General features: G+C 38.2%; 2 protein-coding genes, 1 long non-coding RNA gene and 1 pseudogene across 3 annotated transcripts in view; 1 reads left to right on the top strand and 3 right to left on the bottom strand.

The window, feature by feature from the left end:
* Positions 1-5,066: 5,066 nt before the first annotated feature.
* LOC140332165 (uncharacterized) lies at positions 5,067-6,250 on the bottom strand. Its single transcript, XR_011921041.1, has 2 exons — positions 5,813-6,250; positions 5,067-5,650 (listed from the first exon to the last, which is right to left on the bottom strand). It is a non-coding gene; the product is annotated as an uncharacterized lncRNA (long non-coding RNA).
* Positions 6,251-11,650: 5,400 nt separating this feature from the next.
* Positions 11,651-40,073, bottom strand: LOC140332085 (uncharacterized; annotated as a pseudogene).
* Positions 40,074-62,544: 22,471 nt separating this feature from the next.
* IL6 (interleukin 6) lies at positions 62,545-68,578 on the top strand. The gene is made up of 5 exons (XM_072412530.1): positions 62,545-62,693; positions 64,261-64,430; positions 65,673-65,780; positions 66,129-66,272; positions 67,315-68,578. Exons 1-5 carry the CDS (start codon positions 62,681-62,683, stop codon positions 67,483-67,485), a joined length of 606 nt encoding a protein of 201 aa, XP_072268631.1. The 5' UTR covers positions 62,545-62,680; the 3' UTR covers positions 67,486-68,578.
* Positions 68,565-72,089, bottom strand: part of TOMM7 (translocase of outer mitochondrial membrane 7) — a 13,723-nt gene continuing 10,198 nt past the window's right edge. The window contains exon 3 of the mRNA XM_072412531.1: positions 68,565-68,979. Coding sequence (XP_072268632.1) covers positions 68,964-68,979 — 16 coding nt within the window. The 3' untranslated portion in view covers positions 68,565-68,963. The remainder of the gene's footprint in view (positions 68,980-72,089) is intronic.

The raw sequence follows: 72,089 nt of genomic DNA, 5'->3' as shown, positions 1-72,089 counted from the left end.
CATTCGTATTAGCGATCCGGAATCGTGCGCGATCGTGCTATTCAACAACCGGAAAAGCTCGCGCACGGAGCCGCGCTTATCCGACAGCTTTTTACTGGCGATCATGCATTAAAAGTCACTGTTCCCCTAAAAAATCATTCATTCATCGCGGATTTCAATGATGAATCAGGGGCAGAGTTTCTAACACTGTACATGAGGATACAGCTGCCCACTGCTGGTAAACAACAACATTGCACAAAAGATAATTTATCAGCAAGTGACTCACCATAACCAACTCAACAGTACAAAATACTTTAACCTATAAAAGGTGGGCAAAGATAAACAAACTAAGCCCATTTAATTTATTTCAACATTTATTTTAAATATTTTACACAAAGAACCATTTTATAGTAACAGATGTGCAAAGATCTATGGTAAATGGATAATTAAACAGAAATAACCTTGTGACATACTGTTTCTGTCCACTTGGGAGTTTTTGGTGTTCCTGACTACCTTTGTTTATTCAAAACAATTCCTGTTGCATAAAATACATTGAAAAGGTGAATGTGAACTCCTCAGCAGGTGTACAGACCCAGAAACTCAGGAGAGGATATTTCACCAACAGAATACCTAAGTGATATTAGAAACTGTTAGCTGGTGGTTTACCTCACCTGGATCTACCAAATACAGCTTTCAATAGAACCCTGAGTTGAGGTCCTCAAACTAGTCAATGCAGCCTGCTTGGTTCCCTAGAAGGGCCCCTGAAATGAGAATGTCTCCACTGTTATTTAGTCCTACTGGCCACTGATGTAGCAAAATTTGTAACTGCACTAACTACTGATATAGGGGTATTTTAGTCCTTCTAAGCATTGATTCAGGGGCATTTTCACTGCACTGTATACTAATATAGGGGAATGTTTACTCCATTGTTTTTTTTACTTCGATGGACACAGAATGCATTTTTAGACTTTTTTTTACTTCCACAGGCATAAGGGTATTCTTTACTCCCACTGACACAGGGCCTTTTTTTGCTCAACGGACCACTGACAGAGAGACATTTTTATTCCACAGACCACTGATGCAGGAGCATTTTTCATTCCCATTCACCTCTAATGTTGGGGTATTTTTACCCTTACCTCAAAATGGTCAGAAGCTGGTCCTTTGTTTAAAAAGTTTGTGGACCCCAGGTTTCAAATTATTCAAAGGTTGGATGGTGCCTCAAACATCTAGCAGTCATTGTCATAAAATATTTTATTAAGGTTTTTTTTAATAATACCCACTGTGAGAAGTATGTCACCAGCTTCAGAACCAAGAATGAAATCAGTATACTCCTTCTGTAATGAGATGAGTACATGGGCCCATGTCAAGACTAAATATGGTTGAACTGGAAAGGACTTTTGGGGCCTAAGAGAAAAGCATCATGTCCTTTTTTGACATTTTGAGATGTAAAGGAGGGATATGAAGTTATTCAATATTTATCAAACATTACAATTATTGGTGAGGACAAATTCAAAAAAATAAAATACCAATTCAAAAATGAAATTACAAAAAAAACAGATCATAGTCTCTGAAATTTCTCAAAGATTTTGTTTTCCTTCTATGTAAAACATAAATATAACATGGTGGCAAAAGCAAGTGACATCAAACAAAATTGATTGCATATGCAGTATAGGTGCTGACATTGGAAAAGGATCAAAGAAGACAAATGAGATAAGCAATATAAGGTGTCTGACAGTGTGCAGACGGGGATGGGTGGTGGTGTCTGCACATGCCTTGAGTTTGGTAAAATAAAACATAATACACAAATGGAGACAGATCTGTTTCACATCAGAAGGAACAACACTTACTAAAGGATTGAGTCCAGGTATTTGAGCATTGCCTATCAGAAGATTTTCCACTCTTGTATCATATCATGTGTCCTTGAATACCCTACAGTTTTTTTCCTTACAAATTATGGCAAAACAAGCACAATACCTTGCCAATAGGTGTGCCACATATATCTTGGAAAAACAAAACAGAGTCATTTATTTAATCTATCCAGAGTTTATCAGTCATTGTTTAACAGTTTTGTTTAAAGGGCCCATAGCATTTAAAATATTCAATTCAATTGATCTACTGTAAGCCGCATTTTACATATTTCAACAATCTTGTTCAACAACAGGATTGCAATTGTGATATATAGGTCAAATAAGTAAATTAATTAATATGCATTCTTTTACAAAAATGTATTATCACTATCTTAAAAAATGAATATTATTTCTGCACCAATAATATGAAATTTTATAATAGAAAAAATCCACATACATTGTCCAGGCCTCATCCATTAGGCCTGCAGAGAAAAGGACCATTTCCTATTTTATACCCACCTTACACATATCCTTTATATCACTGGGAGGGACATCCCCTTCTTTTGGACTTCAGATCTTTGGAGAATGGAAAGCAAGTCAAAAATGTCAAGAAGACACTTCAGTTCATTGCAAGAGCATCTACTTGCAGAATTGGGACTGCCCTGTATACCCCAGAATCTTGCCAGAAGGACTTTACCATTTCTGTTGCTTATACACTGTGGATAAAGAACAGGGTTATGGTAAGAATAAAAGCAATTTTTTCTCTGTAGATAAGTTTTAGACCTACTAATAAAGGTATTTTATGTAGAAGGAAGGGGCCCAGAGAGTGTATGCAGACCTTGCATTACAATGACAGGTCTACTTTAACCTTGCACAATACCTAAAATTACATAGTTCTGTGATTTAAATAATGCACAGAAAATGAACATAATGCAAACCAAATGTACTGAAATACCGTGTTTTTTTAGTCTGTGCTAAATTTCTTCTATTATGTCCCATTTTGTTTTTTTCAAAGATTGCCTGAGAGCATTAAAAGGTGCATGTTGGTGCATTAAGTTTAATGTACTATAGAAATCAAAGAGTTACAAAAAGTTCTGTAAATTTATATCAGTAATGTTTCGACTTACAAACTTACCCCTCCATGGATTCTACCTAACTTCTGTTACAAACTTACCCCTCCATGGATTCTACCTAACTTCTGTTACAAACTTACCCCTCCATGGATTCTACCTAACTTCTGTTACAAACTTACCCCTCTATGGATTCTACCTAACTTCTGTTACAAACTTACCCCTCCATGGATTCTACCTAACTTCTGTTCTTCTCACTTCTCATTCTTCTGTGAAGCCATCTTCTTGTTTTCTTTCTTGGCCAGCATGGTGAGGTGTGCTAACATTCCGGGCATGTGCACCAAGCGCTGTACATGTGGAAGACTTTTTTTAATTAATTTATTTTTCGGATTCTTTATTTAGGATTTTCAAAAGTATAAAAACAGAAATAAACAAGATAGAGATAGATCAAGTCACATTAAATTGGGCCAGTAAGTCCAATTCCACAGCGAAAGGTACAAAACTGACAAGTAGGAAAAAACAGGGGGAAAAAAGTCTAAAACTAACAACCTAAGCTAGAGACAAAGGCTACTTTCACACGTACAATAATCGTGGTTGAAAACGAGCGATTATTGACCGATTGAATGACAGGCCAACAACACTGATGAACAAGGAATATCGCTGGAAACGAACGACCATCCTGGCGGACCCATTTCGGACAACGATAATTCGCTATCTATGTGTGTACGGTCGTTCAGTGATCGTGGATGTTTCTGCCGTACACTTTCTTCGGTACACGTCACTTCCTGCATCGTTCAAACGATCGTATCTAGTGCGTGTACATTATTGGTGGAATATATTTGAATGATCATTCAAAATAATCATGAATAATCAATCGTTGATCTGTCATTAAGTCATTTGTTTTCTAACGACAAATATTGCATGTGTGTACCTAGCCAAAGATTTGCAATATAAAGACAAATTGCTATATATTTATAAATAAATTCATTCTATGTTAAATTTCTACATCAAATAGTGACAAAAAGAACTCTCCATAGGAAAGAGCGACTGTTATGTGGCTACGGACATGGAAACTTTTTCTCCATAATTAAAAACAGGTCTAAAGTCTAGGGGTCTATTTATAAAGCAATGGATCTGACATTCAGCCAACATTTTCTGCTGAAGAATGTTTCAGGTCCAGATGGTGGTAATTGATTCTTCACCAAAGAATATTGCTGAATCTCAGAATCACTGCTTTATAAATGGGAATAAAAGCATTTTTTTAACTAATTGGTCAGTCTTTAACTTTAAGTGTCGATCCACAGATATACATTGCAGTAACATGCTTGTTTTTTTACAATTAAGAAGGGAAGTCCCCTTACTTTCGAAGATTGCCTTTATCTTGATGTTGCTCCTCTGGACAAGAAGTGAAAGGCTATTTTCCCAATGGTACACAGACAGCAAAAAATAAACATAACAAGTTTAACACTTCCCCACTGTATTCAAAAACATTTGGGCTATATGTATACTTCAATGCTAATAACTGGCTTATTAAGGTTTATTTTCTGGAAATGTAGGTTTAGTGCAGAATGTAAGTGTTGCATTCAGGACATGCTCACCTTGTAAAAAATACTAAAGAGAACAGGTATCATTCAAGTTAGAAAAAATAAAATTATTTGTATAAAACACTATAACATTTTATTGGTTATGTTTTACTGAATAAACCTGACCATGTGTAGGGTGCAGAATGTACCTGAGCTCAATGTTTGAACAACACTGCCCTCTGCTGGATAAAGTGTGTAACAACTACAAAACAACACTGGTTTTCTTATTTTCTGGCAAATTTAAGATCAGGGCTATATATATATATGGCTTTAATATTGGATGGAAAAATAGAGGCCAGGATTTTCATAAAGAATTATTTTCTGACTCTTCTTTTACAACACCTACAAAATTCACTACTGTTTGTTGGAGAAGTAGTATAAATGTGCACCGATCCTGAATTTTGACTGTAGATGGCCAGCCCTTTCTTTGAATATGGACTAGTTGCATGTTAGTACCTTTGTTATGTATGTGCCTAGGTCAGGGGTCAGCAACCTTTACTATCAAAAGAGCCATTTTGCCTCCTCTTCCACTAAAGAAAAATAGTCTGGAGCCGCAAAACATAACACAGTTTATAAACTTTTAAAAGTTTTAATATTTTTTTAATTTTACCTGTTACAAGTGTGCATGTGTAGGCCTACTTTGAAATAAATTAAACACTGAACTATGCCCCTAGAAGCCTCCAGCTTCTAACGTATCATCCTGTTACATTAGAAGCTGGAGGCTTCTAACGTAACAGGGTAGATTTTTTTGATGGGCAGAGTTCTTTATGTTCTGACGATGCTTTAGCGTTGAAATTTTAAGGGGTGTTAGCCACAGGTGTCCCTCATTTGCAGCTTTAATTTTGTTCACCTGTACCCCCCAATCTTGAGTAATTGGGGTTCAGGTGCTAGAAGCCTCCAGCAATGTATAACAGGGTAGATTATTTTGATGGGCAGAGTTCTTTATTTTCTGACGATGCCTTAGCGATTCAATTGTAGGTGGTGTTAGCCATAAGTGTCCCCCACTTGCACCTCTATTTTGGTCACCTGTACCGCCTCCCCCCCGTTCCAGAGAAATTGGGGTTCAGATGCTAGATGCTTCCAGCAATGTGTAACAGGGTAGATTTTTTTGATAGGCAGAGTTTTTATGAATTTTTAGGAGGTGTTAGCCACAGGTGTCCCCCACTTGCACCTCTAATTTTTTTCACCTGTACCCCCGTTTCCAGATAAATTGGGGTTTAGGTGCTAGAAGCCTCCAACAATGTGTAACAGGGTAGGGGTTTTTTTGATGGGTGGAGTTTTTAGGAGGTGTTAGCCACAGGTGTCCCCCACTTGCACCTCTAATTTTGTTCACCTGTACCCCCTTCCTGTTCCAGAGAAATTGGGGTTCAGGTGCCTCCAGCAATGTGTAACGGTAGATTTTTTTGATGGGCAGAGTTCTTTATGTTCTGATGATAGCCTAACAATTAAATTTTAGGGGGTGTTAGTCACAGGTGTCCCCCACTTGCACCTACATTTTTGGTTTTGTACATCTCCCCATTCCAGAGGTATTGGGGTTCAAAGGAGGGGGATGTCATTGTACACACCCATTTGTACACGCCCCGTGGTAGATTTATTTCACTGGTAGATTTTTTTTCATTAGAACACCGGATAGGGAATCCCCCTCCTCCGCAGTGTCTTGGGAGGAAGGGGATCCCCCATCAGAGATCTCCCCGCGGCAGCCGAAGGGAGCCACAACAAGGAGGCTGAAGAGCCGCATGCGGCTCCGGAGCCGCAGGTTGCAGACCCCTGGCCTAGGTAAAGCCTCATCAGTCAATATTGATTCTCACACTGTGTTTCTAAAAAGTGGGGGAAAGCTCTGTATGCCTCCTATTCTTCACATTACCCAACATACAGAACAAAAGAATTGAAACTGTACAGCTCTCTTACATTCAAAATAAGTTCAGAAAATTAGAATTACACGCAGTAAAGGAAGAAGTACTCTGCAAACTCCATGCATACAGAACAAAGACGGATACTGAGAATTACACCCAGCGTACAGGACAATGGAGTCTATACATGCAGAATGATAACAGATACTTTATATTATTATATATTATACCCAGTGCATGAAACAAGAGAAGTGGTACTGTGCAGAGTCCATAGGCATGCAAGGACCAGGGTGGCCATGTGTAATGAATTGTTTGTTACTACGAAGGTGGTAGATTTCATTATTTCTGGATCAGATCATTAGAGATCAGTAAATGCAGGACATACGCTAAATTGTGGAAATATGTGAATCTTTGAATTCTGTTCCAGGAAAACATTCCGACTTTATTGTTTCTTCATTACAGCCAAGAATGATGTTACTTTGATTTTAATTTATTCTAGAAGTATTTTGTACAGAATATTGTAAATATTGTGATATGTTATGTTGTTTTATATTCTGTTTGTTTCTACAATAAAAATATCTTTACATACATAAGGAATAAGGTCCGTCCATACATAAGGAATAAGGACAGATACTGGGAATTACACCCAGCAAACAAGAAAGAGAAGTGGCACTGTGCAGAGCCCATAAATACAAATTGGAAGCAGGTCTCCCTAGAAAAATATCAAAGGAGATTTGTACATCATACAGAGGGGTTCAAGTTTCTGGATTTTAGAGTGAGTTGATATGGCTGTAAATGTTTAATATGTCCAATTTCTAAATCCAGCATGTAGTTATTCACACAAAGAATTATGCAGTAAGGAAGCAGCAGCAACAAATCTATCACTATTGCAGAGACGTGACAGGGACAGAGAAGGAGATAGGGGCATTATAGAATACAGCTGTTCTTTATTCACATACAAAACTGGTATGTGGCATATTATCACAATCTAAAATAAGGTTATATTCTCAGTTTGTAATCCTTTTATGTGTTCAAATTGAAGGTATTTTCCATCAAAACTGGCAAGCATCCATTATTTAAATATCCAGATTTGCCAGAGAATGCTCAGCTTTATATCTAACATACGGATATACACATTCTTCCTGTCGGACAATATCAATATGAATATCTGGCACATTTGTTCTTTTTCCAGTTGGTACAATAAAACACTCTTATAATAACCTTGGCGTTTTCCCAGGGCAGATATAAATTATCAGGATATTATCCATTACTCTTCTAGTGTTTCTTGTTATTATTATCTTGGATATATTTTTTGTTTGATAAAAGGCAAGTGTAAAACCTAACCCTTCGTAATCTTCTTGGTAATACATTTGTATGTGCATTTAGGCAGGGTACAATCATACATGGAATTGCGACACAGCGCATAACACACTACATTACAATCCCCTACAACATACTCGCAAATAAATTCATACATCCCTCCATACTGGGGCATTGTACCGCAAACAATCCCAAAAGATTGGGGGGAGAGGGAAGAACTCACAGGCCCGAAGCTTTATTAGAGTTCCTATAACTTTTTACAAAGAGAGCTTGGGGGCAGGGGGGGGAAGAGGGGGGTCCTTCTCAGACGTCCTCTTCCAGGAAATCCATGAGTTGATAGTCTCTGAGCAGACATCCTCTCCCTCCAGAGGATAAGGAGCTTCCTAACACACCAAATAGCGTCCTTAGCACAGTTCAAAATCCTCCAAGCTCCTTCCACTTCTTCTGTGTATTCGTCGTGGAACAGCCCATACAGCATAGCGCAGTATGTGATGGACGTTCTCAAGACGAAATGGCTCAGTTCCTGTTTCAGTGTCTTCAACACGGTTCGGGCGTAGAAGCACTGCCAGAAGACATGTAAAGCTGTCTCCTGTTTGATGATGCAGAAAGGGCAGTGTCTGTACCTACATAAGTTACTGGCGTGCATGAAAATCCTCAGGGGTAGTCCTCCTTGAACCGCCATCCAAGCCAAGTCCCTGTGCCTGTTGGTAAGTCTCTTGGATCCGATGTTTGTCCAGCTCTCCTCACAGGTGACTGCATCCCTACCAGGAACAGGTTCCAAAGAGTCCTTTCCACGGATTTGCTTGTAGATCGTCTTTGGCTTCCACAGGTCTGGCCTGACGCCTTGCAGCTCAATCTCCTTGATGAACTTGAAGGTGTCCAAGTAGAACCAAGGGGTGTCCCAGTTGTACAGCATGGAGCTGTCCCACTTGTCCCATCCCAGGCTCCTCCGTAGTGGGAGGAGGAAGAACCGCGACATAGAGTTTCCTGCAGAAGTTGAAGATCGATCCACCAACGTTCTTCTCACGGTGTTGCAGGCGAAGAAGACTCTCAGCATCGTCCGGATGTCCGGAACTCCTTTGCCGCCCTTCTGATGTTCTTTGAACATCGTCGTTCTCTTGACTCAGTCCATCTTCAAACCCCAGATAAAGTGGAATGTCACCTTCATGATGGCCTTGCAGGTGTTGGTGCGTGGGGGCCGGGCTTGGGCGAGGTACTGCAACACAGGGAGGATCTCGCTGTGGAGTACCAGTGTCTTCCCCTCGATGGTGAGGTCTCTGAGGCTCCAGAGGCTGAACTTTTCGACAGCCTCTCTTCCCAAGACTTCAGGGCTGTGCCTTCCTTCCTGATACAGACGCCAAGGATCTTGATGAAGTCTGGCTTGATGTTGAAGGGGATGGACGCAGAGGAAGGCAGGTACCAATTCCCGAAGAGCATGGCTTCTGACTTCCCGCAGTTGATTCTTGCCCCCAAAGCTCGGTCAAAGTCTTCGCAGATCTGGACGAGCACATCGATGGAACGCTTGTCCACGCAGAACACCTTCATGTCGTCCATGTGGAGCGAGCATTTTGCTTCCCTTCTGTCTTGGTGCGGTGATCCCTCTGATCTCTGATCTGGGTTTCGTCTGATGCAGTGGGCGACGAGCTCTTTACAACAAACAAAAAGAAGAGGTGACAGAGGGCAGCCTTGTCTGACCCCGAAGAGGACCAAGAAGGGGTCTGTCTTCCAGCCGTTCATCAGCACTGTGCTATTGATGTCAAGGTACATCAGGTTAACATATGAACAAAACATTTCACCGAGACCATACTTACGGAGGGCTCTAAGCATGAGCCCGTGGGAGACACAGTCGAAGGCCTTCTCCTGGTCCAGGCTCACTAGAGGGGCATGGGTATTGCGGTCCTGGATGTAGTGAACCATGTCACTGACCAGCGCGAAGCTCTCCGCAATCCTGCACCCTGGGATGCCGCAAGTCTGGTCCGGGTGGATGATCTGTCCGATAACCTTCTTTAGCCAGTTGGCCAGTACCTTGGCGAGGATCTTGTAGTTCACGTTGAGGAGGGAGATGGGACGCCAGTTTTTGAGGTTGCATTTCTCGCCCTTCCACTTGTACAAGATCGTGATCATGCTTTCCCTCAGCAATGGGGGCATTCTGCCCTCCAACACCATTTCCTCGTACAGCTCAAGTAAGTCCGGGCCTACGAGATCCCACAGCACTACATAGAGCTCTGCTGGGAGGCCGTCGCAACCCGGGGTCCTACCTCACCTAAATCATTTAGCGGCAGAGGACAGCTCCTCCAAAGTGAGGGGGCATCGGTGGATGCTGCACCTGCAGGGCGAAGAGTGTTAGTGATACCTGACAGGAACCTGTTTGCAGCGTTGTCATCCATTTCTTTAAGAGAGTAGAGGGTCCGGTAGAACACTTCCATCACTTCTGACTTCTGTCTTCCGAGTGTTCCCGTCGAGTCCCGCAGCTCGGCAAGGGGGGTGTGGCCAGAGTGGAGCTTCCTGAAAAAGAAAGAATTGCATTTCTCACCTTTCTCGAGATGTTCCACCTTGGAACAGAAGATGATGCGCCTGGCATCCTCCTCAAAGTGCTGTTTCAAGCGCTTCTTGGTCTCTTCCAGGTCTCGCCAAACGTCCCAGCCACAGTGGTAGAGCTCGCGCTGCAGTTGCTAAAGTTCCCTCTTCCTAGCGCACAGCTGTTGGCGTCCCCTTGCTTGAAAGAAGCTGCGGAGCTTAACTTTCACAAACTCTAACCAGTCACTTACCTTGTTAAAGTTCCTCTTGTCTTCCCTACAGTTGACATACTCACCCCTCAGTTCCTCCATCAGTTCCTCTTTTTCCAGCAGGGCACAGTTCAGCTTCCAGGAACCTGGGCCTGGCCTGAAGCCCTCGCCGAGGTCCCCCTGAAAGAGAATGGCCCTGTGGTCCGAGAAGAAGCAGGGAACCATGGTGTGGCTGTTGCACCTTACCTCCCTCAATGTAAAGATGAAGTCGATCCTTGAGCGGACGGATCCATCCGGGTGGCACCAGGAGTAGTTCGCTGCGCCGCTTCTGATGGAGCCCATGACGTTCTTCAAGGAGGCTTCTGCCACCATCTCTTTGAGAAGGAGGAAGGTAACGTCCAGCTTTGCCATGATGCCGGAACTGCGCCGATCCTCTTCTATTGGGCAGTTAAAATCACCGCCCATTATTACTGCCCTGGTGGTGGCAAGTTGAGTCCTCAGGGTCTGGAAAAGCTCCAGCCGCTTATTCTTTTCAGGGGAGGCGTAAACCTTGATGAGCCTAACGGGGTCTCCTGCCAACGAACTGTCTATGACCAGAAATCGGCTGCAGACAAGCTCATGGACAGCGTCAAGCGTGAAACATCCACCCCTGATCAGAATGGCTACACCTGCTGACTTGCAATCGCCACCCCCAGACCAGTAAGAGGGACCCTGGGTCTACTGGGAGGACAGATGACTGTACCTCCTAGAGGGGGGCAGGGCGTATTCCTGCAACATGACAATGTCACCCGGTTGGGTGTCCACGAAGCTAAGCACACTCTGCCTTCTGACAGTGTCTCTTATGCTCCTCACATGATGGAAAAGATTGAAATCTTAGCCATGATGATTTGGAGAAAAGTGACTCTTCAGCCAGAGGCTGTACTATTTACACTTGTTCCCTCTCCCTCAACCATCTCTCAGAATGCGCTGTCCACCTCCGTGGGGGACTGGAACAGACTGGGGTTGTGTGGCATGTTCTCGAGGTACTCGACCACCTCAGCGAGGTCCCCTGTGAACTGGGCAGGGGGAAGAGAAAGGGGGGCCTCCTCCTTCGCCTGCTGTTTCATGGACAGATCCATGTCCACTGCAGGGCTCCGGGGGTGTTTCCTCTTTCCCCTCTTGTGTCCACCATTGAGAATTTCAGCCTGGTGGCCGGGGTGGGGGCCTGGGCAGTGGGGGGCTGGGAGGCCTGGGGGTTGAGGTCAAGGGTCTGGGTGGAACAGGTGGGGGAGCGGGTCACCCTCGAGCATTTGGGGGCTTATGCTCACCTCTGGCAGGGGGTCCCCCTCTGTTGTCTTGTCCGGTGGTGCCTGCTGTTCTTGCGCCTCTGAGCACTCCCTCATAGGAACGGGTCCTTTTGGGGCACTCCCGATACAGGTGGTCCTACTTTCCGCAGAGATTGCAGATCTTGGTCCTTGGACAATCCTTGGACTCGAGCCCTGTGGCACAGCAGAGTCTGGAAAAAAAAGCGGGACAATTCTTACTTACGTGGCCGGCTGCCTGGCACCTTCTGCAGGTCCATGGTATATCCTCGTAGTGCAGGATCCCTGGGCATGGGCCAAGGTTGATGCACTGTGGCAAGTGCAGGAGGTCCCCCGTGGTGGCGTCTCTCCTGAGTCTGCATGTCAGGACCCATTTTCCAGTCCAGAAGCCGTTGGCGTCCAGAATCCGGGTTGGTTCCTTCAGTACGGTGCAGAACCTCTTCAGGAAATGTCTGGTCCAGGAACATGAGGGCTGCGCATTGACACCCTGACCCGCCTTTCTTCCCTTTGAATGGGAGAGTTGGCAACAAAGTTGCCGAAAAGGGATCCGGGTTCTGCGGCCTTCACCTTCTCCCAATATCTTCTGCATACCTGTAACGATACAAAAGTAATGTAGAAGTTACCTTGTACGAAGGCTTGGATGGAGAGGGTCTCAGCTTTCGTGAAACCTTGTTCCAGGACCATCTTCCGTCCAAAGACCTCCACTGACATATTTGGCATTCAGCCGTTCACCTCTTTCAGCTTCAGGACAACCGTCTGCTTCATCCAGGGTTCCAGGGTGGAAGGTCTTTCTGCATCTCACACATTGCTGCCCTGGGCCTGGGCAATGTGGTTCTTCGTCTCTGTTGCTTTTTTCGGAGCCATCTCAGGCACCTCGGGCTTCAGCTTCAGCTTTGGCACGCCTAAGGGCAAAGGTAGATATTACACTTGATATTAGCCAAAAGGCCGAGAAGCATTCAGGCAAATGGGATAGGTGGTCATGCCCTAATTTTCAATACATTCCTGCACCAGGGAATAGATTTCCCATTTTAGGATATTTTATCCTCTTGCAAAGTAAGACAGCAGGGTTGATTTACTAAAGGAATTTAGACTGTTCACTTGGCAAAGTGAATTATCCCCTTCTAAGGGACATTTTACTATGATTATAACATTTAGATGAACCTCTGCTGACTTTTACTCTCTAATCATTTTGATTGATCAAATTGATTTCCCTGCATGTGATTGGGTGCTTTTTGCAAGTGATTTTCACCACATTTACTAAACTAAGTGACCTGTCCTATGCAGAGTGATAAATGACCTTGTTAATTGAGCAAGCTATATTTCATTAGTAAATCAACCCCAATGTTGTCATCCAAATGTTCCTCAAAAAAGTTCAGTGTAAAAGAGGAGGTTTTACTTACCAATGCTTCTTATCCTAACACTTGCTACAGCCTCCAGCTCATTCTTTAGAATTTAAGACTTTCTGGAGTGATGGATGCTTATATTTCCCTTCCACATAGGGTTTTTACTAAAATAAATTTGGCTATTCACTTACCAAGGTGACTTATCACCTTGCAGGGGATAATTTACTTAGTCTAGGAAATGTGATTAAAAAAATACACTCTTCAAAGAATACCCAGTCCAATGCAGAGGAATTTAAAAAATGGATTTTTGCTTAACGCGGAACTTAACTAAAAATAAAAAAACACACTTAGCTTTAATCCCACAGATCCCTCAATGGCGCTGGTCCTTCCCACAATCCAGTCCTGCGTTGTCCTGGAATTCCTCTTTATCCCAGCGCAGAGGAATCTCTGGGCACTGCCATCTTCTCTTCCATCTTCTTCTTATCTTTGTTAAAGGAAAAAAATGCCTTTCCCCCTGGTGGTAAAAAATTACCCTTCTTCCGAGATTGGGCATGTGCAGAAGGAGCAGTCAGAGCCTCCCAGGATGCATGATGTAGGTATCCCAGGAGACTCTGTGCTCCCATTAAGCCGTAGCAATCAAGACTTAAAGGGCAGTGCTGCGCCTTTTTTTGTTTTTTAAAAAGGGGTGTTGCACAAAAAATAACATTTTTATTTTATTTAGAAGGGTTGTCTTCCCATTCTATGTAAAGTAAACATGTTAAGTTTAGGTCCATCCACTGGATGGTTGGAATCAGCAAGGCTTCATGTAATTTACTAATCTAAGTGAATTACCACTGATAACTGAATTTGCTAAGTGAACATCCTATATTCCTTTAGTAAATCAATCTATTTATGTTTCATTAGTCCAGCCACTGCATCTGTATAGGATGCAGCATTGATGAAAAGGGTCAGCGAAAGGAACCATGGAGTTTGATATTAGACAAAAATATCTGACACTCCTTTAAGTGTTTAATGCAATTTAACAGGGGCTGTGACACTTTAATGAAAAGAAGATATGATACATGGGCCACCATGTCATCAAGTAAAATATATATTTTTTACTTTGATTATTGCATCTTGTACACTGCAGCTTGGCATTCAGGTGTTGGAGCTCAGTAATGAGGCCAGATTACTACTAGCCTAGGTACCGGGGTGCTGGCCAGAAGATCAGTAACTGAACTTCTTAATTTCTGAATATTTAATCATCCTATTAACTATAATGAATGAGAAGTAAGGTCCTGCTTAGATCCCATAAAGGCACATACTTGTTTGACCTTGGAGGAACACTAGATTTAGTTTCATTTACCAAGCTAGTCATGACCAGAATATTATTTCCAGCAGGGAAGATGATCTCACTAAAATGGCTATCCCCTCCACCTACTCGGTCTATGTGCATAGAATCCAATATCTTCACCATAAGCTTGGAATAACGTACATATAAAGATAGAAGGAATTTGAAGTAATTTATTGACCATATGCTAATAACCACAGGACACTTGTGCTATGCCTTATTGTAATCACTCCTGTACTCCACACATTTTATTACTGAAATGTACAAAACAGTGGCCCTGTCTTCATTACAGGCGGCAATGTCTATGTGCATATAATTACATATCCTGTTCATACCCACAGGTAACCAGATTTGCACAAATCTTTAGACAACAATTTTTGCAGTAAAAAATATTTCCAACACGGAGAGTTTGAGACCACAGTTTAACCAGTGGCAGAAGGCTGCAGCTCACCATGGTTCTGAAATGGCCCAAACTGTTTTGCTAATACAGCTAATTTCAGCTTCAATGTATGCCTACTGGTCATTTAACTTCTTATGCCTACCCAGTTCTGAAGATTGGACTTCAGCCCAATTAAAATATGTTCTATATTAATGATATTATCTTCTCTTTTGTAACATATTGTACCTATACAGTCATTTACTTACATACACATACATACCTAACCATTATGCAGAACAGAACTGTTTTATTAAATTCCAAATAATCCAAGTATATCAACATCATTGCCAAAATCTAGTTTAAAACACACCTTCTCAAGAAACCTGGTCATATTAGACATGATGTGACTGTAATAAACCTCAGTGGTCTGTATTAAATTGATTTTCTAGATAGCAAAAATTTCAAATACAACCACACGAGGACACTGTTGTATTTTAATTTCAGCATTTGAATGTGTTGCGGTTACAGTGCCTAAATATCCATGCTTGGCTTTGATCAGACTTAAGTGGGATTCTGCCATTTTTACTACCATGATTCATGCACCCCCCGCCCCCCAATAAAAAAAAAAAGAGTTCATGCATTACTGTATACGCATTGTATATGTATTTGTATACGGTATTTGTATATTTATATATATTTCGCAGAAAAAATACATTGGAACTGCAAAACATTTAAACTCCTATATTTAATATATATCTCAATAGTGGTGTACACCTTTACAGAACAGAAAGTAAATAGTAAAAGTGATAAGTATATTTTTTCAAGATAAGGGTTAAGGTGATTTATACTTTATACTGTAATAATTTAGGAATCAATTCAGCAAAATGATGAACATTTAGAAAACAAAAAATATATTTACTATACCATGCACTTAAGAATACCATTATTTACTAGAATGCTAGCAAATATTCTTTGTTAATATATATGTAAAATGAAATAATCATAATATGGTTGAAATACACATACCCATCCTAAAGCCTGACTCTTAAAATTAAAGTTTATTTACAATTATTTTTTTTTAATTTTAACATAGTATAAAAAAGTACATAATTAAACCCAAAAGAAAAACTTTGCTGGCATGGTCGGTTTATGTCCCTGGGTTTTATGTCACAGTGGCTTCTTCCAGGGATTGGCAAGGGATACCAATTATGCCTGTACCTTTGCCTATTGATTGATTACTTGTATAGGGCATCCATTGTGATCAAGGTCATCATGGATCAACAAAAGTCCAGCGCCCAGCTCTCTAAAGAAAAATTGGAGAACCAAGTGGGTTACCTGACCATGATAAAAATTGTTTGCAGTATTTTTTGATGGCAGTACACAGTGCAAAATACATGGCGATATGACCAGATGCATTTGTTTTAGATTTGAGTTGCATTTACATACTTTTCAGATGCGTTGTCCTTTTTTACTAATTTTTGGGTCCTGAAATTCAGTTCAGTGACTGAAAAGAGAATCTCATGTCTTACTATTTTGTTGTTGACCTTTCTGCCCATATTCACCTGTCTTCCAGTTGCAACCATGAATATATCTACCGGATGTATAGTGGTTTTATGCCTGTATCATCATGTATACTCCTTTATTTTTATACATACAGTAGGGGAGAGCAATTTGCTGAAAAAGCTTCCTTCCTGTGAAAGTTAAACTAGTTAAACTGAGTACATCGTCCTACGTAAGTGTCACTATGACTTAATAACTTCTATTTGACCGTTCACAGCAAGCACTTGTCACTTCCTAGTTTTAAAAGAAGATGCTGAAATATTTCTGCCTTGTCAAGCCGGATGTGAGGAATATGAGTGTGAAAGAATGTTCTGTTCACATTACAACATTCAAATAGCAAAAATGTGTTATAATCAGTAAACCAGCAAAGGGCCAAATACTTACCCTGTCCTATGGAAACGTCACATAGATGATACACTGTTTATATGGTATGGCACCAGATAACATTTTTTGCCCAGATCAAACAACAGCAATATTACCATCCACCCCTACAAGTAGCCAAACTTCTTAGACCTTACAATCAAATACATTCTAAGATATATAAAACAAACAGTCAACACAAACAGCTTTGTTATATATGACAGCTGTCATCTGAGAAAATTAGCTGTTGGATGCGTCTCAAAGTCCATATAGATGTTTGTGCAGAAAACTGCAGTAAAATAGTTACAAATGGAAGGCTGAACATTATACAGTTTAAAGACAAGTGGTAAAAGACAGATCTGTTAGTTGTCCATCCAAAGGAGGTTTTAGAACTATATATTTCCATCTTATTGAAAACAATAGAACCTGATGAAAAAAACATACTGAATAATTGTTTTACTATTGTTTTCAATTATAACTCACAAGTACAAAAAATCATTACTAAGCACTGAACAATATTTAAGAAAAAGCAGTATCTGGGCTTCTATTTTCAGATAACCCCAGGTTTATTTTCAGAAAAGCTTTGAATCTAGCAATAAAGATCACATTCATTATCCAGCATACATCCAGGGAGGCAAAAGTAAAAAAAATAAAAGAAGGCTTTATCAAATGTTTGTATTTTGGCTCCATAGTGCCTTCCTTCCTTAACCATTGTTTTAATTATTATAAGTAATTAGATACATATGTAAAACGTTTTCTTGCATCTATACAAATTATTAACCAAGTTACATCCAGTCTTTCCGGTCCCTAAAACCAGGCTGGTATGAAGACTAATATCTCCATAGTATAGCGAAGTACTACATGTGTCAAACCCAGAAGGTCTTTTTTCTGATGTAGTAATATTTACTAATGGAAATCAATATTCCTAGTTTATAATGTGTTTCATATGAAGGGTCACAGTTAACTGGAAAATATCCACCAGTTCTCCTAGATTGCAGATGTTCTTCCAATGTGTCCTGGAAAGTCACTTTCCTTAGAAGGGAGGTTTGTGATTTATCAGGCATTTTCCTGACATCCCATTGTGGCATTCAAACTGAGCGGGCTAAAATCCTCAAGGAAAATAGCCATCCTGACAAATATCATTTATCACAAATAACAGCCATCATGACAAGCTTGGTAAAGGTAAACAACAGACAGGGACTTCTGTCCTTCATGAATCAGCCCCAGATGGTCCTTTTCTGATGTATAAGCATAGATGGAAGGCAATCAGAATCACTTTCTTTTGTTTAAAGTGGGCTTTTTATTAACTTTCCAAGTTTTGGTGAAACATATTCATGATAAGCCACAATATGTGGTAATATCATATATCGTCATATTTTTTAAAAATGTTTAGTTTATATTTAAAAAGCTAGTCATGAACCAGGTCCTCCAGTACTGTTTTTTTTGTTTTTTTTTATATATACTTTAAAACTTTTATTTTTTTTTGGCTTAAGAAAAAGATGATTTCCTTTTTTGCTTAGGAAAAAGTGATTACCCCCTGCGTTTTGAGAAACTTTTGGTAGAGTTCTTTAAGTCAAGCAGACTTTTAGCCACCAGGACAATTTTATTTGAATTCTAGACAAAAACACATAAGGAGTATGTTCAAGAGCAAACACACTCTTTGGACTTTTGCAAATTACCATAATTTCAATAGGCTTTGCCAAAATTTCCTTTTAAAGAGGGGGATGGATAAATTCTAGTTAACAAAAATGCTTGGCAACAAGCTGTAGAAAGCTCCAATGACCTAATGGGTGAGGCACTGTCCTCCTAAATCAGGGATTGTGGGTTCATTTCCCATCTGAGTTGATTGACTTCTTGCTAGTCTCTGTACACTGGGGATTCTCAAGAGGTTAGGCACATGGGGACACAGATACTGACAAGCCTTTTTCGCTTCTAATAGGTTGCAGTGAGGTGAGGAAATGCTTTTCTATGGTGCTACACTGCGAAATAGGCATGGCCACCCTACAAAACTACCTTGTTCCAAGATGGTGTCTGGCTTGGCGGCTCTGTCTCCTGTTAAGTGAGCTGCTTGGATGCCTCTCAAGGGTAAAAAAAATTCTGAGCTTCTGACAGGAGTGTGTAAAATACCTAGTCTTCATAGTTTACATACAAAATATTAACGCTAACATGAGGATAGTAACGCTATTGCGGATATGTTCAGAAGATTTGAAGAGTTGACCTTAAATTTTACACCAGAATTGTTGACTGCTTGAAACTCCATATCCTATTTTTTACACCAAAAGGTAAGCATGGCCATTCACTTTGTCTTTTATCACTGGGCAAAGAAAAAGCATTTGACCACTTGGACTGGGGTATTTTACATGCCACACTCATCCGAATCTGGAAATGGCTTGCCAATTTTATCTGTGGATTACATCCCTTGATTACATTCCACATTGGTTCTATCTAGTTTCTCCGACTTTGTTTCTTCTCGTATACATACCTATAGAACGTTCTCCAGGTTCTACTTAACCAAATGTTTGCCTTGATATACTGTATAGGCCTTTCTTGGTTTGCTCCTTTTCCCTAATAGTCTATGTAGTATTAAATTCACCCTGTCCACCTTTGGAGTTACTTTAGAGACTTTAACTAACTTATTTCCAAAACACTTTGGTATAATAAATGATCCTTTTGGTCTGCAACCCTTGTTTTCCCTGGGACTTTCCTTTGTTCTGAGTATCTCACAAATGTTGTGTAATCTTGTTAATTTTTTTCTTTCCCATTTACAGGTTTATGGGTTCACTACTGTGTGTCATTTATCCAGAAATTAACTTTCATTTCTTGCCATTCACTGTCCATCCCCAGCATCCCTTTTTCCTATTTGTTTCCCTCCATTTTCCTAAACTTTACACCTTTTCTATCTCTTCCATCTTGCCTTCCTGGTTCCCTTCTCTCTCTCCCTTTCCTTCTCCACCATTGCTCTTCCCTCCCATCCTGCTTTTTCCAAGTTTCATTCAATTGTTACTTTTGTATGTTTGGAATTCCCCTACATGGGTCTGGTAGCCTCCCCTGAGGTGGAAGGGAAGAGCGGTCCTGCAGTGTGGGATCCCTATTTGGCTGTTATTTGCATTGCTGGGAGTGTAACTAGCTCAATGACTTTTATACTACCATTTTCACTACATAGAAGGGGATGTAAGGAATTTTTAGGGATGTGTATCTTATTTTTATATTGTTATAAGTATTTGGTCAGTATGTAGATTTTTTTTTTTCATTTTTTTCCTCTGCCTAGCCCACCGAAGCTTCCCAACACTCCACTAGGATGCATCTTCATCCACTTCAGGGGCCTGGGGTTATTTTGGATCTTATCTTTTCTCTGTATCTGTTTTACTCCTTTTCTTTCTTTCCCCTCTTTTTTCCGCTTTTCTACTTTCCCTTATCTGGGGATCCACATGTGATGACTCGGTCACAAGTGGATCCCCAATTTTCTCTCCAATTTTCCTCTTAACATTCAGGGTTCTAACTATCCCAAAAACCACTCATGTACTAAAAGCATAAAAAGAGGGTACAATTTTTTTTTTTCTTTCAAGTCTGTAATATCTGTAGGAAATTACATCTGAATGACAAAGACTATACATTATACTCCTTCGTTAGTTTTTACATACACAGTAGATTGCTTTCTCATTTCTCATTATCTTTAACACCTGAGGGTGACAATGGCTTCCAAGTTTGGTCTAATCATTTTCACTTTTTATTCACCATTAGCCCCTTCCTCCACTAAGTAACTTTTTACCTAGAAACTAAATGAGTCAGTCAAGATTCTATCCTGTAATCTATCTCCAACCTCTTTCTTGATCAGAACAATTCTACCCCTTTGCGAAATGCCAAAATATGTCCATAAAAGGAATACGATGGTCCAAGGCACACGCCTTTATGAGTAAAGATATATTTCTATTTTTTGGGGAAATACACACCTAGGAATTAAGGCACCCAAGACCCTTCAATCTATCAATCATTGGTTCTAAGGAATTTGTGCTGATTTGTGCAAGCTGCTTGTCACCAACATGGTCTATTAAAAAAAATGGGGATAAATGTGGTAGGAAATTAGCCCACTCAATACTTTTAGCCCATATTTGCTGTCTGAGGTGGCACTTAGTTGGATTTTGGGTCTGTAATACTACACTAAACTGTATAATGTTTGTAGAATTATAGATTTTAAGCTGACACCCTTTCTCCACGTTTAGAAAGTGATTTCAATGCCATCTCCAAGTTTATCTGATTCTCTTAAAAGGCACAAGAATCTCTTATTTCCCGATATAAAAAAAGGTCAAAAACGCCCCTCACCGTGCTTCGGCTATCTCCCCATCTATCTAATTAATGCTGACCTTAAACGTTATTCCAAACTTATTGTGAACTACTTGAAATGAACACCACGTCCCTTTTTTTGTTTCAATCATTTTTTTTAAAGTTTGCAATTTTTAACATACAGCTGAGAAAAAAAATTATTAATAATTATTAATTGAAAAAAGGAATATACAATCATGATACAGAAGTGCAAGTGGGGATAGGAGGAGTGAAAAAAGGGATAGGGAACATATGATACAAACTATCAGAATGATAACTTTATCGTGTAGAGAAACATGAGAAATAAACAATATGTTGCGAAATTAATATCTGAAGTATATATCTTGCCTATATTTTGCACATTTACAGTAATAGGTACAGAACAAGTACAACCATAAAATTTCTTCAAAACAACAAGAAGTAATATTAACGTATTAACTTGGGCCTATTACACCATTAATAAATGAACATTCTTTAGTAAGGTATAGCTAACTGTTTTCCTTTAGTTTTGCTATTATTCCTCATGTGTATATTTCCATACCCTTATTTTGCTATATAAGGGTATGGAAATATACACGAGGAAAGACAGACATAAATTTAGCCCAAACACACATGGGGGGGAGTGCGTGTAGGGTAACTGTGCGAGGGGGGTGATAGGTATAGGATGGTGCAATCATGTGATGGGAAATAAAGACTTAATATAATGTGATGATGCAGTCACGCAATCCCCATGCCAAGGGGAACTCGTCAAGTGTCAAATAGTTTTGGAGCTTGGTGGATTCCTTAAACCAATCCCAAGCCAACCAAATCCCTTTATATTTCTCCATTTGACTTCGTCCTCCATAACTAATCACTCTATGTGCTAGATACTCTCCAATTCCAGAAGCCACTCTTTCATGGAAGGTGTGATTGTCTGTTTCCAGTACCTAGGTATTACCACCCTGGCTGCTGTCAGGAAGTGACATAGCACATTCTTTTTGGCGGATTTAACTGTGCCTGGGATCATAGATAGTAGTGCCACCTTAGGACAATTGGGTATATAGGAACCTGTTAAGGTATTGTGTAGTTGTTTCCCAAAGTGCCACATCCCTTTTTTAATACACCCAGACCAGGTTGGGTTTGTCTCTGGTAGGGAGGCCTATGATACTTTTAAAATCCTATAACATACTTATTACTCTGTTAAGCATGGGCGCCCATTTTGGCTTCTATCACCGGACGCAGAAAAAGCATTTGATCTTGGAGTTTTTTACAAGCCCTTCTGTGGCAGATAGGTCTTCCACCCTTTCTCCTTGAAAATATCCTGAACCATTGTGAATTCTGGTTAAAATTAGGAATGGCACTAGACAGGGATGCCTTTTATCACCCTATTAGTATATTTTATATTGGGAAACTTAGCTAATGCTTTTCATACTAACTTTTCCTTTCAGGGGATTGCATAAACTAGAGTTATGTGCGGATGACCTGCTTTAATGCATTTCTAACCCTCAGACCACCATTATACTCCAAGAACCCTTAGCCTTTCAGAAATATAGTAACTTCAAAATCAACTATCATAAATCTGTAGCTTTGTCCTTCTCACTCCTTTTTATTCATCTTCTCTGCTATTTTGTTAAGTTCTTCATCTTTCTGTTTTCCTTTTCTCCTATTCTCCTAATTTATTTTGCCGAGAAAGCAGACACTGGGTCTCAAATACATGTGTGTCCATGGGCCTTCATTAATTCCCTGGTATAAGTTTGCAAGGACTGTAGAACCTGCAATACGCAAAAATTGCTTTCAATCCTATGTAGTCTCCAACCAAACCTCATACCTAGTGCTTGACCTTTCCAATCTCAGCATTGTTTTTAATGGGATTAGTTTACAGTAAATTTATCTGTATTATACTATACACCTTACGTGAGACCTACTCCACTTACTGGGGCATGACCTGCTTACACTTTTCATACATCTATTATGTACCCATTTTGGGTCTTTTGGATACTTCATTATACATTTCTGCCATGTTAAACCATATGTTGATCCGCTGACAAGCAACATTGTGTTCCTGCTTTCTTAGGTCAATGTTGCTCTTGTTTGTTTCGTTATCCATTGTTTTGTTGAGACTTCTGTTCCGTACATTTTATTTAAAAATTCCAATACAGTGTATTTAAAAAAATCTGTAGCTTCTCTCTCCCTTAAGGTGGATCTCTATCCCTTTTAAAGAAGGGATGGCCATTGCTTATCTTGATGTTCAGATTTTGTTTAATTTGGCAGATATATAGTATATGACTTATAACATCTGCCCTTTTTACAGTATACCTTGGCCCTCTTGCAATGGCCTTTAAAACATCACTACTGCTTCAGTCATATTTCATGTTAAATTGGATATCTTACCATGGTTTTAAAGATCTTCTAAACCTTCCATTTCTGAATTCTTCCAACCCTGGGGCTATACCTGGGTATCATCAAGCCCTTGCATACACTATACAATCTGGCTCACTGTAAATAGTGTGGTGGTTCAGGTCTTCTGCACTTTGAATTCTACCATCATGCCTCCCTACTGGTCCACATCATGGATTTATAATCATGACTTGAAGTTGTGGGTTTCTCCATTACTCTCCCTGGGTTTTGCTTTCCTGTCACCCTCCCTAAGTAGCCTTTTAGTTTCTTTGGACATGATATTCAGTCATTAAATTAATAATTTATCAGCCTCTATCAGCCCCATGACTCCTATTCTGAGTATTAATATTAATATTATTATTAAACAGTATTTATATAATGCCAACATGTGCTGTATGTTAAATAGGGGTTGTAAATGACAGATACAGAGTGACAAAGGAGGAGAGGATCCTGCCCCAAAGAGTTTACAATCTAGGAGGTTCCTAAGTAATCCTATGTTCCCACCTATATTTCGGGCCTGCATTATTTTCAATTGATATTGCTTGCATATCACTCTGGTGGGAAGTGACTACATGCTGGTCAGTTGATATCTCTGTCATTCCTCTATGAAGACCTTCCTCCCTGCCTAGAACAGTGGCCATTTTACTTATAATTGCATATTTTCATTACCCGCTTGGTAGATCTTGTATTTATTTCAAGAGACCTCGCTCTTTTCAAAAACTTGTACACAGTGGACTCTTCACCCTCCCACCTTCCCAGACTTTTTCCATTCCCCACGTTCTTGCTGGTACAAGTGTTCAAGGACATTTCTTCAGGTTTCAGAGATCTGCTGTAGGTGAGCGAATAAGACAAGTAGGGTTGCTCATCTGGTTCATTGCCCGTTCTTGTAGTATTATCCTACGTTTGTTATACCCTATGCATGCTGTAATTTATTTGTTCACTGAAACTGAGCATACTTTTTGAAACTAGGCCTAAATTCTTCCTCTGTTCTCCTGTATGTTTTACTCTGAACTGTTTAATTTTGAAACTTGAGTAAAACTTTTATTATTATTATAAATTTTTATTTATTAGAAGAAAAACAAATGCTTAGACATTACAAATTTCCAGTGAATACATTGGAGCAGTTGGGCATGCAGAAGCTGTCGACTGGGTTGCCAAAACTTTGGGTGTGTGCTAAAATGTTTGAACAATATTGTTGGTTGAACTATGTAACTATTTAATTTTTTCATGTTGATTTGACAGCATTTTGAGGGATCTAAGGTTAATTTTTGGAATAGCTCCTCACTGTAGACAGTCCTTGCTGCTACCTCCAATTGAATCACAGCACAGTATTGATATGAATACAATTCATTCCTTGTGGGCACTATGTGCCATGCACATTGGGCATTGTGAGTTGGCAGGTGAGAGTATAGGCTAAGAAATTGGCTGCAAGAATATAAGGGTGATGGAAAGTGGCAGGCAGCCACTGGGGAATAAATAGGGTTTAGTTTTTGTAGTTTTAAGTTGTAATTTTGGAAAGCCACGGCAAATTTTTTACATTGAAAAAATCATGCAGCACACCACAAATCAAAAATGTTACAAAATGACACTCTGTAGCTAATTATCTCTTCCCTAGGAATAAACAAGGCAATTAAGCTACCTACTGCCACCCATTGACATGGAGGAGTATTACATTACTCTGCCAGTCACTACAGCACAGATACTCGACAATGGTAATTGGATAATTTCCCATGGTACACCTGAAGATCTCTCACGACACACTAGGGTGCCACGGCATAGTAGTTGAAAATCACTGGTCTAGGGTTCAGAAAGTTCCTTACCCAGCGATAACCTCTATTAATGTGGAAAAATGAAAGCAACTTTTCTATTTATTTTAATTTAAAAAAAGAAACAGGATATGCTTCCTGAAATAAGTAGGTCAATATTATTATAACTAAATGTTGCACAAATTTGGAAACTTTGTGGAAAAAAGTGAATGTAACCCTTGCTGCAATTGATAAAATCACAACAAAATAATCCAAATATTACCTCCTAATGTGCCATTGGATGAAACTAAAGCTTCCAACTTTAAATATTTTGTGCCAGAATGGGCACACAAATAAACTTGTGATTTTTTTTTTGACATTTGTTATAATGTCAAGTGTGAGTAGAGAGTGTACATAAGTCCTGGAACATATAAATATTTTTTTTTTAAAAAAAGCTTCTGTGCTGGAAATTGTAGTACAGTGTCATTAAAGGCAACAGTAAAATAATGTTAGAGTTTTAACTTGCATATTTTTTTGTTATTATATAATAAAAAGTAAAAGTGTAAAGTCTGTAAGCATTACCGGGCTGTCAAACTACAAGCCAATCAAACGACTCTTAAACTAATCACCTAGCCAGCAAGCACACCTAACCAAGGCCAGGGCAGAATGGTAACATGCTTGGGCTTCACACCAAGTGGGAGCTAGGGCAGAAGCTTTTCCTGTCTCTGTATTGCCTTGACATACCCTATACAATGCAGAAACAAGCTGTCAAACTGACAGCTCAATCCTTCAGTGACAGCAGTCAGCCCTGTATCACTGTGCTCCCCTTATAAACAGGACAAATTAAATGTCATGCTGATAGTAGTGATTCAATGATTACACAGGAAGAGCTGTTCTCCATGAGTATTCTTCCTAACTGATTTATCTGTCCTTTTCCGCACTCATGTATGAACAAAAGCTACTTTGCAGCTTTCATTTATAAACTTTTATGTGTAAAAAAAAGGATTCTTTGAACATTTAGTCCATCAGATTGGTTTTCTTGGTTAACTATTTTCTTCAAACTTGTAATTTGCTGTTTTTGGCAAAAATAAATTTTAGTAGAAGATGCAGATAATAACAGGATGAATTACCTAACCAGTGGGTCTACTGATGAAGTCCAAATGATGAAAAGCGTCAGCCAGGGCTGAATGAGACATTAAAGCATTGTATACACATGCAATTACTCATCACTTATGGTATGTGGGAGTTTATTTATTATAATAAACCTATTACTCTATTAAAAGCTTTTTTCTCCTGCATTTCATATGCTGATATAAAGACTGCTGATTTGTGGGTGGAAAATCCATCTACATGGAGTTCAAGACCACAGGGGCAATGAAGTTTGAATCTATAGAGAGAAGGTTTAAAGAGCATTTTGACTTTACCAGTTGGTCATTTTGATGTGGCTAATCAGTAAAAAGTGGGATTGCATCTGGAATGCTAAGTGATACACATTGGAGGATTTTTTGAATGCCACATGAAACTATTGTTTGATGTTTTATTTTGCAGGGCCATTTGGGAGCTCAGTGACTGATAGCTGTAAGTAACGTTATAAACAATGGAAATTTCCAAGCATTACAATATACCTTTCACTATTTAAAGGAAATGTAGAATGGTTTGTAGATATCACCATTCTTTATTTTGTTACAGAAGAATACAATTTCAAATATTTTTTTATCAGAAAAATATATAAATACATTTACCCAATTCTAGTCAATTCAACGGGCCATTTTAAACTACTTTACTGTTACTTTTTTGAAAATGTATAATGTTCTCCAACTTCGGACTAGATTTACCATTAAACACAGTAGGCCTAAGGGAACGTGTATTCTTGTATATCTGGTGGCTACAAAATGTTTCACTTACCAGAAAAACAGTTATCTCATATTTGTGTATTACTCATTATAATAAATTATAAACGAGATTAGCACCCATTAAACATGAGAAAAATAAGTGTTACTAGAAATGTGTTGCTTTGGTTGTCAGAGATTGTGTGCCTACATTCTGGGAACACTATATGAAATGTTAATTTAAAAATAAAATTTTTGTTTCACTGTAGGTTTTTTTGCAGAATATTTCAAACCATACAGGTATGGTTTTTGCAAAAAGACCATCAAGTTGACATTATGGGATGCCAATCCCTTAGTATAACATATGATGAAATATATTAAAATTTGTACCTCTTCGCTGAGGCAATTTGGGACAAGTTAAAAGCCATTCGTCTTGCTCCATCCGATAACCCACCATTAAAGATAATAGCAGCAATGGATGATACTACCATCTACAACATAGGAAGCATATGATTTCAATTGGAAGATACTAGTCTCATTGTACCCAATAATCCATACTTTGCGAAACGCGTCAACAAACTGATAAGACTGAAGTGTTTGCTATGCATGTCTGAACTTTAATGTGATAATCACTGTCTTCTAAAAATCTAAATAAATTATGTTTTCATTACATTTGTATCATGACTGTATATTGACTATGGGTGCCTTAAAAGTCCATACACAATTTGCCTGTGTTGGTATTTCTTTTTGCGGTTGTAATGGCAAGTTCCATATTAGTGACTTTACCACTTTGTAACTTTCGTCTGGTTTGGCTGGTATAACTTTTATATAAAAAAATATATAATATAATAAATATAAATAAGTTTAATAAATAGTAATATATATATATATATATATATATATAAAACACAGGTTTAAACATTTATAGTTTCCCTAAATAATGCAAAGCAAAATGTTAACCCAATAAAGATGAAGGCACTAAACTTAAAAGGTAGAAACCTGATGACTGATGCCTTAGCACGCAATACAATATTCAGTTAGCACATAAATACTTTGCATGCACATACTGGTATTAGTGACAACTGAGTAATAATATAGTTTGGGACAACACATAGTTACAAATTGAAAACGTCATCTGTGTAGAAAAAAATTGTGTAGGATGTGCAGGAATAACTTTTGTATACGTTTTAGTTCAATAATAATCACATTGTAAACAAATACAGGATTGAGGAATGAAAACTGTATTCATCAGTTATTTCTTAGGAAGTTACTGACGTTTATTCTCGGCTTACAGTTTATGTACATAAATATATCCCTGATGCAAAATCTCCCACAAAATGAGGAACAACAAAGTAAATAGCAGAAATGATTGAATGGCAATGATAAAGAAATACATTTCAAACACAAGCAATATATGCAGGGAAACCAAGAATCTCTGCAAATAAAACTTATTACATATGTCATTTTGTCCTGAGCTGGCATAACAAGACTACGACAGAGTAAACTGATTGTTTTTTTATTAAAGCACCAACGATTATGTCATATCTAATGTGTCCCAAAACAATCATTTAAAACTTTGCAGCTTTTCAGTCCTTAGATATGGTGATTGCATTAGTGTTCTCTTTTTAGGCTTTTTTATTTACACCTGGAGATCCAGCCAGGAACAAACTTCTTCGGTTACAATTACGCTTCACAGTATCTAGGGAGGAGCAATGTAGCCTCCGTAGCGCTGTAATATTGCCATTCTATGAGTATAGACTATATAGAGACTATATATATATATAGAGTATGACTATAAGTGTTTATTCAACAAGTACATTTAGGTTTATTTTTACATTTGACCAACAATAGAGTTGTTCTAGTTACACTTTTAAAGGAGTTACAGCAACAATTTTGTCTTTTGGATATACAGGATTTATAATTTTGAATAGAAAGTTGTCTATTGTAAGCCCTCATGTCGGTTGTATATGGTTTGTCCTAATCCTCTTAACTGACAGTTTTCCTGGACAGTTTGGTCTATTAAGGAAGCTGAAAAAATCCAATTGGTCTTAAGGTGGTAATGTATTAGGCAATGACTGCAGAACTAGTATAGACAATCAATATCTCTTTGATATGAATCATTTATCTGGTTTCTGCTGTGCACCCACACACCAGAGCCAACATTCAGCCAAGAGAAATTAGCAACTTCCAGCTAATGGGAGTGCTCCCCAATACTTACACTAACAACTGGAGGAGCCAGATTGTCTTTGTAAATGGGACGGGGGGCACTTCCATTGGTTTAGGTTATTATTGAACCCTTAAGATGTATGTCAATGTCAAAAAAGCATAACAGATTATTGTTTTATTCATCATCAAACATCAAATATTGACTAAGAATGCCCTCAAATTTTAAAGCTTGACATATACTATAAGACATTTGCAATTGATCAGATTGTAAATTAAATAAAAACATGAAAACTGACATTTGATCTAATAAAAAATGTATTAGTATTTACTTTTACATTTACATTTTTTGTTAGGGCAGATACACGCATCTTAAGATTCAAACATGAATGAACGCATGTAAAGAATGAATGATAACCATGCTGATCAAAATAACCAACTTCCAGTATAAATATCTGCTATTAACAACTTGGTGATCATTACACCATCAGTGGCTTTCCAAGGGCCAAAAAGGATCTCCATATGCCTGGAAGTCCACCATGGAGTCGGTAGTGAAGATGGTAGTTCAGTGGGACACCTTGTTGACGGGTTCCTGGATCTGTCATTGCTACAGGTCACCTTCAAATGGGCAAGCCTGTGCCATAATTAGTAAGTATGCTGTGTATACTTCCTGATTTTGTCTAAAGATTACCAACACTATTGAGTTTAATTCCACTTTAATACAAATCTGGGGTTAAGTCAAAATCTCAGAATTAATATCAGCTACAGGTAGCTATCAAAATCAGCGCACACCTTTCATAAAAGAAGCTCTGCGGTGCCAAATATAGGGTTCTTCAGATTACCATTTTTCCAAAAGCCTCTTCATTTTCCACAAATTGTGCATGTTAGGTATGCAAATTAAGATTACACTGGGGAACAATTTTGAACAAATATTTTGTTGACTTAAATTTTTAATCTTATTTACACTAAAATAGGTATGCTGATTCTGAAAGTGCAGTTTGCGATTACCTGCAATTTACCATTTCCAGTCAAATGGCGAATATCAGCACATTGGTAGAGCAAGCCTATTTGGCATATTACTGTCACGGTAGCTGCAAGGCAAGAAGGTGGACCCTCTGTGTCACCATCTCAGTTGTTAGTGATGTGCACAGGGGGCAGAGTCTAAGCAGCTGCCCGGTCTTCACCAGAGCCGCCAGAGGTGAGGATGTTGCGCTGCGGGCAACTGCCAGGTTGCAGTCCCCGTGCACACCGAGGCAGATGACGGCTGACAGGAAGAAACAAGACGTGGTATGAGAGTGAGGAGCAGAGAGTAGCCAGGCAAGCCAGAGGTCAGGGCAGGCAGCGATCAGGAGTAGTCAAGGTTAGGCCAGCAGTCAGAGCAGGCAGCAATCAGGAGTAGTCAGGGTCAAGCCAAGGTCGGTACACAAAGAATCAGGAGCAAGAGAAGAAACAAACAGGAACCTGGAAGCAGAGCCAAAGGAACACCTTGTTCAGGCAACTTCCTCTTGCCCTTCACTTCCTTTTAGGGGCAGGGCCTCTGATGAGTAGAGCCATGTGACCTGCTTCATCCTATTCTATCACCAGAGGGGGTCCAGGAGACTAGAGGTTGGTGGTGTTGACATCTCCACCACCAGGGGGAGCGCATCTGCGAAGCACCCTAGTCCTCTGAGGTAATGGAGCAGCTGATTGGGAGTCACATGGCCTGGACCAGGAAGTGAGTTGCAGAGATGATGCCTTAGCAGAGATGGTGCTGGCAGCAGGGGAGTGAAAGGTAGGTGGCACTGAATGAGGCACAAATCCCCTGGACCTGCAGGGATCTGTGACAATTTCAAAGGTAAACTCTGTGTTCAAGAAAAGTCTTGTCTGTTACTTTTGTATAGTGAAAACTTCAGGATATAACAAGAAAAATAAATGTAACTTAGAGTATCCTAGTCTACCATCGGCTATACGGCCAGTGGCTCATTCAGATGAAATCCCAGTGCTGGTTTTTCTTACACAACCCTCTTTTGAAGAACATGATTATGGTGATGAACTAGGTGACAACAATGATGAAGAGTTTTAAATTGAAGAGGACTCTGTTTGTATGAGATTTGATTAGCATGAGGTGAGTGATGTGGCACGTGATTTGGGACTATTGAAGAAGGCTTCAGGACTCCTAGCATCAAGACTGCGTGAGAAAAACTTACTTGAAAAAGGAACAAAGGTTTCGTACTTTCGAACCAGAGAAATTGAATTTCTGCAGTACTTTAGAACTGATAGTGGCTTTGTGTATTGCCATAACATGCCTGGTTTAATGGAGGAAATGGGAATTGGCGACTATTTATTGATAGCTCAAAGTAGAGCTTAAAGTGTGTCCTCCTTCACAATGGCAATATATTTGGGTCAGTCCCAATTGGCCATTCAGTTTCTCTTTGTGAGGAATATGCCGACATAAAGAGTCATTGAGTTGTTGCAATATCACCAACACCATTGGGTCATCTGTGTTGACCTTAAAATGGTATGCTTCCTTCTTGGTCAGCAACGCGGATACACCACGTATCCCTGTTATCTGTGCAGGTGGGACAGCAGAGCTCCTGAGAGGCATTGGGTGGAAAGGAATTGACCTCCAAGATCTGCCCTAAAACCAGGTGATCCAAACATTCTACATGAGCCACTTGTTGATAGAAAGAATAATCAATTCCCGCCTCTGCGCATGAAACTGGGTCTGATGAAGCAGTTTGTTAAAGCTTTGCCAACTGATGGAGACTGTTTCAAGTACCTCATTTTGGCATTTCCTAGCCTGTCATTTAAAAAAATAAAAGCCAGTGTGTTTGATGGTCCACAGATTCAGCAGCTCATCAAAGATGAACATTTCATCAGGGCAATGTCAGAAGTCAAAATGAATGCTTGGTTATCATTCAAAGCCATTGTCAAGCACCTTCTTGTAAACATACAAGCAAATAATTACACAGAAATTGTCCAGAAACTCTTGGAGAGCTACAGAATGCTTGGTTGCAATATGAGCATCAAGGTGCATTTTCTGCATAGCCATCTTTCCAACTTCCTGAAAAACCTTGGTGCAGTTAGTGATGAGCAAAGTGAACAATTTCACCAAGATTTAAAGGTCATGGAAGGACAGTATCAGGGTAGATGGGATGTACATATGATGGCTGACTATTGTTGGAGCATCTGGCAGGATTGTCCTAACACTGAACACTCCAGGAAAAGCTAGAAGTGTAACATTTTAACAAATATTTTACTGTAAAAAAATAGTACCAATAAATTCTTTGTATGAACAAAAGAAATTTAAAAAAACAGTACAGTCAAGTTAATATTTCAATATTTTTTCATTGTATATAAAATGCGGTTTTTTTTTGACAAAAATGGAGGGTACCCTGTGTCGTAAAAACTGGATGTGATAGCAAAAAACTGGGGTCATTTCTGGATTTGCCACCCAAAAATTAGTAAAAAAACAAGTGTAAGATCTAACTCAACAAAAAATATGTTCCCCAGTGTTATTCTTAGGTTTACTTTATGGAGAACCAATCACTGTATTAAATATAAAAACTAACAGTACTGGCATAAAAAGGGTGCTGTAAGTATGTTTTAAATCCTTCAAATGGTTTTGGTGTACCAGAAGCCCTAGTTTACATATCATAGACCTTGATATAAAAAGTCACAACTTGCAGTCCCCTACAGTGTGCTCAACTTGGGTTCCCCTAAAAGCTCTAAAACTACTGGAAGGTGTTGCTATCGGTATGAAGCATCTGCCATCTGCTGGACAGTACACAGTATTGCAGTGTGGTCATGCTGAAACTACACACCTGGCCTCAAACAAGTATGCCTAAAGCTGAACTTCAGATCCCTTGCAGTGGGGCTTTCCTGATAATAATGGACAATAAATGCTGCTGAAGTACCACATTTCATATTTACCTCAAGCCAAACATTTAGAAGAACTCAAAATGACCCAGCGTTTAAACTCAAAATATGGTTCACAATGTTCATTTGATACTTTTCCATCATTAGTACCAAGTGTTTCCAGTCTTACAATATTTTAAATGACACATATAAAGAGTACATGCTTTAAGTCAGAGATGATGTGATCCAAGTGCTTGTTTCATGAGCTCTAAGTTTCTTGACGTAGGTCCTTGGCACAGCTATAATCATTTTTTCTTTTTGTTCAGGGACCAGCTCTATTGGCTGCCTGCCATGTGCTGAGCTGTGTATTCCACTGCTAGAATGCTATGCAGGATCAACAGTTAGAAAGTTTGGGGAAATGAGAAAAAAAGAAAGTAAGTAATACTGTTACTCATGTGTTCTCTTTGCACGGTGTTCACAAATGATGCTCACATCTCTCATCTGAAAAATACTCATCACTACTGGAAACATCCTTCTTTTTATTGTAAATGAGCAGATAAGAGTAGAAATAATGTGAGCAGATATGGTTATTATATATACTTTTTTATCAATATCTAAATTCAGGATTTGCAAATGTTCCAGAAGCAGATGTGTTAGGTAATGTTGCTGCATCATTGAAATTCTTCCCTTCACACATATATCATGGCGTCAGATCATGCAAAGTACACCAGTGTGAATACATTGGAACTTCAAAGCAGATATATGACCACTACAGTTCCCCAGATAAATTATTAGGCAATAGCTTCCAATATACCGCAAACCTAATCATCAATCAGCAGTGAAAGGACAAAGTCCTCTATTAATTACCATGCCAAAATGCCCCCCTACACACACATATGCACACGTAAAAACTTTATTTCAGCCCTACGGTGAATCACTACAGTCTATTGCAGGCTTAACCACATTCCCAACCTCCCCCATTCAAGTGAGAACAATTGTTTGCATGCAGCTGCAGCAAATTGTGGTGCAGATTCCAAAATCAAAGTGATGCTTCAAGATCCATAGCCTAAGCCATGTCCAAATCTGGTGACCTGTGTTGTAGTTTTGTGTTGTAGTTTGCCGTTCATAGGATAGTGTACTTAAAGCGGAACTAAAGTTCGACTTTTAAGTTTGTATGATCAGACAGGTCATTTTTGCAGAAAGGTACAGGCAATGTCCCTTCTGCAATAATGCATCTTACCTGCCTTATTGTGCCAGGTTTCTGACAAAAACTGAGTGGCACATGTGCAGCATACAGTTTAGTTTACAGGAAAACCTAGCAATCCCGGCATCCTTTACATGTGCAAGGATGACGTATGATGATGAATGATTAAATCTCCCCTCCTACTGTGTGAGACTTCCCCAACCTCCTAGATTGTAAGCTCTTCAGGGCAGGGTCCTCTCCCCATCCTGTATCACTGTCCATATCTGTCTGTCATTATTATACGTATTTAATGTACAGCGCTGCTTAATGTGTTGGCACCAATCTAAATCCTGTTTAATATTAAAACAATAATATTCATGCCGGCAGGCAAATCCAGATGGCTGAAGAAGCTAACAAAAGGTAGTTGGCGATGCCCAGTGCTGAAACGCAGGGAGATGAGTTTGCCGGGTTTAGTTCTAAACTATACAAATAAGGAGAACTGTAAATGTGTGCATACAAACAGTAAATATTATAACTCTGGTAAAAGTTAGATTCAGTGGAAATAAGAAAAATAAGGGTAAAAGGGCTAAATTGGCATTAACAAGGGATACATCTAGAGTTTAATAGAGAATTTTTATTTCATTTTGCAGAATTGCTGCAGATGGCAGGTGCATGTAACAGCTGCTACTAATTATAACGTAATATATTAATTACATTGCTTCTATCAGTGATTACTGTAGCATGGCATTTCAATCAGCACTAAAACAGTTGTTGTTTGAATGGGACTTTATAGTGGTTCTGAACTTTTTTTTTCTTTATTGGGGTGAGGACTAATTTATAGTGTTGGTGTTCGAATTTGTGTTGTCCTTATATTCGACCCGCATATGGCTGTTCGAATTCGGATAGATCCAACCTGAAAAACAATTGGATTCGACTTCATGAATTTGTGTGTAAAAATATGTGTAAAAAAAAAAAAGAGGCTTTAATGTTAAAGTAATTTATTGAATGTGTGTGATTTGTGTAAATAACTTTTTTTTTTATCCCACAATGACAGGATGATTCCCACAGCTGCATTCATTCATGAGCACAGCCATGGGAATCCTCCTGTCAGTGTGAGATCCCCGGGCACTAGGCGTAAATGAGGACAAGTCTCCCCATTCATTCACCTCTAGTGCTCTGTAATTGGCTGAGGAAAGGAAAACCCCAATGACGCTTGAGCTGTCATCAGGGTTTACCTTTCCTCAGCTCCGCTCCCCTGATTGCTTTTGCAGTTCTACACAGTCACAAATAATAACCCAAACCCCCCCCATAGAATTAATGGTGTTCGAATTTGGTGTTCAATCGATCAAAAAATATCTGGCTATTCGATCAAATAGCCGTTGAAACGAACACTGAGATATTCGACCAACACTACTAATATATATTTATACTTATATTATTTTTTATATTTATTACACACACACACCTTTAGAACATCTACAAACCAAATAGATATCATTATGATAAGAAAGTGAGCATCCTCATCACATTAATGTAATCTCTTTGATGGTACTATAGGCTACGTTCCAAAGGTTTGCTTCACACTTTGCACACTTTTTGTTTTGGTACTCCTGAAATGTATTCAGCTGATCTTAGATTGTAAGCTCATTTGGCCAGTGTCCTCTCCTCCTCTTGTGTCTGTCATTTGCAACCCCAATTGAACGTACATCACTGTGTAATATGTTTATATACTGTATGTATATAAATACAGTTTATTATTATTATTATTATTATTAATATTATTATTAATAATAATAATAATAATAATCTAACAATAAATGGGTTTCTGGGTTGCTTTTAATGCCAAATAGGCAGATACATTAAATTAATTATTTGAAAACTGAAAAACTGATTCTCCTTCAAAAAAGACAATGATTAAACATATCCAATCTTTGGTATATTTTAGGTAACAGGACGAAATTGTTGATCCTGGAGGAACTTTCATACAATTACAATGTTTACTTTATGCTATTGTTCGTTCTTGTAGTTTTGGGGGAATTTTTATATATAGTAGATTTCCTTTTGGAAAATACAACACGTTATGGTAGAAAATACATCTATTGTCCAGAATGCTTCCTAAGCTGTGTTGTAGAAAGTTGAATAATGACAAGCTTGCTTACCAAGCAAATATTTCTTGCAATTTAATCCTTTAAAATTCTTGACTGTAGTTTCCTGTAGATAACAATGATTAAATGGCCCTATGTCAAAATGTATCTCCCTATCCCCCACATAGTTTCATCACATGGGACTTGCAAACTTTTCTGAAAATAGGAGTAACTCTAGAGATGTAGCTTAGAGAACTGATAAAGTAGTCCAAAAACTCTATATATTTTTTTATTTTCAGTACAAATAATAAAAAAAAATATAATGATTATGGTAATGTGAACATGTCCATCATTTTATTCTGTATGACTTCATTCCTAATATAAATATTAAGAATCTCATGTCTTCCTTCAGTGACTTTGCCTAGCCTGAAATAATAACATCAGTCTGCTGCAGGCAGGAGGATGAATTTTCATAGTTCCCTCTCCGCCCAGTGTTAAAACTGCAACACTGTAACTCTGAAGAGTTTACAAGTCCGTCATTTGTGACCGCGGCCAATAACTCAACAGGTACCAATTTGCACATAAATACTAAAGATGAGCTATCATCTTAGTACATAGATTACTGCTGAATAATGATGGCTTAGCTCATCTGCAGACATTGCTAGAGGAGGTACTGTGATCCTTGTGAGAAACAGTTAATACTTGTAATAGTTAAATGTACACATTACTAAACATACTCTGTCTTTACATATAAAAATATCTAATGATAGGTACACTCTGGTTCAAATATACACAATTTAATTTAAAAATAAACCTGATATAAATGATAAAGGATTCCCAGAGCAATATGTCTTTTCCAAAGATATATCACTGCAGTAAGTATCTCCTTTCAGGCATGTCTGTCATTAAACTTCAATAATCAGCAAGTTTCCTATAGGAGAAGATAGGAAGTCTACTACAAACACTTTGTATGAGAAGGTAACCCAATGGACCCACAGGGAATATCTGCATGGAACATGAACAGGTAATTATCCCTTTTTAAATATGATTGGATTTCAAACCTAACTGCATGTTTTGGAAAAGTTAATTGGCTTCCCCCCAAAAGTTACCTTAGACTGTATTCTATAGTAGGATAATTAGATTGTGAGCCCTTTTGAGGGACAGCTAGTGACATGATTATGAACTTTATACAGTGCTGCGTAATATGTCAGCGCTATAAAAATACTGTGTAATAATAATAATATCAGTTCTTTTATCCTTAGAAGTCCATATTCAAATGCTGGACATTACTTAGGGTAGCCTGCGTGCAATTGCAAACTAGCTAAGAACAACCCACACCATCAGACTAGCATCCATCCATCAAGACATTACTGTATGTTATTTGTATAATTCCTCCAAAGAACCAGGCCACTGCTTTTGTCATGGTTGAATACTGAGACCTGAAGCTGTAAAGTTTTCAGTAAGTTATACTCATAGAAAAGCATAGGGATTCTGTAATGAAAAGGGAAAGGTTTTATTAAAGGTTTTATTCAGAAATGTTATTAGAATGTTCAGGAATGAGTAGGAAGCAGGGAAAGGCAAAATATAGGCAGATTAAACTTTGGCTCTAAACACATTGTATTCTGAGAGACAAGTCATCAGTCCGGTAAAAAAACATATTTCTAGGTATTTTTCACAATATCGGCTACATTAATGCCACCACAGATATGTGCCATGGGAAATTCTGGAGCACATTCCCTGCAGCCAAGATTATAACACGGATTAGGGGGGAAATACTCTTGGGCCAGACATTTCCATGAATCATATTTGAAACCAGCCAAATCTGCTCAAAAGTTTAAAATGTTTGATTCATCCTTTCTAGATACGTAAAACATGAGGCTCTATTAACAAAGCTTTAACTAAAGAATCAAGCTTTCTAATTTAGCCATGTAGAGTTCAGTTTTAAAAATCAGTGGAAACTTAGAAAATACAGGATTGTATTATATTTGGAGTCACATATGGGAACTCTGTACATCCACCTATGTAGGTGGTTGTAACACAGTTCTAATACATTTGTTTAGCTTTCAAGAGGGCCAACAAAAAGCAAATGAGAAAATTTAAATGACGTTTATCCTCCTTGAAAACTTATGAAAAACTTATGAAAATGAAAAATAAACACAAATCTTTTAGGAAAGACGTCTTCTTGTAGAGTATTTGGAACTTACTGCAAGCAAGGTGTGTGCCAGACAGTGACTGTAATGTGATTGTGTATACATGTGTTGTAAAGCAGTTATCATCATCACTTTCTACTGTCGGTGGAGCTTATTCTGTTAGATTTCCCTTCACTTTCTATCCTAAAAACTCAACAACAAAAAAGAAGTTTCTAAAATGAGATAATTCTCAGAGTTGTCCCCCAAAAATGTGACACTATTGAAGGAAGTTTCCTCTCCTAATGCTCTAATAACTCACAATGTAAAATTTCCCCTCACTTTCTGTCTCTGTGACAGCAGAACAAATAAGAGGGACTCAGCAATATGTGCTTGACTTACAAAATTTAGTCCCCTTTGGACTTGCAGCCCAGCCACCACTAGATGCGCCCATTCATGTCCTATTATTTATATGCACCAACTCTGCTGTTGTTTACTGGACAATATATATACGTTTATCCATGGTCGCCCTTAGAACTTGCTCCACCGAGAGGGACACATTCTTGGTCACATTGTCATGCAAGGTAGGGATAGCTTTTTGTGAGAAATAGCAGCATTTGGACATGATATACTGGGAAAAATTACAGGCCACAAGGTCATAGAAGTGAGCCAACTGCTCTGTCCTCTGAGCCAAGTTTGGCCTCCATAGATTGTCATGCATATGTGATATTCATGCACTTAGTGACCCGGTTTTTAACGTTGTTGCCTTGTTTCAAATGCAGACATATGTTGCAGATGAAAATACCTTGCCCTCCTATCTGTTTGGGGTCACTATCTGTTTGATAGACTAAGTCGTCACCCTTTAAGTCCAAGTTGAGTCCCATGTCATTGACACCAGGTCCCAAGTCAAGTCACCAAGAATTCTTCCAAGTCGAGTCCCAACTCAAGTCACTTCATTTATCAAGTTGTTTGCAAGTTGTACTTAGTCTGGTATAATGCCTTCCTCCCCGCATTTCTTGCATTCTAAGTCCACTAAGTTTGGCTTTCTCCTCTGACAGCTGAAGGGAAGGAGGAGGAAGGCAATAAAACAGGGGTCGGCAAACTCCGGCCTTTAGGCCAGATATGGCCTAGCCAGTAGTTCGTTCCGGCCCAATGCCCCCTGGCCAACCTGGGCTTATGCCGGCCGGCAACCCGTGGCTCCAGAGCCGCATATTGCCGTCGGATTGGCCAGAGGGCGTTAGGAACTACCAGAGCCAGAGCCAATGGAGCTCCGGAGACGCCGGAGCTCTGGTGCCGCCTCCTTGCTATTGCTCCCCTATTTAGCGCGCCTGACGTTGATACTTCCGCCGCTGCGGTAAATAGAGAATGCATACAGAGGAGAGAGATTTCACTTGGGCGTTCCCTGGTGGTGGGCGGTGCCATTAGGGCAGGACTCAGAGTCCAGCCTAGTGTGCTCCCGCCCACCCCTGAAATGGCCTATTGGCCATGAAAGTTTGCCAACCCCTGCAGTAAAGCTTCTGTAACACCTCCTTCCTCCCCAGCTGTCAGAGGAGAAAGTTGTGGACTTAGAACGCAAGGAAGGTGGGGATGAAGGCGGTGCACAGAAGACTTACTGCAAGTCGAGTTGCAAGTCGCTGGACAAAACCCCCAAGTCGATTTGCAAGTAGTTTTTTAGGTGACAAGTTAAGTCGCGTGACTCATGTTCCAACCTCTGAAACACAGGAATGTGATATCTCTTTTTCTGCAAGCCTCTGGACACCATCTTTAGAACAGGCCAGTGGAGATCTGACAGCAGCCAAAGATACACCATGTCCTTTCATACCTTGGCTGGTCCTCCTCCTCCTTCTCCACAGAATTTTGAAACAGTTCTTTGAGACTTCTAATTGTCAACTGCTTCTGACTTCCTGATGGATTTAGCACTGGGGGAAATAGAAGGAGCCTGTTAATGGCTCACTGCAAATTGTCTGGGAAAAGCAGCAGGAGGAGGTAATCTAAGTGTACCTTTGCTTGGTCCTTCATTCTACTAAATCTCAAATGAACTGTAATTGTGATGGACAGCACTAAACTCAAGAAATAGATGACCTGGACTCTGTCTATAAGCCCTGTTACTGCTTGGTTGTGCCACATGTTCCCTACCTTCACTACTTCTACCCTTCTTTGTGACCTTCCCTTGTTTTTTTAGAACTGGTAAATATGTTAAAAATATAGGGTGACCCCTCAAAGCTGTAAATTGGAAAAATTGTGATTTGCCCACGTTGCCCCCTATGAAACAAAAACTGGTAATTTGCCATCTCTGTACACATTTCCACCCATATTTTGATTAGCCCAATGTTCCTCATGCATTTGGTGGTCTAAGAAAACGTTTAGGCATTTCCAAGTCATATTCAAGCAACATTAAAAATACCAATGTCTGTATAACACACTAAAGGATGCTTTTCACCATTTCTGTAAACTGAGAGAAATAAAGTTCTTTATTGTTTATTAAGCTTTCCTTTTGACACCTTAAACTTGCACCTGACTTGTTCCACCTCAACCACCACAATTCTGTTTTTTGTGGTGTACTAAGTCACTTGCCGCTAATTTTTGTACTTTGAAGAACTAGACAACAGTCATTTTTGAGACCTATTGCAAACATGTCTGCGACCCAGCTTGAATCCAGACAAAAAAAAAATTGAGCCACAGAATGTAATAACAATGGGAAAAAGAACCCTAAATAAGATCTTGAAAGGAAATCCAGAAAGTAGAAAGGAGAAAAACTAGGAGTAATGATGTCTAAGAGGGCTCAAAAGACCTGGGAGTCAGGAAATATGAACTGAAACCAATATAATTGAAATAAATGGACTGGTATTACGTGGAGGGTTCGGGCCCTTCCAGAACTGTAAAATTAAGATAATGGTTGATTTGTTTCTGAAACCAGTGAAAGGGGGAAGCTTGAAATTCCACAGATGAGAATAGAGTCATTGCTGTACTTCAGAAGAAATTGTTTTACTAATCATTTTTGATATACCCCTGCAGTGTTGCATATTTGAAGAAATACAAGACCAGTCCATCCAGTGATAGAATCGTTGAAATGTTTACTGTAAACAAATAGGATATTTTTATGTAATAATAGGACGATTACCTTCCTACCTCTAGAATAATGTGCTTTTGTAACACTCACAAGGCCTGAAAATTGCTTAAAATACCAGACCTTATATAGTATATTTGAAAACAGAGAACGTAAGAGAATGGTATCTGCAAATTTTTAATATATTTGCACAACTGTTTTTTAAACGTATAATTTCAGCAAAAAAAAAAAAAATCATTAAAACTATACCTAAATAATTTTTTGCCCGGAAAATCAAGATAACGTTTTCAAAATGTTAGTAGATACAAATATGTTAAGCTTTAAAAGTACTTGCTTAATGGCAAGCAGTGAATCAATACAATATGTGAATCTGTCAATAGCCAGGTTGAAAAAACGTACAGCTCATCAGTTTAGATCTGATTTTTAACTATAGATAACGGCAGTGGAAATATTTCTCCCAAACTGCCTTGTGCACCAATACCTAGTTTGTGGTTTGCATTTGATTATACACACAAATACACCCACACATCTCCTGGTGTATGTTTGTTTACAGATATTCATGGGAGCAGGATGGTGTGTTCTATAAATTTTATTAGTGGTGGTAATGTCTTTTATTCAACGTTATGTTTTATTACTTTTATTTTTTCATTGTTTTATTTTTCTTCATGTTTTTATTATCACATCCTGTGTGAGATTGCATTGTTATAGGCCATTTTGTTATACTATTTTAGCAGTTTAGCCCTGTATTACAGTGGTCCCCAACCTATTCGGACCTACAGACCACTAAACTTACGGACTCCGGACAGCACATGGGGAGCCGTGTGTCATTCAAAGAGGAAGAAACTTTCCCCATTGTGACGTCATGATGCCAAAGTCCACCCACTCTCCTATCAAAGGTCTGGGCCTGCGCTGGGAGAGTGGACGGGTTGTGTCCAGGGACACCTCTGCCCTGAGTCTGCGATCTGTATGGGGCTCTGGCCGGTTCCCCCCACCACCACAAGCGGGGCCCGCGGACCATAGGTTGGGGACCGCTGGTCTCCGTGCTCTTGTGGACCAACTGGTGAACTGGGACCCCTGCTGTGTTAGACCTCTGATGTTTTCTCTTCACAGCATCCCAACAAATTAGGATCCTCATTCAACGTGCATTAAATTACTTTAAACTATAGTTGTATTTACAATTACTTGGAGAAAAGCAGCTCTGAATTTCTAAAGCAGAATTGCTGTCTATATTTCGCTGTGTGGTGTTGAGAAGAGGTTTTATTCAAACTGAATATATGTTTATTGTTCTGCCATAAATATTTGAAAACAAAAATTCAGAAGAATTACTTGTACTTGAAATGACCCCAATTTACAAAGAAGTTATTTTCTTATTTGCCTACTCAATTTACAGCTGTGTCACTCTGCAAATGATGCACTTCCTCTTTTACATAACTAATATATATATATATTGGCCACTTTATTAGGTATACCTTGCTTGTAAGATTTTTTTTTTTGCCTTCAGAATTACTGCTATAATTGTAACTACCACAGATGACAGGGTGCACTTTTTTTCACATTTATTACTATGCAAGGAAACACAAAATAAAATTTCATGTTTTTATTCCAATCAAAATACGCATTTATAATATATTTTTGAAACTGTGGGGGCAAAGATTGCCATGGATAACTGTAGGTCACTGGTGCAGGAAAAAGTCACTGTCTACGTCTGAAGTCTATTTCTTTTTCAGCAGGATCCTAAAGGGGAGAAGCAAGTTTTTTTATTTTGTTTTTTTTTAAGGCCCAATTCCAGTTTTAAATTCTTCAATTAGTATCGTAGCAATTATAACAAAAATGCAGCTCTCAAAGGAGCATTTTCCTCTGATTTTTTTGATTAGTTTAGTCAATTTGTTTAGTCAATCTCCATTTATTGGTATTAATGGTGTGCTATAATGATGCTGAGGATGACATAGCCATCATTATATCAGCAATCAGTAACACCGTGGGTCATTGAAGACCACAAGTCCCAGAAAAAAATCTGCATGTCACAGGACTAGACTTACTTTTTCTTCAAAAGCCTGCTCATCCCTTCATCTGCATTTAGGTAGGTGATTGCTATAATTGTGTCATGACCCTGTGAACCTGCACAATAAAGTATTTAAATATTTCAAAGATGCACCTAAAACAAGTTATCATCTTTGTATACATATGTATTGTATATAAATGAATTGTCATTGTGATGTTTTAGAATTTGGGAATCCATAAATTAATACTACAATCAGCAAGAGAAATCACTAATGGTTTGTTTTAAAGCTCTTTAAGGCTATGCTGCCACTCTAAGAAAAAACATTGCTGTGCCTATACTGCAATGCACCACCACTTGGCTGTCCATTGAAATGCTGAGCCCATTCATTAAACTGAATGAGGCATTGGACAAAAATTGACAGAAATGCATTGAGCAGTGCATTGACAAAATTCACGGTAGTGCATTGCATTAGGTGGAGCATCAGATATTGCTTTCTTTGCATCATTTGATGTCCTTGGGCTATTTAAAACAGGGAATCTGAGATTCCCTCCAACATTCCCTAATAAGATTTTTTCAGGTCTATATGTTTCAATGGCAGTAATTGATTCCCACCAGGGATCATTTGAAGGAATGTCAGATTGACCATTTTATAAATAGAGCCCCTTGTGTATTGCACACTATGTGAATCACAGGAAGCAGAACTGCACCACACATAGTAGGAACAAAGCTATGCTTCTTTTTTTTTTTTTATGCCATAGTCTAGGCTGTTTTTTTCATTAAATGCTAAGCCCCTCCTCTTATGTTTTTACCACCACGGCAGAAAAGACTAAGGCTGCATACACATGTGCAATAATTGTCATTGGAAAGGATCTTTCACGATCCTTTCCAACGACAAATGACTGCACCATGCATGAGTGAGTCCTGTACATACAGCACCGTTCTGCTCTGTGGAGATGGAAGGGGAGAATGACAGAGCGGCACTCCACTGCACTCTCTCCCCTTTCACTTCCATTAGGATCGTCCATCGTCTGTGAAACCTCCAGAACGGTGGTTCGGACGATGGGCAATGTACACATGCAAGATTCTCGTCCAATATCAGCCCTGAGCCAATTATCGAATGAGAACTTTTGCACGTGTGTACCTAGCCTAAATGGGTGTGCAGAACCTCATGGGATACATACGTCATGAATCCCTGGAAGCTTCAGGCTGCTCCTTATGCACATGCCTGAGGACTGGAATGAGGCAAGAACCCCAGACAATGTGGGACTGTATGGAAGACAGCTCCAGAGGGATTGAGGAATCTGTGGAAGTAAAGGTAAGTGACTTTTTATTTTTGTTTTTACGTTAGTTCTGCTTTAGGTGTAATACACTTAATACTAAAGTAAAAAAATTATTTTTATTATTAGTAAGAGTAATCATGCTTCATCCTTTTGTGTGAAAAATAAGCAAAGAATTTGGCATTAGGGAAAAAAGATCTGCATTGTCTTTGTTTCCAGGTCTTTTTACAAATAATCCCTAAAGTAAAAGTTATATGGGTACTTCCTAAACAAAAGTTAAATATATGTTTGAATTCAAAGTGAAAATTTTAGATATTGTACTTTTCCCAATGGTAAGTAAAAAACCCTTATCCTCTCAGTTCCTTTTTTTATCTACTATATTTCTCAATGAGTTTACAGAGAACTATTCTGAGTAAGCAAAAGGCCTCATGACCAAAGGGATTCTCTACTATGCAAAAGCTCTTCCTAAATGTGTATTTTAATTGTGCATTGTGATCAGTACATTATAATAATGTTGTGCAAAATGAAAAATTTACCAGAAACTGAAACTAGTTTTAGAGAATGCTTCTTACAAGAGGTACTAGGCTGTGCCTGTATTGTTTTTGCATTGTGTTTGTTCACGGTGGGTAGTTTTAGTGTCAATTTAGTTTAATAGTGGTATCACTTAAATGAAACGTAAATCTTTAATATGAAGTGACCCACAGCGGCTACATTTTATTACACAATGCAAACACAAGGCAAATAAAATGTGCATGTGCAATGATTATGGATAACAAAGTGGTCTCTTCATCTGGCCCCCCTCCCTCACTGTGGATCATCAGTTTACTATCTTTCAAATTTCAAAATTAAAAACTGTCATCTATATAATATGGTATACCTTGTTTTACAATAATGTCGATTAAACAATTTAACATAATTCATAGGTGGAATAACCATAAAAAAATGGGATATTACAATAAAAATATTAATATTATCCAACCAATAAAGTTTCTTGTTTTATTACAAACATTAGAATCATACAAAATTACAAAAACAGTGCAATGATAAAATCATGTACAAGGGTTTCCAACCTTCCACTTTAGAGCTAAAAAGTAAGAAAATGCTGAATCATCAAATAATGCCAGGCTTGTTCACCAAAATTATAATAAATCTTATGTATGTTTCTCTATGCATGCCGCCCATGGATATATCAGGAGAAATAAACTACATATATCTGAAAGCATATAACATTTTTCATGTAATAGAAAACATAGTTGGCATATTGCACTTACTAAGCACTTACTCATGACCTGTGAAGTTAAGGATATAAAGCTGGCAGCGAATCAAAGGGGTTTATACAAGAGAAGAGGCAGGAAGAATCATTCAAATATATTATTTATTTCCTATTGGGAATCCATAACTATTAGTATTTTTGGAAAATACTAATATAAAAACCTAATTGAAATCATTAGGACAGCAAGATTAATATTCATAATTAACTCATATAGACTAAACAATTTCCTTGACACAGGTCAGTTTGGACTTCAGCCTGCCCTTTTATATTTTGGTGATGGGTAGAAAGCAGTTTTGAGGTTTATAAGCACAGCAGAACAATAGGAGGGGACTTTGAAGTACAAATCCCGAGGAGCTGTAATGTATATAATGACCCTCATAAACCCTGCAAGGTGTTATGTCCAAGGTCTTATTATGAATGCCGTTTTGATTTATGATCCTCATACATTCCTGGGTACCATCGTATTGCATTGCTGGGTAATCTTGTTCAACCTGTTTTAATTGTCCAAAAGTGGCAACAAATTTATATTGTTGAATCTTTCTCCTATATCAATTGCCCAATGTTCCAATCAACAAATAAAAAAAAAAAACACATTTTACATGAGATAAAAGTGATAAACACTATTTTATATAAAAAGTTAAAATTTTGGTGATAAGTAGCAAAATCAGCTCCAGAACAGAAATTGTAAACAACCAGCAGAGAAACCTACAGGTTCCCTGCAGACAGCTCATTGCCGTGTATACCTTAGATGTACTATCTAAGATTTGGTGATTCCACATTTCTTCCATCTAATACAATCATGGCGCTAGAATTGATGATTTTAGCAAACTTAGTCTAATCTATGAAAAATGTTGACTGGTGCATTGTCAGTTTAGGGTAATACAATGCTCCCCTAATTAACACTCACAATTTACAACTTGAACTATCTACGGTGGAAGAGCATTCCACATTTTTATAGCTACAAAGGTTAATCTTCTGGTACAATGGGCCTGATTTATTAAACCTCCTAAAAACTGGGGAAGGCAGACTATCCTGGGTAAATCTGGGTGATCTGGCAAACCTTAAATGTATCTGGTCCAGGACTGAAAACATTTGCCAAATAATAGCAAAAAATTTTAAGAAATGCATTCCAAGGTTGCTGGATCAATCAGGTTCACCTATGATAGTTTATCTTCTCCTGTCTTAGGAGAGCTTTAATAAAAAAGGCCCAATGAGTGTTCTATTGTTTTATTCAATGACCTTGTTGTGAACAAATTTAGACTAAATTTACAATATGGACCATTTATCTATTTAGATAATCATTTCCTTATTTTTTCACTTCTTCTAGAGGAAGAACATATTCAGTGCTGTTACTGTAATACTTCCTCATGGCTGAGTTTCTGCCTGCTCCTTATAATTTCAGTTGTCCTTCCCTGCACCTAATCTTCAACCCAATCCTGAAATTATATTTATTTTTTGAAAAGCTATATATAAAGAAAAAAAAATACTTTTTGATTGTAACCAATTATTTTTTCATATTTATTCTGTATAACGAGCCACATGTCTTTTGCCTATATATACTATATACTTTGTGCTTTATTGAGTCTCTTTTTTCCATTGGGGGGTTTGCATTGTCAACATTATAATTATTAATTCTAAAACATTTTAAACATAAAAAGCATATTTATGTGTAATGTATAATATTTATGTACGAGGGGGTGCTGAGAAGTTCCTGGCTTTGCCCCTTTCCAGATGTGCAAATATCAGGTCCTTGCGATTCTTAAAACAGTTTTTTCTGTTCCTGAGAAGCTGTGATGGCAGAGGCACAAGCATGTTTCACGTCGTTGGAGTTACGGGCTGTCATGAAGTTTTTGTTTCTCCAGGGAAAGTCATCAAAGGACATTCACACTGAGATGTCACAAACACTGGGGGAGAAGTGTCCTTTCTACAGCACTGTCACAACCTGGATATCTCGTTTCAAGACTGGGCATTTCACCATGGAAGATGAGCCCTGCAGTGGGCGCCTCCCAACCTCAACTGACCCGGCATCCTGCGATGCTGTCCATGAGCTGATATTGAGGACTGGCGAATATCCCCAAAAAAGATAGCCCAGATACTTGACATCTCACGGTAGCGTGTTGGGTGTGTTATCCCCACTATCCTAGACATGCGCAAGCTTTCAGCGAAGTGGGTGCCAAAATGTTTGGACAGTGATCAGAAGAAGGAATGAGTTGAAGCATCCAAAGCCGTTCTGGCCCATTTTGAAAGCTGCACAGGATTTTTTGGCTATGTTAGTGACCGAGGATGAAACCTGGTTCCACATCTATGATCCTGAAACCAAGGAACGGTCAAAGGAATAGCACCACAGTGGGTCCCCGCGGCCGAAGAAGTTCCAGGCCTAGAAATTGGCCAAAAAAGTCATGGCGTCTGTTTTCAGGGACAAAGACTAAATTCTGTTGGTGGACTACCTACCTCGGGGCTCTAGTATCACCGGACAGTTTTATGCTAACCTCCTGGTCCAGCTGAAGGAGGTAATTAAGATGAAATTTCGTGGAAAGTTGACCGAAGGGATCCTTTTTTTGCAGGACAATGCACCTGCACACACTTCCAACGTTGTGGCTGCCAAACCCTGGGTTTCCAATTGGTCCACCATCCACCCTACTCACCTGACCTGGCCCCTTCGGACTATTATTTGTTCCCGAACTGGAAGAAACACCTGAAGGGGCAACGTTTTGAGGACGTTTCTGTCGTCAAAGTTGCTGCTGATAGCTGGTTTGCGGCCCAACCAAAAGACTTTTTTTTGAATGGTCTAGAAAAGCTGCAACTACGCTGCACCAAGTGCATCAGTCTCAGGGGGGAATATGTTGAATAAATGTGTTATTTCATAACTCTGGCTCTCTTCTTTCTGGGCAAAGCCAGGAACTTCTCAGCACTTCCTCGTATATATAAATAATAGTAGTTTTTTACAATATTACTCTTTTCTATGTCTCATATAAAACACATACTGTGAAAAATATTATTTGCCAGAAAGGGAAGTATCAGTTACAATCATGCTTCTACAGAATTAGCTTTGTCAATTTTCCGAGTTACAAATGGTGGTTTTTGGATGAAGTTATCATATCTCAAGTACACATCTGGCTGTGTAGAAAAACCTTCAGTTAAGTAATCCTAAACAGTCCACTAAAATAAGACTTCAGTTATAAGTGAAGTTTGAGGGGCAAAATCTTTTATAGCAGTGAAATCTGACCTCATTGTTCTGGCCCAGTTTGCAGTTATATCCCTCCTCCTGCAGTTTTCTATTGCTCCTCCTACATTTTTTCCAAAGCTCCTCCTACATTTTTTCCAAAGCAGCTAAAAACACAAAAAAGGGAGCAAATTTCATGTTACAATTTTGGCATGTAATCTTTACACTATCTACTAAATGTACTAAAAAAATGTAATATACAGACCTACTTAAACTGATCAATCAATGTATCTCCAACCAGGCAGACTTGTTGCCTCGACACGTTTCACCACTCACTGGAGCTTCATCACTGCTTTTCACAGATTGTACAGTATATTTCACCTCCTTCATCCAGGTTAAAACTAAGATGGTAATGTTGTAGAAAAACAGCCATCCCTTTGCTCAAAACCAAATAGAAAAAGAAACAAAAAGTTTGCATAACAAAATTTCAGGACCTATCTTTACATTTTTAACATTATATAAAAAGGAGGGCTAACTCTTTCATATAATGTAAACATTTTTTTTTTTTTTTTTTTTGGGGGGGAATACCCCCCTCCCCTTTTGTCTACCAACGTGGGCAGAGGTCGAAAGAAAAATAAAGTAGAAATTTGAAATTTCCACTTTAAATAACAAATTTGTTAAAAAAAAAAAATTGTGCAAAAGCAATATTCACAACAAATCCAAATGGTATGATGTGCAAAATGCAAAAGACCTTTATGCATCAAAGTCAACATGTCTGATGTATTGGGCCTGATTTATTAAAGCTTTCCATGGCTAGAAAGGTCCAGCAAACCTAGTATGAGTTTCTTCAAAGTAATTTGCTATTTGCTAGCAATTGTTTTAAAACCAGGACCAGATCCATTCCAGGTTTGTAGGATCATCCAGCTTCACTAATGAAAGTGTATCTTTAATAAATCAGGCGCATTGCATCTAACTCCAAAATACAATATTGCGTGCTAAGAGTGACAGTGGTATATTTACTGACTTTGCTGTGCCATATTATTCTTTGAACAGAAAACATTTTATGCTCAAGTAAGAAAAACAGCCCTATGAACAGAACAGTGTATGTCACTTATTTTCATTTTTTATGTCACTAGTTTTTCATACGCAAAATAATTGACCTAAATCAGATACAAGTGCAAGTATCAAGGCATTACATCATAATGCAAAATAGAATTGCATATAGTAACTGGTTCATTTATTAACTTTTAGTACCTCCAGCCTAAGGAATGAGGGCCTGGGAAGATGGATAATAAATATTAAATTTTTAAATAGCATTTATATTTGCACAATGCAGCACTGGTCCTGATATTGCCTCAAAATGGTTTCAGTTGATACACAATACATCATTCAATTTCCTTTCTTCCTGCACAGGATGAAAAACATAATTGCACAATGCTGTATAAAAGTTTCATGTGTCATGACATAGGATCTCCTAGAAAACTTACAATATTTATTCTAGGATTTTAGTCATTTGTGACCACATTACACCAAAGGAAATGCAATCAAAGAAATTTTCCTTTCTTGTCACTGACCTTGAGAAATTGTTAGGACAGGTGAGGAAATTATGAATAATAAATGAAATTGCTCAAAGCTTTTTTTTTTCAACCCAAGCATTTGTAAATACAGTATTTTTAGAGCTCACTTATGACTACTTATAATTATGCATTAGGCCTGATTTATGAAAGCTCTCCAAGACTGGAGAATATAGGCTATCATGGGAGAGCCTGGGTGATCTGGCAAACCGGGAATGGACTACTTAAAAATATTTTGCTATTGGTTGGCAAATGTATTTAATCCTGGACCAGATCAGTTCCAGGTTTGCCGAATCACTTGGGTTTTTTCCTGACAGTCTACCTTTTCTGGTCTTGCAGAGCATTAAATTGGATCTATCATGGAATTTTAACATTTCTTTAAAAGCTTGGATAGTTTTGTTTTTACTTTGAAGGGGAGGATCCCACCCTTTACCATCATGGGGATAAAGCTGAATGGAAAACCCATTGCATAGATATGTGATATATGTATCTCAGTAGGCTTCAGGCTGTGCAGAAGGGGCTTTCCCTGCAATATAAAAAAATGTGCAGTGAATTTGGCATTTTTTTTACGTTTTCAGGAACAAGCGGCACACATTCTTGCATCTGCACAGTGTGAGGTCAGGTGAAGTAAGAAAAACCCGAAAGAACAATGAAGAAGATGGGAGCACCCACTGGTTCCCCTGCATCAGAGTGCAGAAAGAGTCCAGGATGGCGTAGGACCAATCTGATTGTGGAGGGATCAAAGTCTCTGCGGAAGCAAAGTTGTCCTCTTTAATAGATCAGGCCCATTCATTTCTTATTTATTTTATGTGACAAAATACTTATTTAAAAGCTGCCTACAGATCTGAATTAAGTGAAGACAGCAGAGGTGCACTGTTGAATTTTAGATACCAGACCTTCTTTGAACTTGCATTAGGTTATATAGTGTTATATGCAACATTTTAGTCTGATACCCCCCTCAGAAAAGTAAATATTTCTTTCCTTTAATTTAATAAGGTTTATAGCCATGGTCATAGTTGGTAACATAAAAGGACCTAATCCCAAACCCCAACACCAGCCCTGGTGTGATTGTAAATAGAGCCCAGTATCTATTGTTCTTCCTCCTTGGGATCACATCAGATTTATACTCACATTAGCTGAATTTAGTGATAACAGAAAAGGAGCTGTAATGCAGTATGCAAACATATTTGGCCTGCAAAACTGATATCTTGTCCACCACTTTGCTTCTAATACACTGAATTCACTTATCAATTTACCGTAGTTGTTATAAGGGTTTCAGGTTTAAAACTCCAGTCAATCAATAAAATCAGCTTCCAGTCACACAACTTTTCCATCAGCTTCAACCCTTTAGCCCCGTATAGACATCAGCCTAAATGATCTTTTGTGATCCAGTGACAGTTGAATGACAAGTTGAATGAATGAACACTGTACACATAGTGCCATTCTGTTCAATGGAAAGGGGAGGGAGCAGGAAATGTCTGAATCAGTCATTTATCAATCCACCAGGGACTGCTTTACCTATATTGGATTTTCGCTGAAGACAAGCAGAACTGTTCGTCTTGGAAGAGAATTATTTGATGTGTGTAAGAAGCTTTAGTCACTCATCAGTACTGTGAGTTAAATAGACCACAAACAGGGCAGCACCATCAACTCAATCCAACAGCTACAGAGCAGTTTGATCTGTTTGGACCTCTACTAATCTTCAGAAACAGTTGAACCTTCTAAACAAACAATACTACTAGCTCAACTGCCCAACAGAACAACTCCAACAGCTGCAATCTCTAATATGACAGAACCATCCTTTTGCCTGGATTAGGGGTCTCAAACTCTGGCCCGTAGGCAAAATCTGGCCTCCAACATCCTTTTTTTTTTGCCCCCAAAGGAATCCTAAATATGAATTGCAGCTGGCCTGCCGCTACATTGCAATAGCGCCGCAACTACAATTCTCGGCATCACTCTTGTCTATAGACCAGTGGCCTCTCTGCCTATGCGTGACCCCACATTGGACTGTTTTATAGAAGCAAGTAATGCCAGAAATTGTAGTAGCAGCATCACTCATGTCTATGGACCAGCGGCCTCTCTGCCGATGTGTGGCCCCGCATTAGACTGTTTTATAGACACAAGTAATGCCGGAAATTGTAGTAGCGGCATCACTCGTGTCTATAGACCAGTGGCCTCTCTGCCAATGCGTTGCCCTGCATTGGCCTGTTTTATAGACGCAAGTAATGCCGGAAACTCGTGTTTATAGACCAGCGGCCTCTCTGCCTATTCATGGCCCCGCATTGGACTGTTTAATAGACCCAGAAAATTGTAGTAGCAGTGCAATTCCAGTTTCAAGTTTGGCCCGCGACTTTCTTTAAGTTTTTAATTTTGGCCCACTGTGCATTTGAGTTTGACACCCCTGACCTGGATGGAGGACACTTCTGGGGACCATGATCCTGCAAATATTTCTGGCAGGGGTTTATCCTTTATTGCATGTTGAGCAATATGGTAATTTTAGGACTGCATTTACGCCCATACAGTCTTTAAGGATTTATTTTGTTTTTTTTTAAGGATTTATGGGATCTTTGCTTCATTGTTGCAGCGCATGGGGGAAGGAAGCCAGCTGTGATATATTAAACATTTATTATTAAACTGACATTCAAAGTACATTGCTATACTTATGACAAAAATGATGTCTATAATAATTAGAGATTGCTTTACCATTTGTGGATTTGTGCCATACAATGTGAGTTAAATGTGAAAACACTGTACGTTTTAATAAACATTCTTATTTTCCTCCTTTCTTTCTCTTTCCTTTCCAACTTCACCTATGACTATTTGTTATCTTACTGACTACTCCAGCCTACAGTAAAATATATAACATCCCGTTTGTAATAGATGCATTATGTTTTGTGAATCAACATTTAGGAGGTATTTATTATTAATATAATTATTATTATTATTTTTATTATTAATATTATTAAACATGATTTATATAGCGCCAGCACATTACACAGCTATGTACAATAAATAGGGGTACCAAACGACAGACAAATACAGACATTGACACAGGAGGAGATATGTAGACGTGAGAAGTAGTGAGGGTTTAGGAGACAAAGAAGACGGGTAGGTGAGTTTAAATAAATGGGTTTTGGGTGCTCTTTTTAATGAGCAGAAAGTAGGAGCAAGCCGAATAGGAAGAGGAAGACCATTCCAGAAAGTTGGGGCAGCTCTAGAAAAGTCTTGGAGCCATGCACGTGATGGGGTTATGAGTGAGAAAGTCATTAGTAGGTCATTGGAGGAGCAAAGAGAGGCTGGGTGTATTTTTCTTTCAGGTTTGAAAGGTAAATGGGACAAAAACTGTGGAAGGATTTGAAGGCAAAGCATAAGAGTTTGAATTTGATTGGTGGGAAAGATGGATAAGTCTGGTCGCAGCATTCATAATAGATTGTAGAGGAGAGAGTGGGGTTAGTGGAATACCAGAGAGGAGGATGTTACAGTAATCCAGACGAGAGAGAATAAGAGGAGTTTGGTGGTCCCTAGGGGCAGATTTTACCTTGGTAAGTTTTATTCCCCAAGCTTTAACTGCCTTTGTGAATTTATATTTAAAGAACTAAACAATAGAATAAGTCAGTATTTCCCTGGATTTTTTTGTTTTATTGCATGTGGTAAAGCTATGTTCGGTGGTAGCCATTGTAAACTTTTCTACCTTTTCTACCTTTTCCGTCATTCCCTTATAATCTTATTTCCGTCAACCTGAGACAAAACTAGTTTGAGGATATTTTAAAGGAAATATGGTCTATGGGACTTTGGGTCCCATACAAGACAAAAATAGAATGTGGAAAATAGGAATGGACCATGGATTACAGAAATTAATAAATTGTGCAGACATAGTGATATTTATAAAAGCTCAGTGATTGGTGTGAATTGGGCATTTGGAAAGAATGGTTGAAAACAGACACGAATAGTATAGTTGAGACCATGGGGACAGAGGGCATGAGAAGTCCCAAGAAAGAAGTAGATGGATAATATCTGGAGAAAATATTAGATGGTAAGAAATTGGAAGAATAAGGCATCTGATAGATCAGAATAAAATAATATTGTAAGGCAAGCCAAGGTCCGCAGAGCATTAGAAGAAGAAGATCACAATAATGTTTACCAATATTAACTAATTAATTGAAATATTGATCATGTCACAAAAAGTGGTTTTGATTTTAATTTGTAAAAAAAAGCAAATTAATTTAAAAAAAATATTCTGCTCACAAATCATAGCAAACAGACTGTCTCTTATATATGTCCCTGTACTTGTTCTGTCATCATTGTACTTTGTGGCTAAAGTATTTGAATTATTGCAGATTAGTTCTCTGTGTATTGCCTAGCTAAAAATTAGTTGGCCACATTTTGTCACAACTTCCTGTTTGTTGCTCTCGTTTAACCAGGACTGCCCCCTTTGTTGTGCAAGTATTGCCAAGAATATCCATTTGTTCCCCGTGAATATCCATAACTACTCCATTTATTGTTGGCCATTGGTTGCACATGTATTGTCAGTGTTATCTATTTGTTGTTCGCATATTTACATGTTTTTCTTGCCTGACTTAGGATAACAATTGTCTTCAATTAACCTTCTCCCATTTCTGGCACAGCACATAGATCATATAACATGCCTTCTGTGTCCCTATTTATCAATTTACAAAGTTGGTAAGAGTGGATGAGACTGTATAACTTTGCTGCAGTGTTGTCTACAGTGGTGTCAGGCAGGAATAGACCTGGCTGTCTGCCAGAGGTGCCAGGATCACAAGAATGGCTAAACCAGGGCTGCCTAATTTCAGTCCTCAAGGGCCAGGATTCACACATTTTTGTTCTGAATTTTATCCTGTGAAAATGTCATGATCATACTTACTTTTGTGGATAAAACCCCAATGTGATATCTGTTATCCTAAAGTTACAATACAAATCCAATGTACTAATAATAGGCAGTTTACAAACACTAAACTTTTGGGCCTGTCTTGGAAAGCTTTATTAAATTAGGGGAATTGTGTGGTGTTCTGGAATTGTGGAGGACTTTGAAGGTCCATATATTTATAAAGTTGACCACCACAGTAGGCCTGTAAATATGGCTGTTCACTCACTTAATATCAAGATGAGTATGCCCAGGCCCTAAACATCACCTCTGGTGTTCTCAGACCCAGCAAGACATTGATGAATATGAAAAATTCATATTTTATTTGATTTTGCACTTTATTGTTCATCATAAAGAAACCAGCAGGAAGATTGAGAATCTAAATTTACTATTTATTCTCGTCTGCCCTGCTAGAAAAATACTAGCCTTCTCTTCGCTCCTCCAACAACCTACTAATGACTTTGTCACCTATAACCTCACCACATGCAAGACTTCAAGACTTTTCTAGGGCTGCCCCGACTCGCTGGAATGGTCTCCCTCGTCCTATTGGGCTTACTCCTACATTCTGCTCATTTAAAAGTTCACTTAAAACCCATCTTTTCAAACTTGCTTACCTCTCTTCTTCTGTCGCTTAAACCCCCACCACTCACCCACCAATCCATATCCCTCTCTTATTGTGTGCTACTTCCCCCACCTCTTAGATTGTAAGCTCTTAGGGCAGGGTTCTCTCCTACTGTTTCATTGTTTGTATCTGTCTGTCATTTACAACCCCTCTTTAATGTACAGCGCTGTGTAATATGTTGGCGCCATGTAAATACTGTCTAATTATAATAAGCCCATCAATTAGGACAGAAGAAGGTTCTAGGAGGAGATGTTACACGTAGCATCTACCCACAGCAACCCAATAAAAAATGAATAGGGGTGGCAGTGAGCAGTTCAATACTTGCTTCACTTTACTGTAACTGAATTTTAGGATCCAATGGCCAAATACACAGGATGACATTTTTATTCAAATTTGATGCCCTTTTTATTACCTTGAAGCAGAACTCCAGCCCAAAATGATATCCTTCTAAAAGACATTGGACAATGTAACAGAAATAGAAAACATCTGTAACTAAAATATTCGCCTTCAATCCTGAGATGTCCCCTACCATACTTTTGTCTGCCTCTAGATGTCCTCAGTTTAATGATCATTATTTTAACCCATATCCTGTAAGACTTCCTAGACCTTGTGTCTTCCTTTTAGAGTTCAGTCCTGCTGCACAAAGATTCCAATAGTCAGCATTTTCAGGTTTGTGGAGTATATTAAAAAAAGAGAGAAAATAAGAAAAAAAATGGCGATTTGGAGGAAGAGGCGAAATCTTTGAAGGATAAGGAGGAAGCTTTGGAGGAAGAGATAGAGATTTTGGTGTAAGAGGTGGAAGTTTTGGTGCAAGAGATGGAAGTTTTCTTGAGTATCGCTGTTGCTTTTTTTTACGTTGTAAATAATTGATGATGATGCTGCAAGGACACTTGCACAATACCAGGGTTGCAGCATTCAGTGAGACATCACAGCTAGGATCCTCACATGACAGTACTCATTCTACTGTCATTTTTATTTTAATGAAAGTAGTTTAGATATATCTGTTTAAAAATATGTCACTGTATGGTCTAAAAATGAGGGTGTCTTAATTCAGTAATTACCATTATTAAATGGTTTTGGCTTCATTTTTATGGTATAATATGTACCAGCTTTTCAGAATGTCAGACCTTTAAAGAAGGTTTTTGTTACAAAGAGTCAGAACCTCTTTTCTGTGATGGCTATGAGTTTGAGTTAAAGGATATCCAGAAACAAATTGTAATATATTGCAGCTAACCAGTTCTTGTTTGGCTTTGCTTCATCTTTATTTTCAACCCTAAAAACTTTTTCAGCAACTACGGAATATACCAGAAATGATGTACACTTGTCTATTCCTGTGTGCTGAAAAGACAACAAAAACAATGGTAATTTTTTTTTATAAACCTAACTGCTATGTACTCAACAAAAACCATTGTGGACATGTCCATCCATTGTGACAACCATGTCTGCCTCCATAGATACAGCAAAAATAGCCACAAAAAGAAAAGAATTATGTGACTTGATGACAAGGTAAAAAAAATTCTGAAAAAAGAAAATAAATACTGCCAGTACATTTAATGACAAACTGCAATATAATAAAGCTAAAAAAAATGTTTTACCTTTTTTAAAGATTTCTAATTCATCTACTGCCTCATTGCCATACTAATCCCAGGACACATATATTATTTTTTCAATTTATTGGTTTAGATATTTTTTAGGGGTGATCCTAGCAGCAAGTCAGCCTAGCTTAACGCTACAACAGGCACTGGAGAGCAGAGAGGCTATAAAGTCCCATCAGCCAATGGGAGTCAGGAACTAAAATCCCCTTCAGCTGTGCACAGTGTGTGCTAGGGATGCTGATAAAATACATCAGGCTGCACAACTAAAGGGATGCAGGGGCTGCTGGTGTTTCCTTTTTCTGTTTGCTGCTGCAAGTGACATTGCTGGACAAAATTGGCTGTGTGGGTTACTGAAGTGGCGCACAGCATGGAATTGCTAGCCCAATAAGTGTTTGCTAACACTATAACATTTATTTAGTTTTTTTACTTTTTATTTTTAGGGGTGATCTTTCCATCATAAAGACTCCATATAGGAACCAAGGACCTCTCTGGTAGGATCACATAGATTTTTAAACCTGGCACATGTTCTAACCCTTTGGTTTACTAAATTCTTTGCTGTCTGTGTTCTCATGGAGAGATTTCTGTCACTCCCGGTTATAAATGTTATATTAAAAGAGGGGACAACTCACAAGTGGAACACAGACACCAAAAAAAAGTTTTACCCATTTTAATTTCATCACAAGCACACCTAAGGATTGGTGACACTGGCAGAGACCCAGAGACTGGTAGGGGGCACAAAAATTGCATGGGGGACTGACAACTGAACAATTGAAACAATTTGATGAGTAAATTGCGACCCTGTCGTGCAACTCCTCCTTAAGCGGTCCCTGGAAGGAACCTTGGATACTGGATTACAATAGAGATCATGACTTTGCTTCTCATATGGTGCTGCAGGTGGGATTAGGATTGATAGATAGATGTGCAAAGTCAGAGGGTATTTGTGGAAGTACTGCTGGTGATTATGGGGAAGTCAGCATTGGCAAAGAGGCTCTCATGACAGGGTCATGTGCCCCATCTATATCTGCTATGCTGATGTCAGATGACCAGGGAAACTACAAGCCCCAGTATAGCCAGCTCGAGTGTAACGCCTGCAGACACACAGAAGCTATACAGACAGGGTGATCAGGACTTATTTCAGTTTTCGGATGCTAATATGATTTCAAATGTCTTTTCTGTATGGAGAAAAAGAAACTGAAAGCTGGTAGAACATGGATCACTTTCACGTGTTGCTTTATACATCTTTTCTGATCTGTCTACATTCTGTATTATTACAAATTACACGTTTAATTTAGATAAAACAATGTCACAATGCTGCTTTAGAAATAGAGATGATGTGCAAATTTTACTATCCAATTACTTCAAGCACAAATAATCATGCTGATGCCATTTTTTGGGGGGAAAGGGGATTGCCCTGATACAGCTCCTTACCAAGGGTGTAAGGGACATCAGGGTGGCCTCTGAATTCTGTCCACAAAAAAAAAAAAAAATCATGATTTAATAAAACTCTCCAAGATTAAAACTATATTATTCAAAAGAGAATTTGAGTGATCCAGCAAACCCAAAATAAATCCGGTCCATGCTTTTTCAAATTATTAGCAAATAGTTTTTAAGAAATTATTTTCACATTTACTGGATCACCCAGGTTCTCCCGTGATAGGCTATCTTCTCCAGTCTTGGAGAGCTTTATTTCAAGCCCTAATCTGTAATCAGGTCCTAAAGTTTTAAAAAATAAATTGCTTGCCTGGATCTTGGTAGTTATCACTTGCTTTTCCTTATAATTTTACAATCACTATGGAATCCTCTGTAGGCTTGTCAACAAGTATTTAGCTTGACTCCCTACCTAAGCAATCCATTCAGTTTTTTTGCCAACCAGGTAAGGCTTAATTTTACAATATTATGGGTAAGGTGGTTGTATCAGATTGAAAAAGTTGTGGTTAGCTTTATATTGTTTAAAAAATTCAAAGGCAAAATTCCCCAGTGGAGTTCAGAGGTATTCCCCACCCTGCTTTAAGTTCCCCTCTTGCTATAGTAGGGTTGTTAGCCTATTTATTACTGCATGTCTCAAGTGTTGCCTCAGAATTATCAAAGGTTACACAAAACCGTATTGATTTTTTAAAGCTCTCCAAAACTGAAGAAGATAGCCTCTTATGGGAGAACGTGGGGGATACTGTAAACCTAAATTGGATTTCTTAAAATCATTTGCTATTAGTTTTTAAACCTAGACTAGATCCATTCCATCTTTTCTGGATCACCTAGGTTTTCCCATGATGAGGAGAAGACAGAGCTTTGCAGCTATAACAGAACCTTTAAGCATAGAAGAATGCATTTTAGAAAAGAATTCCAGTTTTTTTGAGACCGGGTCAGTTTTTTTATTGAGGGAGAGTTGAGGGTTATTATCTTCTGAGAGTGACAGCTTTAGTTGTCATCCCTGTTCATAGCTTCTCAGTGCTGCTGCTGTCTCAAAGATCAGTGAAGTAGAAGCCACTTTTATTGCACAGCACAGACCTCTCATTTTCATAAAAGCCTTTTTCTTATACTTTTTTTCACACAGATTCACATTATTTCTTTGTATTTATCACAGTTTACAGCAAGAACACTATATAGAAATATACCCCAAAGAATCTGTACTTGGGATTCTAAAATTATTCTGTAAAATGACAGGTGCCCAAATATTTAAAGTCCTTTTTTCTGTACAAACACTGGCCATAGAAAAATTTCCCTACGTTTATGATTTTAAAGATATTCAGGTATTGAAATAAGCTTCTTTAACAGCTCTTTGTAATTCAAATCATATTGCAGCTCTAAAAACAGTAGAGATTGCAAAACTTTCTCCCTTTCATTGATTCCAAATGCATTTTAGAAAAATGTCTGTTTTTTCTTCAAGTAATTCTGTCTATATAAAATGTGAAAATGACGTTTTCAATTACGCTCAATCACTATATGTAATGTGACAGTTAATGGTCAGTGACTGTAAATAGTAAATGATCAGGAACTGCAAAAATTTTGGTGAAATGCGTAAGTCTGAGATCGACAATGGTACTGATTGTTCAGTCCTGTCTCAGAAGCTGACACTTTGAGGAAACAACTGATAAAATGGGAGGATACTGAAATGGATTTTCTGTTCCAGGAAAGCCTAATTTTGTTTTACTTCAGGCTCAATGTTTAGGGCAATGCCATGAGTGCCATGACACCTGGTAGTGCCATGACACCTGGTATGTGTTCTCCACAAGACTGAGGACAGGAATTGAGAAACAATGGATTGCTTTGCTGATCCCAAATCACCTATTTTAGTAAAGAGTAAACCTTTAGAAAAAAACAACCTCAGCATTTAGCTTCTTAAATTCACCATCATTCTGCACTGGAAGAGTTGTGTGGGGGAATCAGGAGATGGTGGCCTACCTAAGATAAGATGTTGGAAGAGTGGAAAAGTACAGAATGAGAAGCCTAGATTAGTTATGCGTATATATATCTATATATATATTGGTCTTACGGCATCTGGACAGCAATGTCTCTCTGGTGGATTTTGTGGTCCCACATTTATTTTAAACAAATATCAAACAGAAATGTCCCCAAAGAAAAAACTAGCTTATTTCAGTTTTAACATAAATTGCAACTGTAGACCCTGGCTCAGCCTAATAACTCACTGGAGTCCGTGTAGTGCTCTTTGTAGTCTCTGCTAATGTACAGCAACATCAAGGTTACAGAGTCTCCAAAACCCCAGCACAGGCACATCCATCTCATGTGTGTTTTTCTCCCAGCTATTAATAATGAGCCAGGTAATCTGGTAGGTGGACTGGGTCAAGCCAATTTCTTTCATAGTCCAAACTTCAGACCCTATTCTAGGGTTCCAGGATTATTCTGACCAGCCTGTTAAAGGGAGACAAACCTACATTGCTCACTGGCCTTCCCTGTATCCCATAACCACTACAATCTACATCATAGGCATCCTTCCATCACCATTGTAGACAATCTTGACCTTACTTGATCAATTTATATATATACTTTCTGTCCAACATAAAATCCCCAAGTCTGTGCTATAATCTTGGGTTGCTTCAGGCTTGGTCAGGTCTAGGTTAGTCAACATTATGTGCCGAAAAATAAGGTCAGCTGACTACCTGATTATTCTAAAAAGCCAGGTTTTTGCAAATTAATGTTTTCTTAGCACAGGCATATTTCAGGATTCGTGGGTTTCAAACTGTGAAATAGTGGTTTAGGGAGCATAAGACACCATTTTCACACATGGATTGACTACCTCAGAGTCCAGACCTTAACAATATTTAGGTTTTTTAGGAGGTGCCGAAGTAGTCTGTACGCAGTTGCCCAACTTTCGTATCATCAATATACGAAAAATGAGTGCAACTCTAGATGGAAATAAATGTTGTGACAAATGTGTGCTGTAATCAAAGCTAAAGATGATCCAATATTCAAAATACTGGGTGACTTTTTAAATTTGGTCAAGCAGTGTATATTGGACATAGCTTGCCTATGTACTAACAATAGTTAGTACATTTATTATAGCTAGAAAGGTCAGGTTGGTGATCATGCTATATTTTATAATATTTTAAATATATGTATTTCATTTGTGAATTTTGGTTGTTTTTGGTGAAATATTGTAAGTGAGGAAAATACAATAATTTAAGTCATCTGGAATTGTATATTCAACTTTTTCAAATTATTCTTATAGTTGAAACCTAGATAGTAGCTACAGTTTATTACACAATATATTGTGGGATGTTCTTTTTTTTTTTTTTTTTTTGCAAAGCACTGAGTCTGATAGTTTTCGGAGTTTCCCCCTGCTCTCAATAAATACACGATGAGACAGTATGGAGATCATTCATTCACAAACAGGGCACTTTTGGTCTCAGATACCAGCAGTCACTGGCAGAGAACAGAGAAAAGGAAAACGCAAGTCAAATGGCTGGAACAAGTAAGTGAAACATGCTGAATAGGCTGAGAAGTTTCTTGTACTGACATTCCATGGTGATGTGAAAAGGTTGCTGTCAAAAGAATGCATTATGTAACAGGCAGTCTATTAAGAGCTTTTAACCCTGTAGGATTTATGCTATGTTACGTATAGTACAATAGGCAAATGTCTTTGTTAGGGGTACTAATAACTAATTTTTATCATTAGTGTGGTTGGCACTCTGCATGGTAGTGCTGTATCACCAACCAGTAGATAGGGGTCTACAAATACATCCAGGAGACCTGAGAGGTGGTTTTTGCCTGTAGATTTTGTATTCTTGACTTTAAATTTCTACATTGGTTGTTCTATATCTATATTTATCTCTTTATTGAGAGGCATGTTTTTTTCCTACTTTGTGAGACTTATTCTGTTTGTTATAACTGTCTTAGCTGAAAGATTTTAAAGATGCACTGTGTACAGATGTCAGCAGATGTTCATGGTATACAGTAGTGATATGAGTACATTGGATTTCACAAAATGCATTATCTTGCACTTTGGAAGATAAAACAAATATGTTTTTGCTGTGGAATGCATATGTATATTAATATACAATTCTCAGAAATGCAGCTCCAAGGCCATTGTAAAGGTACAGCAGCCTTTCAATATACAGAGAAAAAATAATGTGGGTTGGTCATTTCTAAACATTAGGAATTGTCAGGAATAAATTCTTAGGTATAGAAGAATACTGTTGAAGTGGAATGAGTTCTCAGGTAGAGAAGAATACTGGTAATACTGGTAAAGTGAAATAAGTTCTCAGGTATAGAGAAATGCTGGTAAAGTGAAATAAATTATCTGGTAGAGAAGAATATTGGTAAAGTGGCTAAAAATGCAAGCTTTTTTTTCTGTTTAGGACTTCCACCAACATGCCCGTAGAAGGAACCCAGTTAACTGAAAGCTTGTATTTTTATTATTTATAGCCACTAAAAAAACTATCACTTTGACAGTAGATTTTGTCCTCTCTACTTCTGCAAATCGTAGACCTTAGCAAGCATATTTTAGGGTAGGAAACAAAATGAATGAATAGCTATGGGCACCACAGAATTTTCTTTCTTCTGTATCTGCATGCTTTTTTTTTCTTAATTACGTCAGCCTTACTATGAAGTAAATTCCTAAAATACCACAGAATAAAACGTCATAGTCTTCCCAAACAGCATGAGTTTATGAAAGCAAATATGTCACAGAACTTATTTGGTTAGGTATAGAAAGGGGAAGGACTATAGCCTCTGACAATTTTTTATAAATATTATTAAACCTATAGGGAAAGTTTACTCCACTTTTTGCCAGGACAGGAGTTGATGGAAAATCACCCAATGGTGTCACAAAACAATAACTTTTTTTTGTCTTCCCTACTCTATCCAAAGCTTGGTAAAATGGCTTTTGTGAAGTTTTAAATTTTCCAAAAAGAAAAAAAAAACTTGTTTTCCATGGAAGCATTTATATGATTTGCTAGAATGTTTAGACATAAGCTTACCTTGACAGTAAACATGGAGATTTTGTTTGTTTCTGACATGAGAATCATTTCTTGCTACAGGCTTTTATTTAACATCTATCCAGCTCCTGGTATCTTTGGCAATAGCAATCATTGTGAAGTCTGTGAGCTCGGCCCCTGTATCACTTGTCTCCTCTGGTAGTATAAATACAAACTCTGTCTCTAGTATGGCCAAAATTATAGCAGAGGAAGCTGGAGAATTGTATGAACAGGTGAGTGTCATCCAACCAATACTAGTATGTTATTTATTGCAGCATAAACTCAATTATATTAACTATGTACAACTGTACAATTTTTAGTATCAAAGGAGGTATGTGTAAAATCTAAAGGGAAAAAAGGGGGGTACCAGGAACTAAAGCAAGATGTTTATGAGGCTGGATGTCCTCCAGCCAAGTAATGTGTAGACACCAACTGCAGCACACCAATGGGAGCACGGCAGCTCAGAGGTTAGCACTCTGGCCTTGCAGCCCTAGGTCCCAGGTTCCAATCTTGTCCAAGACTATCTGACTGGAATTTGAAGGCTCTCCCTGTGTATGTGAGGGTTTCCACCCACATTCTAAAAACATGCAGTTAGGTTATTTGGCTTCCTCCAAAATGACATATGACTATGGTACAGACATTAGATTGTGAGCCCCTTTGAAGGATGGCTAGCAATATGACCACGGAAAGCACTGCATGTGTTGGCACTATATAAATACTGGTTAATAGTACAGGAGGGAAGGCTGTTGTTCAGCTTTAATCTTGTTAGTCCATGTTCAGAAAATGAAGGTCTTAAACATGGGCGCCACTTATATAACAGTTAGCAAATGCTAACATTTGTGTTGGAAGATCAACTTTAAGCAGCTGCCTATTCACCAAATGATTCACAGAAAGGGTTTTAGCACTGGCTGAGGAGTAAAAACTTTCTATTGCATTGATGGTTTCAGTTTGTGATATTTATTTAGTCCCTAAATAATCTATCTGGCTTTCCCTTAACATTGTTACCAGTAAACTGTATTCAAATTTGTCTCGGCACCATTCCTTGCAGCCCCTTGGGGCATACAGCCCGTGTGCACTTCCTGTCTATGTAGCTATGGTAGTTCACATCAGTGAAACTTCTGATCAGTCAGCCTTGTTCCCAGAACACAGTCATCACATATTTTTGCATTGTGCTCACAAAGCGGTCCCTGTTGGATTTTTTTTTCTCTGCAACAAATTTACTTTTGCCAATGCTAATAACATCATAAACTGAAAATAAAAAGGGTAATAGAGACTAACTTAAGTAGTCGTTGCAAAGAAACTGCGTGGGGTATTATTGGCAATCTTGCACATTTCAAACATGGATTATTAGATCAGACTAGATTATCAGATATCTTTTATTTTAATTAGTAAAACATAAATGGAGCAGTGCAGAGTAAGTAGGTATTCATATTAGTTTGTGATTTTAATTTTATTTTTTATTTTTTTTATTACAGCTTTGTGCCACCCCTAACCTTTGTGGTAGCAGTATGGAACGCAGTCTGAAAGTGGAGCTGAAACTCCCAGAAATCACAGATAAATGTCTGAGCAAAGAATTCAATAAGGTACATATGCCATGCATGTCTATCATTGAAAATCAACAATTGAGACCGATATTTAACATTTCAAAATAAACTGATAATTGATTGTAAGAAACTTTACAATAAAAGTTAAGCTAAAAGCATTGCTTTATTAGAGCAAATGCAGACCAAACTGGGTGAATGTACCTTGCTGGGGAAGGGGTGGTAGACTATTAGGAGGCACTCACTTTGTCCTAAGTGGGTAAGTTACAGTGCTTTTTTTTCTTTTTAAACATGGATACATTTATAGCATACACAGCAATTACTATGCATTTCTGTTATATTTCTGTTAAGACTTTTTCTAAGTTTACCAATAACACTTCTGTTTTCTAGGAACAATGTCTACATGAGATTCACAGAGATCTTCTCAGATTTGAAACATACTTTAAGTTTTTAAAGGAAACTTTGAAAAGTGAAGGGGAAAAATTAGCTTCCATTCAACGCCAGACCAAGACTTTGGCAGAAGCTGTAAAAAAGGTAAGTTTCATTTCAGTAACATATTTTTCTTGAAACGAGCTAGTGTGTTAAACAAGATAGTTTTAGTTTAAACCTTTAAATTATTTACTATGTCTGATTGGGGGAAGATCACATGCTTTAGAGTTTCTCTGATTTCTGTTCTTGGGCGACAATAAATCCTGACAAAACAACTTCTATCTTTTAAGTGTTCATAGTATTCCAAAAATATTATTGAAAAAGTTATTTAAGATAGAAATATGCATATTCAAGACTTGGTGCCACCCCTGAGGATCCTGTGACTGGACAGCCAATGAGAAATATTTATGTCTCCAGGTTGCATTTAGATTGGAAATTGTTGCTTCAAGAATTATCCAGTGGGGTTATTGTTTGTGGGATTGTCAAATCTCTTTCATGAGCACAATGCTTGGGCTCTACGGGTTCTAAGAATATAGTTTGCATGTTGGGTGTTCTAATCCTTTGCCTTTAAAAACTTCTAAATCACTAACTGGAGAATGGAGCTCAGGTATTTGCCACATATGCAACAAGCCTCATGCTTGTTTCATGTATGTGAATGAAACCACAGAAAACAAAAATCCACTTTATATCCAGACAATAAGCATCCTTTAGAATGAGTTTAAGGGGTTTTCCCCTTTCAAAAAGAAAGCTGAAAATTCCCCACCTATTACTCAAACTGAACTGGTAGGGATCTATCATTTAGTTACATAAAAAAACACCAGCAAGGTTAATGGAGCAAAAAATTGCGGTAAAGAAAAAATAATTTTTGACAGGGACTGCAAAAAACTCACCAGTATATAGAGAACAGTTAAAAGGAACAGATTTTTTTCAGTTCTCCCCAGCACCTTGTGGCCAGGTGCACTACCCGGCACTTTTCAGCAACCACCCAGCTGTTTTTGGGTGGTTACTGATGAGTTGGGTCACCACCCACCTACAATTTCTTCCCACACAGCATCAAAAATTTCTGGATGAACACTGTATTTGTATATCATTTTCATTATTATAAAATCTTTGGATACCCCTGTAAAATTATTCTATTATGTTTCAGATGGAAAACAATCCCAATGAAGAGGAAGTGGATACCAATACAAGCATTTCAGTAGAAGACTTACATTCCAAAGATGCTTGGAATGAAAAACTTACTACCTACCTCATTCTGCAGTCATTCAAAGACTACATGATCAAGACAACCCGAGCTATAAGAAACAGCAGTATTTAAACTATTTCTACATATTCACTACTACGTAGTGATACACAAAATGTTCTATTTGCAGAACTTTAGGTTTACAGAAAGGTTGAATTGTGTATGAACACAATCTGACCATTATTTATTGTTATGATAATTGTTACTAGCTGTCATTAATTTATTTTACCTAAATTATTTACTATATTTAATATACTTATTTGTCATATTTTTAGAGAATGTTATATTTTTTATGTATACTGTGCAAAAAACTTGAATTGTAAACAAGGAGCAAACTGTTTTTGCCATTATTGGTACTAGAAATGAACGGGCTTATTTACATCTTATCATGCATTCACTTAAAAGGAAACCAGTGCGGTGACATTTGAAACTCTTATAACAAGACATGCAAGTCCCCTGCTAGTATGTTAACCAAAGGTTACCTAAGTAACCAGCTCAAGTATCCCAGCTCAATTTACCCTTGGAGTTTTATTGAAATTAGTGATAATTTTAGTGTAGTACCAACAAGATAAGACAAAAATAAAACCTTGTCATTTTTTAATGGACAACAGATTACGAGAGTTTGTTCTGAAGTTTCTAAAGTACATTAAGCCTTTGTGACAGTGGGCTGCTGTTAGAGTTTGGTGGGTTTGGAATAAACCTACAAGTCTATTGGAATGTAAAAGCCACTTGTGGCAGGTAAAATTCAAGTCAGAAGTAGGTCAACAGCATATCTATTGCCATGGACGCAGGCCCTAATGTATAATTGACTGCTATTGCATGCAAACAAAAAACATCTATACTGTTCTGCAGTGTGGATACTGAACTGTGCTTTGGGATGCCGCACAATATACTGCACAAGGTGCCGTTCAATACCATAGTAAAGCGTTCTTTACTACAATGCATAGGTGTAAAGCCAGCCTATGTTTTAGGCGTCTAGCCAGCTCTGTAATAAGGGTAGGAGAACGTCACAAGTATTTTCAGTGAAAATCAATACATTGTGCACTGTAGGGTCAACCATGTTGGGTCTACTCACTGCTACATAGTTATTTATTGCAACTTTTCTCCTGTTATTTATTCTTGTTGTTAAATGTATTAAAAATTATGCCAATAAATTATTTTCTCATTATTTTTTATTGTATCTGATTCTCATTATTTCCACTTATCACTGAATACAGAAAAGACTGTTATGTATTTTTTTAAAGATACCTTAACACTGATAGATAAATAAGGTTTATTTTTTTAACCAAAAACATAGTTCAGCGATTATGTTGGGAGGGAATGTACAGAGGTTGAACATCATTGTACAGAAATATCATGATAACAAATAACATAAGTAACAAATGTTTGTAGTAAGAAAATGGCCATCACAATTCTGCCAATCCTGCTAAAGTCCAGAAGATAAAAATCCATGCTACTTTAGTTTTGTAAACTGCGCATTGGCATTCCTTCCTTCCAAGTCACCGGCGATGAAGATTTTCAGCTTCTGGATCTAAAAGTGTTTTTGCTGAACTTCATCCCCAGAGCAAGCTAAAACAAAACAGAGAATAAATACATGAATAAAATTGCAATATTTTTGTTTTATAAATCACAAAATAATAAAACATTACCAAAGGTGAACTTCCCAAAAACCATACAACTAAGGCTATGTTCAAACCTCCATTTTTCAGGGCGCTTTTACAACCTGCAAATGCTTAAAAAAGGTGCTTGTGGGCTTTAGGCATTTACAAAAGGTTGTTCAGAAGCTCCATGCAGTTTCTACAGTTGTTTAGCCCTCCAAAACCTCTTAGACTTGTATTCAACTGTTCAGAGCTTTTGCTGCATGCTTTTATAGACAATTATAAACTTTTTAAAGCCAGAGAATTGCTTAAGAGTTCTTGCTGAAATGAAGCCCAGTTTTTTTCAGGAGTTTAAAAAACCAGAACAAACTCCTACAAATGCCTGTAAAGGCTTTTTTACAGGAGTTTGCAAACGCAAGCATCTGCAAATTATCCTTGACCCATAGCTGTGCAGAGCAAACATCCAGGAGCAGTTAACTGCTCTGATTTTTACAATCAAGTCTCAAAATGCCTTAAGGTATTTTTTTCATTACCTTTCCTATTACAGTGTAGTAAGAATATGTAATTAGTGACCTCTACTGGTGACTTTAGGAAATGACTAGAGTAATTTAACGGTAAATAACACTCTCTGCACCCAGATTTTCCTTTGGTTTGGTTTGGTTTGGCTATTGGTACTCCTGCCCTTCATATTACGGTTTATATTAATATGGCAAATTTCAGTCTTCCATTTAGCTATACCAGCATTGATCAAGAATGAGTGACTCTCCATATATATGTCCACATACAAATGCAAAAAACAAAAGTCAGACAGGACACTGATCTTTTTAAAATTCAGGACTAAATTTAAAAACAAAGGACATTCTTTTCATATCATATGCTTCATACAACATGCAATCCAAACTGCGGCCTGTGCACCCAAGATGAATGCTACATTTGTGTCTATACCACTGGAAACCATTGACTTCGCCAGTTTACAGACCTGGCAAATCCCTGGCTGTCTTACAACTCAAAGTGGAAGTTTAGCAACCAGCAGAATTCTGATAAATACCAAGTTAAAAAAAAGCAAACAATTTGTGTGTTTCCTGTTATAGAGTACCATTAGCTAGTTGGCTTTGGTGGTACAGGTTTACATGACTATAATCCTAATAAAAGAACAGTATCAATAAGTGGGACGTTAAAGGCAGTATATATAAAGGAATATTAAATTCTTATACAGTTGACATTCAAAAGTCCGGCCCTCAATAACCCGGATCCTTCAGTTTTCTGGCATTGATTTTGGAGCGCACTTTCAAATTGACACTGTTTTCTGGAGGTGCTGTTTGTGTTTTGATGGTGCTGTACTCCAGAATCAGCTGTCAGGTCTTGCTTTTCCTCCATGAAGCTGTTCCTGCTGCTGAGGATGCTGTTACCGTCAGTCATGAAGATGATCATCCTTACAGCCTATCAGCTATTTAGCTTCTTTTCGAAGACACAGTAATAATTAAAATTCTGAGGCACTATTTTGTTTAGTTGAACTAAAACTCTGTAAAACTGTTTTATTTAGTTGGTGAACATTAAAATTTCATTTGCTTTTCCTTTAGTGTCATTTCATTTAGTGTTATTTCATTTTAATATATACAACATATATAACATTCAAAAATCCAGTACACCCCAGGTTCAGAGGTTGCCGGATTTTTGAACCTGTACTGTATAGTTATGGCTCTATATATACTGCCTTAAAAGTCCCACTGTTCTATTATTACTTTAAATGGGGATGTTGGCAGTTTGTTGGAATCATATCAATCAATGAGATCTGACAACCATCCTTTAATGACCTTTAATCCTAGTTTCACTGGGAAGTTTAAAGATCACAACATACGACAAACCTCATATTAAGTGCTATCTGCATTTTATATCTGTATAAAAATACTCAGTGATCCCTCCAGATCCAAAAACTTCCTGCACCAGAAAAGATTTATCTGCTGGTAAATCACCGCAGCACTGTTAGCCTGTTGAGTATTGCAGACAGAAAGGTTTTTAGCCCTCCTGCTACAGGTTTTTAGCCCTCCTGCTACAGGTTTTTAGCCCTCCTGCTACAGGTTTTTAGCCCTCTCTTCAATATATATCTGTGCCAGGCATGGACTAACTGGTATACAAATTTCCATCAACATTGCCTTGTAAGGCTGATGGAATGGACACAGGCTTTTCTTTTATCCCACTTTACAGGTCCACTGGTTTAAAGTGTGTTATATGGGCTTAATCCTGCCATTCTAAGGGTGCCTAAACAGGGTACATACAGGATAGGGAACCCATGTTATTATTTCCCTGATTTTACACACATTCATCAGGTGGGTGCACTCTCGGGTTATCCTAAAGATGCTATCACACATGCACAGTAGCACTGGCATTTTACTAGAGAACCCATAATCCACACGCATATGACATGTAACAACACAATTTTGGGATATCTCAAAAATGCACCCTTCAGCACCAGATGCAACTGAATCAACACACACTTTTGCACTTTCAATCAATGCAGCCAATCAGCACTGCTGCAGCCAATGCACTCAACGCCACACCATGCTTCTGTATTGAGACCAACATTGTATTTAATAATTTGCCTGCAAATCCTGATTTTAGTTTTTTTCTTGAAAACCTACACCAGCAAATTTAAAGCAGAAAACTGGAATTTGCCTGGGCAAAGGAAGTTAGTAGAAGTAGAGAACAGTAACTCACAAACTCAAAATGAGTAACATTCTATTTTAACATACTCCCATTCAGATGGAGATGTTATGAAACAAGGGATACCCCTCAGCTCCTACCACTTCCTGAAAAATAGAGAATCCCTTTGTCTGTGTAAAAAAAAAACTGCTAAAAATAGAAGTTCCTTCAATGTGGAGATTTATACAAATCGTGTATATGATGTGGAAAAATATAAACTTTTTTTTTTTTTTTTTTTAATTTGCCACATTATAGCCCTATTGCTAAATTCATGGAAAATTCCAACCCAGAAATAGAAAGGAAGCTTCAGCTATAAAGTGGTCGAAATGTATTCACAAATCAAGATGGACTAATATAATTATATGAATATTATTAATATTA

The sequence above is a fragment of the Pyxicephalus adspersus genome, chromosome 5 (genome assembly GCF_032062135.1).
Source record: "Pyxicephalus adspersus chromosome 5, UCB_Pads_2.0, whole genome shotgun sequence".
NCBI lineage: Eukaryota > Metazoa > Chordata > Amphibia > Anura > Pyxicephalidae > Pyxicephalus > Pyxicephalus adspersus.
This window is presented reverse-complemented; position numbering and strand designations above follow the sequence as displayed.

Bases quoted from the DNA above. Each gene is read 5' to 3' on its own strand.
- IL6 (XM_072412530.1), top strand. The intron at 64,431-65,672 runs GTGAGTGTCATC...TTTTTATTACAG, and splicing joins CTGGAGAATTGTATGAACAG to CTTTGTGCCACCCCTAACCT. The intron at 65,781-66,128 runs GTACATATGCCA...TCTGTTTTCTAG, and splicing joins TGAGCAAAGAATTCAATAAG to GAACAATGTCTACATGAGAT.